Source organism: Staurois parvus, unplaced genomic scaffold (genome assembly GCF_062004578.1).
Source record: "Staurois parvus isolate SC_StPar_1 unplaced genomic scaffold, SC_StPar_1.0 ptg000827l, whole genome shotgun sequence".
In the NCBI taxonomy this organism is placed as follows: Eukaryota; Metazoa; Chordata; class Amphibia; order Anura; family Ranidae; genus Staurois; species Staurois parvus.
In genome coordinates this window covers 787,194-859,282 of record NW_028318623.1, presented here as the reverse complement: position 1 = coordinate 859,282, position 72,089 = coordinate 787,194, and the positions used below count along the sequence as shown (strand labels likewise).

The window sequence follows — 72,089 nt, the reverse complement described above, 5'->3', positions numbered from 1 at the left end:
CAGGGACTATGCAGGTGCCTCTGACAGTCTGAGGGTGTTCCTGTCTGGAGTAGTCTTCCTCTTGAATATCTGTTTGTCTCCTGTATTTCAGCACCTTTAATGCAATGGGTGACAGGACCTCACATCAGTTATATGGTGTGCCATGGCTATAGTTTTGATCCGGGTAGCATGACAGCTGGGTTTCTCAGTTGCTTGGGGCCCTAACAAGACCCATGTTAACATGTTATACAGGTTCTGCTGAATTTTTAATAGTATTTCCTGATAAATAATTGAAAGCAGTTGTGTAACCTGTTTCTTGAGCAACATCATGATCTTTGGCTTTTTAAATTCCTAGACATGAATATCACTGCATTCTTAGATCAAATCAATTTCTCTTCATTATTTTAGTTGTTTTTACTAACATCTTTGTGAGTGTGCATGCAAAGATCATCTCTTCCGTTCAGAATATGAGTACAATAGAACATCCTTCATTTAACCTAGGGGTGCCTTTACATGACTAGAGCACCAGAGATAGGTCATCCAAATCCCCCCCCCCTTTTGGCTATACTTAAAGAAAAACATGACACCAATTTTGGAGTAAATGGCCAACATGGCCTTTTATTAACAAACATTTTAACACACCAACCATTCCTTATAACAGAAACATACAGAGTTGTTGTTGTTGGTCTTCGAAGGCACCCCACAAAAATGATCTGAAATGCACCTGCGGACAGCCATATTACACAAGGCCTCCAGCTGCAACCAACCAGCTCGGAGACAACCATACCGTCCGCAGTGCAGCACCACCACCTTCCAGTTAAACCTCGGTTAACTGGAATGTCCCCGGGCACACCATACCACCGATGGTTCCCACACTATTATCTGTACCTCCAAGATAAGAACCGCCTCCAAAGACCAACAACCACCCAAGACCGAAATAACCCCCCGAGAGGAACACAATACTCCCTAAAATAGGGAGGGCGGGAGGGAAGCTCACTCACCAATGTCCAGCTCCAACTGATGCCCCCCCCCCCCCACCTGGACACCCCACCCTAAGGTGCGGCAGAGCCCACCCACACTCTCCCTCTACCAACCAGCACCCCCAGCTATACTTTTCCACACCCCCTGGCACATAATTAACCCTTTCTATTCTCCTTCCCACTCTAGGCCTAGTCATGCCTGCCCTGCGCTAATTTTCTTTTTTCCTTTCCTTTCGGCATTTCTTTTAACGTGTTTGTAAAGCCAGTGGGGTTGATTTGCCGAAACTGAAGAGTACAAAATCAGGTGCAGCTGTGCATGGTAGCCAATCAGCTTCTAACTTCAGCTTGTTCACCCAAAAAGTGAAGTTCCGCTTTAAGCCTTTGTCCCCCACTCCCCATTAAGGATTGGCACCTTTGGGAAGCGGGTACCTGAATTTGACAGGTACCCACTCCCATTTCCACTGCGATTGCCTAGGTGATCGGAAGTGGAAGTTGTCCTCCCCTCCTCTCTCCCCATAGTCTTCTGGGACACGTGACAGGTCCCAGAAGACTACGGGGCCATTCACAAAGTGCAGCGCTTCTCGCGCATGCGCAGTGGGAACCCGGCTGTGAAGCCGCAAGCTGTCACAGCCGGGTGCCGACACTGAAGATGCCAGCACTGGGGAGAGAAGATGGCCGGTGAAACCAGCCATGGTGAGGACACCGCTGGACCGAGGGACAGGTAAGTGGCTGTATTTTAATAGTCAGCAGCTACAGTTTTTGTAGCTGCTGACTTTTTTTTTTCAGATGGAACTCCGCTTTAACAAAAAAAACCTGGAAGATGATTGTTTTTTATGCAGAGCTGGATCAGATTTTGCACTCCCCAGTTTTAGTAAATGAACCCCAATGTTTTTTTCTAGCTCTGGATTGAGTACGGAGTGTGCCTTCAGGGTGATTTCCCTTCACTTCCTGTTCAAAAGATTGTATGGTCAGATTGTAACGTGCAGGGGCTTATGGGACTGACGTAATGCCAGTGGATCCTCTGGTGGGCCCTGTGTATGTAGGGTGTTGCACCCTCACTGATAGGTTGCAAAGTGATAGGAAAATTTAGTTTTTGGCTGGTTGGTTGTCAATTCGGTTTTGATTTGTATAGTTGTGCATTTGGTTTCTCCCTAAGCTCGGTGAGGTTGTGGTTTCTCACTGTTGTCAGTAGGTGTCACTATGCCACTAGCTATAGTATGAGGTTTTTGTGCCAGGCTGAGATATTAATATTTATATTTCCCCCAGCCATCCCAGTAGGAGGATCAAGCCACTAGGTTTTGATAGGGAGGGTATTATATGGGGAGGCCATGTGCTTGCTCTCTTGTTTCAGGTTGAGACCTGGGAGGCACTACCAACGCTATCATGAAACCCATTCTTCCACTTAGCAAAGGTTCTGGTTCTCATGTTTAGCAAAATATCCTGTTTTAGGAAGGGTCATTTCTCATGATCCCTTAAAAAAAAAAAGAGGGCTACACCTGTAATTTGGAAGATATTACAGTTGATATGGCCAGGGAACAAAAATGAAGTCCGCAATAGCATCCTACATATTCTTCTTAGTGTGGGATGCCTTTTATTAACATTTGATCATTTTATGGAGTTGTGAATTTCACAAATTTTCATATTCTGACAATTCTGGTGTATTATTCATTTTATTTCCTTAAATTTCATTTCTGTAAATTGTTAATAATTGAAATACACACAGATTCTGATGGAATTTCTATGGAATCCACTGTTGGGAGGGGATGGAGGCCAGTAGAGATATTAATCATAATCTGATTAGTACAGCACCTCCCCTGGACACATCTCCATCATATATCTTCCCCCTGCGGGTGCCTTCTTACGGTGGCCTCCTCATTACTCCTCTCGCAGTCCCTGCAGGCCCCTGGAAGGCTGTTCCTTTTCCACTTGGCTCTTGATTGCCTTTTAAATTTATGAGTGCAGTTGCTGCTCAGATCACATTAGAGTGCATCAGAGTGTAAAGTTCCTCCATGATTTTGTATAATTAATGACACAGAACATAATAAAAAAGCTAATCTGTGCTACCTGGAAAATGCTGAATTGAGAATGTTACCATCTAGGTTCTTCCACAGTTCTATCCTTAGGCAGAAATCTGAGTCACTTTCATACCTAAAATACAATTATCATATTCCTGAGAATATGCTCCAGGTTTTATCTCAGTTTAAAATATGAAAGCTTAAGTGCTGGATTAACCCATTAGGTTTCATATTCATACACAATTTACAGATGCCCTTATGACCACCCATACAGACCACCCATACATGTTCAATGACTAAGCCCTAGATAAATGCTACATTGAGTATGCCCCTGGGAGTAAAGTCAAAAAGAAGATGATCTATAAATACTACCATGAGTATTCCTTAGTAAATACAAGTTAATACCATATTCCTTAGAAAATATGGATGAATGCATTAGGTATTATAGTCATGCACAATTTGCAATTGCTTTTAGGACAACCCAAACATGCACAATGGATAAGCCCTAGATAAATGGTGCATACCTGTAGCACCCTCTAGCTTAGGTAGGGTTTTTTTTTCTTGTGGTTGTTAGAGGCTTGCTAGAAGCCTGGGTATGAGTCAGCTTGGGAGTGAGTCAGCGAGGTCACTTCAGGTTAGGCTGGGAGGCTGTACAGGTCAGGGCTTCTGGAGCCCTCACATTTTTCTAGAAACTTTCTGGAAGGAGGGGAGAAAGCCTAGATTTGCATGTTTGTAGGAACCTGGCCAATCCTCAGGCAGGAGGCCTGGTATGGTGGCTGGGACAACCCTTAAATGTGATAGAGCCTGATCATCAGGGTGATTGGAGCTGGAGTCAAGTGGAAGATGGAGTGAGGAAGGAGATGCTGGTGTGGAGTCTGAGCGGAGGCCCCAGAGGAGGAGGGCCTGCCTACAAGCTAAAACTGGACAAAGGGACCTCCACTGTCCCACAGTCTACCTAGGAAAGACAACTTGCCAGCAGGGAAAGAGCTAGCCCAGCGTAAGGCTTGAAAGCAGATGCAACCCATTAGGCTTCAGGAACAGGACAGTATGAGTACTTCTACACCCTCTGGGCCTACAAAGAAGAGGGCAGTCAGGTGCAATGCCCAACTAGTTCTCCTTGGGACTACTTAATTTGTAGATCTGGGAATCCTTTGCTCAAGACAGCCAGGTGGAGGAGGAGATCTTCATCTGGGGTCTGAGAAGGTTCACTAAGGGGACCAAGTGCTTCTTGCAAAGAGTGTGTGCTGATTTTTGTCCTTTTTTATGCTAAGACATTTGTCCTCCAAAGTTGTACAGTTTTATTGGGCGTCCCATATACCCCTAGATTCCATGCAAGTTGTTAACCCCTAATAAATAAATTTAGAAAAAAAGATCAAGGACTGACTTTGGCTGAAAGTGCTGAAATGCATGTTGCCTGGCTGGGCAGGGCTTAGGGGGACCCAAAAACTCATTGGGTCGTGCTACATAACTTTGGTGGTAAAATCACAGAGAAGGTGACCTATAGATATCATCATGAACATTTCTTAGAAAATACAGACTAATGCATTCGGTTTCATAGTCATACACAATTTACAATCGCCTTTATGACAACCCACACATGCACAATGGCTAAGCCCCAGTTAAATGCTACATTGAATATTCCCCTGGTGGTAAAGTCACAAAAAAGGTGACCTATAAATACCATTTTGCAAAATTCCTTAGTATGGACTAATACATTAGGTTTCATAGTCATACAAAATTTACAGATGCCTTTATGACAACATCCCATACATCCACAATGACTAAATGCCACATTGAACATGCACCCAGTAGTAACATCACAGAGAACATGCCCTATGAATATTAACAAGCATATTTCTTAGTTACTATCGATTAGTATTCTATTTCTCAGTAAATCTAGACTTAGGTATTAGGTTTCTTAGTCATACAAAATTTACAATTGCCTTTATGACAACACCCATTCATGACTATGGCTAACCTCTGGTTAAATGCCACATTGAATAAGCCCCAAGTAGATATGTCAATGAAAAAATGCCCCACAAATAGTATCACGAATATGTCTTAAGTGGTTCTAAAACCGAAGCATTTTTTACTGTAAAGTGGTTCTAAAGGCTGAAGATTTTTTTACCTTCATGCAGTCCATACATGAAGGTAAAAAACCTGTCAATAACAGCCATTGAGAAGGGAGGGGAGCCAAGCCGCGCTCTGTAGGTTTTATAGACCTACAGAGGTGGCTTGGGAGCTGCAACTCCCCCTCAACCCCCCTAATACTTATCTAAATCAGATTCAGCAATGTGTACAAGAGCAGAAGCTCTCCCAGGTCTTTTCCTCCTCGTTGGCTGAGGCATAGCAGAGGGAGACATTGGCTCCTGCTGCTGTCAATACAGCCATTGAGAGGGGGGGGGGGGTTGAGCACGCTCTGTATGTTTTATAGACCTACAGAGGTGGCTTGGGAGCTGCAACTCCCCCTCAACCCCCCTAATACTTATCTAAACCAGATTCAGCAATGTGTACAAGAGCAGAAGCTCTCCCAGGTCTTTTCCTCCTCGTTGGCTGAGGCATCGCAGAGGGAGACATTGGCTCCTGCTGCTGTCAATACAGCCATTGAGAGGGGGGGGGGGTTTGAGCACGCTCTGTATGTTTTATAGACCTACAGAGGTGGCTTGGGAGCTGCAGCTCCCCCTCAACCCCCCTAATACTTATCTAAACCAGATTCAGCAATGTGTACAAGAGCAGAAGCTCTCCCAGGTCTTTCCTTCCTCATTGGCTGAGGCACAGCAGAGGGAGACATTGGCTCCTGCTGCTGTCAATAACAACAATTGTTTTATAGACATACAGAGGTGGCTTGGGAGAGAGCATGCATGAGTGCCGCCAGAGCAAGCAGCTTGCTCTGGGGGCACTATGTTGGGAGGGGGTGGCCAGGAGCGCTGACAGGGGCCTCGAGAAAAGGAGGATTGGGGCTGCTCTGTGCAAAACCATTACACAGAACAGGTAAGTATGACATGCTTGTTATAAGAAAAAAATCTGAACCTCTACAATTACTTTAATGCATTCCTTGCATTACGGGAAAAAATATTTAGATTAAAATATTGCCCCCTCACCCCCCATCCCTCCCAATAAGTACCTAAGCCCAAGCTCAAATCGGCACCATGCAGGAGAGCAGAGGCTCTCTCCTCTTTTCCCCGCTCTCACAGGCTTTGCTGAGAGCAGTAAGAGCCATTGGTTCTTGCTGCTGTTAAACAAATCCTGTGATGGCGGAGTGGGGGGGGGCAGTGACTTACATTGACTAAGACAGCGGGGCTCAGGATCGAGCACACAAGAAGAAAAGTGCCGGCAGGGGACCTGAGAAAAGGAGGTTTGGGGCTGCTCTGTGCAATTTTGTTGCACCCAGATGGTAAGTATAAACCTCTTGTTGTTTAAAAAAAACATTTAAGACTTTACAATCAGTTTAATAAATACTGAATAGTACTATAGTCCTTTGTACATATAGACTGGTGCAGGGGCGGACTGACAATTTATGGGGCCCCCGGGCAATAGGGGATCATGGGGCCCCTGTGTCCTTGCCCAAACTCAAAAAAGCCTATGAAAAAGGTACCAGGGGCATCTCATGGGGCCCCCTACTGACCCCGGGCCCTCGAGCAGTGCCCGAGTTTCCAAATGGTCAGTCCGCCCCTGGACTAGTGAATTTGGTCTCCTAGTAATGCATAGTTTGAAATTGCCATTATGATTTGCCACAAGCAATGCCACTGCAAGTAAGCAACAGTAAATCGCTACATTGAATATGCCCCAGTAGGTATGTCATGAAGGACTGCCAAAATAATTATTTTACTTGTTCACTCCCTTTATTTTTATGGGAATTAGAATAGACAAATATTATGCAGTACAGTATTTTCCATAGCACATGGCCAACTGTTGCACCGAACATCTGTACATTGGAAAGGTGACTTTGTCATTTGTGTGATAGTTTTCAGATGGTAGACACAACAGTTGTGGACTTCATTAAAAATGGTCATTAGAAAATAGAAGATAACTAAGAGAGTGTTCAAAAGGATGGGAGGGGGACAATTGAGGATGGGAGGGGGACAATTGAGGATGGGAGGGGGACAATTGGCCAGAATGAATTCAAAGTCCCCGATTGTCATAGAATGTGAGATTGATATTCATCACAAACCCCAGGAGTCGGTGGCCAAAGCCTTGTGGTAGGTAGTGGGAGATCCATGGTTCCCAAACATGATGATATTTAGGCAAATTGCCCTGGAGTCTGGCTCTCAGTTTCTCGTTGAGCTTAGTCCATATGCATTCAAGATTTAACCTCAAATCCAGACAGATGTCAGACATCCACGTTTTTGCTATCATCTGTTTTGTGGCAGTGAGGACATGGGTCATGAGTATAAATTGGTATTTGGATATCCTCTCCATCTCAGGTTTCTGACTGAGAATGGCTTCATAGGAAACGTCTTCAGTAAAGGAATATTTAGGATATGGTATGGTGCCGCCATAAGTTTTGAGCTACTGGGCAAGTCCATCAAATATAAAGAAACAAACCCATGTCTGAACAACCACAGAAACAAAGACATAATGCACCATGGTTTGCATATGGTAATCTAGTATGTACAACGTACCCTCAGAGTAAGACTTTGTAGTTGGTTTCAATTGCATTTGGAATGGGAGAGCAGGACTTGGTGCGGTTCCAAATTTGATCCCAGTTTTTCTGATTTATTGTCATATGTAGATCTTGTTCCCATTTGCAAACATAATTTAGAGGCTCTGGGGTTAGTTTGGGATATTAGAGTGCTATATACACTCACCAGCCACTTTATTAGGTATGCCTTGCTAGTACCAGGTTGGAACCTCTTTTGCCTTCATTCTTTATGGAATAGATTCAACAAGGTGTTGGAAACTCCTCAGAGATTTTGGTCCATATTGACATGAGTTACTGTTGCCTTTCTATCATCTCAAACCAGTCTGCCCATTCTCCTCTGACCTCTGACATCAACAAGGCATTTTTGTCCACACAACTGCCACTCACTGGATATTTTCTCTTTTTTGGACCATTCTCTGTAAACTCTAGAGATGGCACCAACAACTACGTTCAAAGTCACTTAAAACCCCTTTATTCCCCATTCTGATGCTCAGTTTGAACTTCAGCAAGTCATCTTCACCACGTCTACATGCCTAAATGCATTGAGTGCCTGCCATGTGATTGGCTGATTATCAATTTGTGTTACAAAGCAATTGAACAGATAAAATAAATAAAAGTGGCCACCGATTGTAGTGCTATATAGGTAAGATATCTGCCCTATAATTATTGTTTTGGCTATATGCCCTAGTGCAAAATTCCTTTTTCAAAAATAATTCTAGTTCTAGGGTTCATTTTCATACACCATTTGACATTGCCACCATGATAATGCCTATTGCCAGCAAATACCAACAAAAATGTCATACTACATTTGCTCCAGTAGATCTATCACAGAGAGCATGTCCTTTAAATAGTGTCACCAGCATTCTGTAGTAAATATTGACTGCTGCCTCTGTAATTAGGATAGGGGCTTTGACTGGTTAACTTTTTTAATTAAAAATGCCACAGTGAATATACCCTAGCTGATATATCACAATCATCTTATGTGCAGACTTATGACACGGTCAATTTTCCTGTTGGTTTTAGATTATTAACTTTAATAGGTACTAACACTTTTAGATTGTTGATCCCGAAAATATATGATTGCCTTCAGGGGATCAGGAAGGACTTTTTTTCCCTGCCGGAGAAAATTGGGCCATGCTTCATAGGGTTTTTGGCCTTCCTCTGGATTAGCTATGGGTATAGGTGTAAATGTGTAGGCAGGTGCCAAAAATTTAATTTTATGCTGCATTAAAGAGTTACTGTTCAGCGACTTAAGAGTTAATACGCTGCGGTGTGTCTGCCATTTGGCTTGTGGTGCTTCCTGTCAAAAAGGGTATTTAAGCAGGAAGATATTGGGCCAGAGTTTGTTGCTGATCATGGGAGTGAGATGGATCATACACGAGGAGATGTAGAGTCGCCCCTTGGTGAGACCCTGAAGATGGATTGTTAGTGAGCTATGTGAACCAACAGTTGGGCACCACAGCGTTTCCCAAGTCTAGCCTAATAGTTAAAGAGTAACTCTGTCCTGTTATTAACCTGGCACTATGCCATGTAATTGATGGAAGAATTGTAATGTGGCAATGAAGAGGAATTGTCATTTCTGCTATTCTATTCAGTAAAAGAAGTTGCAGGATAAGTGAATCGTCTAGAGCACAGGTGTCAAACTGGAGGCCCTCCAGCTGTTGCCAAACTACAAGTCCCATGAGGCATTGCAAGATGGACAGTTACAAGCATGACTTCCAAAGGCAGAGGCATGATGGGACTTGTAGTTTTGCAACAGCTGGAGGGCCGCCAGTTTGACACCCCTGGTCTAGAGTGAGAGTGAGCTCCTACAGTGAATGGGAACAGAGAACGAAAGTGTAAACCTTCATGTTAGCCTCCTGGATGACGGAGATTAAAAGGTTAAAGGAAGGAGGAGCATCTAGTTCAGGAAGGAAGGCAGTGGTTGTAGGCAGGTGCACTCTAGTTTCTCCACTGTAGGTGGCTTTCGTCTGGAGCAGCAATGCACCTAGAGAGGGAAGTCAGGAGAAACTGGGTTCCTTGGTTCCCTGGAGCAGCGTTCCAGTTGGTTACACTACATCCAGATGACTGTGGCAGCCATCTTGGGTCACGCAGAGTCTTCAGAAGTCCTGCCCCAAGGCCCCCGGGTGTTGGCGTACTTTGGCAAAGTGGCTAGTGTAGGGAGAGCATACCCATCCTTCAGGAACAGCAATAGAAGCAGGGAGATGTTCCGGAGAAGTAGGGACAGCTATGTCTGCAACACCAGAGAGCTCCTATCTGGGTTGGAGTGGTCAGGCAGCATTCTGTCCTCCTTCACAGGCAATGTCTTCAGTTCGGGCCTATTCTCCTCTGATTCTCTGCTTCATTGACTGTAAGTGTCGGTCGGGTGAGCTTCCCTGCTGGGCTGTTGTACTTTTACAAGTTCTCCAACACATCGGTTACTGCAATCCATGCCTCTGTCTTTTTACTCCCACCCCGCACCTACCCAACATGGTGGCTAGCATCATGGATTCTATCAGAGGGGTGGATTGATGGCAGTATGGCCTACCCTTCTAAGTGACAGGGACCCTATGCTAGGGACTGTTGTATAATGAAGCCTTCCTATAGGCTGGGCCTGGACTGTAGGTTTGCGAGGCTTCGCAAAGTATACAGCAGCTTTTCTCCATGCCCTTAGGGCTGAAGAGTAAAGTGTAACATGCGTAAAAGAACTGGTGGAGGTAAATCCGTGTTCAACATTATTTCCCTTACTGACTGCAGTCACTGCTGGGAGAGGTGTCCCTGGCAAGTAAAAACATGTTATCCTTCCAGTGTGGGGCCCAGGGTAGAAGTTTGACTTCTGTTTGGGGAGGTGCAGTGGCAGTAATCATAAAGAGTCCGGTTGCAATAAACTGGAAACTTGTATTGAGTAGAAAGTAATGCCCGTAGCGAAAAAAGGAAAGGAAAATTAGCGCAGGGCAGGCATGACTAGGCCTAGAGTGGGAAGGAGAATAAGAAAGGGTTAATGATGTGCCAGGGGGGTGTGGAAAAGTATAGCTGGGTGTGCTGGTTGGTGGAGAGAGAGCGTGGGTGGGCTCTGCCGCACCTTAGGGTGGGGTGTCCCGGGGGGGGGAGGCATCATTTCGGAGCTGGACGTTGGTGAGTGAGATTCCCTCCCGCCCTCCCATGTTATAGGGAGTATTGTGTTCCTCTCGGGGGACAGGGGGTTATTTCGGTCTTGGGCGGTTGTTGGTCTTGGAGGCGGTTCTTATCTTGGAGGTACAGATAATGGTGTGGGACCCATCGGTGGTATGGTGTGCCCGGGGACATTCCAGTTAACCAAGGTTTAACTGGAAGGTGGTGGTGCTGCACTGCGGACGGTATGGTTGTCTCCGAGCTGGTTGGTTGCGGCTGGAGGCCTTGTGTAATATGGTTGTCCGCAGGTGCATTTCAGATCATTTTTGTGGGGTGCCTTCGAAGACCAACAACAACTCTGTATGTTTCTGTTATAAGGAATGGTTGGTGTTAAAAATGTTTGTTAATAAAAGGCCATGTTGGCCATTTACTCCAAAATTGGTGTCATGGTTTTTATTTAAGTATAGTAAGGGGGGGGGGGGATTTGGATGACCTATCTCTGGTGCTCTAGTCATGCCAAAGTTGCAAACACCCTAGCGGGAAAGCGCCGCCTGGGGAAACACTCACAGTTCAGTAGAGTTCAAGAAGTGGCTAAGGACAGACTTAAGAGTCCGTGTCAGTCTCAGAGGTAGGAGTGCGGCCTAGCAGGTTCGGTCCAAAGTGGGGAGGTTTTCTTACGGGATAGCAAGTCCTTAACCTGTCCCTTCTGGTCTGGAACCTTTTTCTACCACACAGTACTTTCCCTAGAAAGCGGGGCATCTCACCCTATCCTAGCCACTTGCACCAAAACCCTGGGGCAGGGACTTATATAGACCCTGCTAACCTAAGATGGCCACCAGGGGTCACATGGCTACAGCATAGCCAACCACAGCTAACCATAGAGTAACAGGAATGCCCGCAGCGATAAAAGAAGAAAAGAATTAGCGCAGGGCAGGCATGACTAGGCCCAGAGTGGGAAGGAAGACCTGTAAGGGTTAACGATAGTATTAGGGGGTTGGTAAAGGATAGCTGGGGGATCTGGTTGGTAGAGGGAGAGTGTAGGTGGGGTCTTCTGCACCTTAGGGTGGGGTGTCCTGGTGAGGGGCGTCAGTCGGAGCTGGACGTAGGAGAGAGAGCTTCCCTCCCGCCCTCCCTGTTTGGTGAGTGTTGTGTTCCTCCCGGGGGGGGGGGGGGTTATTTCGGTTCCTGGGCGGTGGTTGGTCTTTGCTTTGGAGGCGGTTCTTATCTTGGAGGTACAAAAATGGTGTGGGACCCATCGTTGGTATGGTGTGCCCGGGAACATTCCAGTTAACCAAGGTTTAACTGGAAGGTGGTGGTGCTGCACTGCGGACGGTATGGTTGTCTCCAAGCTGGTTGGTTGCGGCTGGAGGCCTAGTGTAATATGGTTGTCCGCAGGTGCATTAGGGATCGTTTTGGGGGTGCCTTCAAAGACCAACGACAACTCTTTATGTTTCTGTTATAAGGAATGGTTGATGTGTTTAAACTTGATTTGTTAACCTCCCTAGCGGTATGATTATTTCCGATTTTTGGTGCTGAAAGCGGTACCATTATTCTGCATGGAAATATGTAGTTTTTTTATTGTAGGCCTGTAATATTTAGGAATAACTCACTGAAATCTGTCCGAACAAGAGTCTATTAAACATCCCGGGTATGATAAAATTTGAAACACAAAATCATAAATTATTATTTAATAAATAATCATAAAAAATAATAATATAATAATAATAATACATTTAATTCAATAATATAATCAAACCAAAAACACTGAAGTTTGAAATAGAGCGCCAAGTTCGTACATTGCTGAGCAAAGTCGCAAAATTGTTTTCAGTGTCTGATGACGAATTTCCCCCACAAATCATTATCACTCACTTCTGCAAGTGGTTCTGATTTACTATCGCTGTTCTCTAGATGATCTAAACCCGCTTTTGACCTAAAGGGGCGCTTTTTGGACGCCATGGACGTTTCTCAGCTTCCAGGCAGAAAAAACAGTCAAAATGCAGACAGGGGACAGGACAAAGCACTCGGGACAAAATGTATGTGAAATGGGTTGAAAGAGCAATGTTTTACTATGAAAAATCGTTTTGAAAAAAAATGACATTTTTTTAAAATTTTAAATTTTCCCGCCGCCGCCAGCGGCGCCCGTACGTCCCGACGTCACAGGGACCGGAACACAGGAGCCGGATGCCGGCATCGGCCAGAGGAGATGGCCGGGGACGCTGCAGGAGACACATCGCGGGAGCGAAGGACAAGGTAAGTGCTGCAGGGACTCCCTATGCAGCGCTGCATGGTAAGCCCGAGTGTAGCTCGGGGTTAGCGCTTTTGGTATAGAAATTTTACCCCGAGCTACACTTGGGAATACCGTTAGGGAGGTTAATAAAAGGCCGTGTTGGCCATTTTACTCCAAAATTGGTGTTATGCTTTCTGTAAGTATAGTAAGAAAAGGGGATTGGTATGGAAGGGTAATGGTGGTGTAGTGGGGTCTGGATGAACCTGGTGCACTAGTCATGTGTTTCCCTCAACTTCCTCTCCAGGCTGTGGTAGCACTCAGGTTGACCACCATCCACAGTGGAGAAAACAGACTGCACCTGCTTACATCTGGCCAAAGGGGCGGGGGGGGGGGGGCGCTAACTTACACAAGAAAGCAATCCCATCATGCTAAAACTTACAAAAAGTATTCAACTTAAACCAACAGCTTGTGGCTTCCCCGTGCCACCATCATATGGACGTTTTCTATTTTTTTCCATTGGTTAAACTAGATGACCTTTTTTAAACCTAACTACTGTATGTAACTATTGGATATTATTCTTGAGCCCTCTGTAGGCTTGGTCTAATGAGTAATTAAACCTTTTTTCACGGTTGTTATAGGTCACTGCACAATTGCACATCACCCTTTGCCTTACTAATCAGGTTCTTGTTTGTGTTTTTGATCTCCCACTTGCTTGCGTGTATATAAAACACATTGCTCGGAGCTCTGCCCATAGAAAACGTTGGGTTTTGCAGTTTATCCAGTTCATGATGACCTGCACATCAAGTTTTGATGGGGTGGGGAAGGGGTGAAGCAAGCGATTACTTTATAAGAGTACAAAGAAAAACATTCTTCCCCAGAGCGTGTAGCGGCCTGCAAGACAAGACAAGCCCATGTGTGCGAGAAGGACAGGACTTTATAGCTGGCCTCTCAGCCTTTCTTTAAACACAAAATTGCATTGTCAGTGGATAGTTACAAGAATAAAAGATCTGGTTTTAAATAATAAGAATAGATGAAAACACAGGTGTAGCTAAATGCCTTATGACCCCAAAACAGGGTGGGGGTTGGGACATCGTTAGAGCCATATTTAGTGTTCACACTAATAATGGACCTTTTTATTGGAGTTTTTACCTTTTTGTTCTTGTTAACCATGTCACATGACTAGTGTAGAAGAGATGTGCTAGCTAAGACCATAGCAAATAAACCATCCCAACCCGACTCTCTTGATATACCCCTTCCCGCCAGTTCTCCATATACCAATAAAGGAGACCAAACACCATTGGAGTAAAAATGACCTTCACGGCACTTTTATTAACAATTCAACTTAAATCACAAAACATTCCTTGAAACAAAAACATACAGGAGAAGTTGTTGGTCTACAAAGGCACCAAACAAAACCGATATCCCGCTGGGGAAACTTAACCATAATATTCATACTAGGCCTCCAGCCGCAACGCACCGGCTCGTAGACAAAAACACACCTTCCGCAGTGTAGAACCTCCACCTTCCAGTTAAACCTCGGTTAACCGGAATGCAACCGGGCACACCATACCACAAATGGGTCCCAACCATACGCTTTTGCTTAACCTCCCTAGCGGTCTGATTATGTCCATATTTCTGTGCTCAAAGCGGTACATTTTTTTGCATGGAAATATGTATTTTTTTATTGTAGGCCTGTAATTTTTAGGAATAACTCACTGAAATCTGTCCAAACAAGAGTCTAGTAAACATCCCGGGTATGATAAGATTTGAAACACAAAATCATAAATTATAATTTAATAAATAATCATAAAAAATAATATAATAATAATTTAATTCAATAATATAATCAAACCAAAAACACTGAAATTTGAAATAGAGCGCCAAGTTCGCACTTCACTGAGCAAAGTCGCAAAATCGTTTTCAGTGTCTGATGACAAATTTCCCCCACGAATCATTATCACTCAATTCTGCAAGTGGTTCTGATTTACTATCGCTGTTCTCTAGCTGGTCTAAAACCGCTTTTGACCTAAAGGGACGCTTTTTGGACGCCATGGACGTTTCTCAGTTTACAGGCAGAAAGAACAGTAAAAATGCAGGCAGGGCGCCGGACAAAGCACTCGGGACAAAATGTATGTGAAATGGTTTGATACAGGAATGTTATACTATGTGATTTTAGTGTATTGAGTGAATGTCACTTTTTCTCATTTCCAAATTTCCCGCCGTTCCGTCCCCCGTACATCCCGACGCTCGCAGGGGACGGATCCCAGATGACAGATGCCGGCATCGGCCGGATTACATTGCCGGGGACACTGCAGGGGGGACATCGCGGGAGCACAGGACAAGGTAAGTGAAGAAGAGATCCTGGAGCAGCGCCGCATGGTATTCCCGAGTGTAGCTCGGGGTTACCGCTTTTGGTACTGAAACTTTACCCCGAACTACACGCAGGAATACTGTCAGGGAGGTTAAAATAATTTGCTGCCTCCAAAGACCAACAACCGCCCCCAAAACAGTACAAAGCAAGAACTGCAAGATCCAAACAACCCCAAGGAAGGGTGGGAGGGAAGTTTCCTCTTCAGCTGCAACTCCAGAACTGGAACATCTGACCCCCCACCACTCCCCAAAAAGTCAAAGACCCCACCCCATACTACCCATCACCAATCAGGTAGCCTTTCATGTTTTTCCAACCATCCCCTTTAACTAAACCAATTCCTTTCTTTCCTTCCCCTCGTCACCTAGTCGTGTCTGCCCTCCGCTATTCTTCTCTTTTTCTTTTCTTTCCCGCTACGGGTACCACTTGCCTATAATTGTGGACACTAAAACCAGAAGGTCTTACTGGAAGCAATACTATACAGTATACCTTATATAACGGGGTCCTATAGCCAGGGTTTTTTTTTCTAAGAGAATAGGTGAAGGACCTCACCCCCTTCTGAGTCACCCCTTGTTTCTGCCCCCCCATCCACCTTCAAGCTTTGTCCCTTGGTTCTACCCTCCAAGGACCACTCCTTTTAGAGAATATAGAGCCAAATATCATTTTGTATAGAATTTATTACTGATTTAAAGAAAAGCAGTAAAATAAATCCCCTGCAGCCAGCAAAAATACCCCCCCAGCAACAATGGACCCCCACAGCAAAATATCACCCCAGCAACAACAGACCCCAAGCAGCTACAACAGATCTCCCAGCAGCAAGCAACAATAGACCCCTCCCTAAAAATTATATCCCTTCCAGCAACAATTGGCCTCCCAGCAACAATAGATCCTTCTCCAGCAACAACAGACCACCATGCAAAAATAGATCCCCTCCAGTGACAATAGGTCCTCCAGCGGCCAGGATCACTAGACCCTCCAGCACAATACGTGTAAATTAATTGGTTTACTTGAAAGTTATAGCGTTTACAAACGGCGGTATATATATTGGATTTTTTTTCTTTCATTTTTTTACTAGTAATGGCAGCGATCAGCGGAACAGTGGGGGGAAACTGACTTGGTGTCAGTGACATCTCCAGTGACACCAATACAGTGATCAGTGCTTAAAAAAAAAAGCACTGACACTGTACTAATGACACTGGGCAGGAAGGGGTTAACATGAGGGGCGATCAAAGGGTTAACTATGTGCAGGGAGTGTTTTATGCTGAGACCAGGGTAGGTGGAGATGAGGGGGTGTGGGTGCTGCTGATTCTGCACAGAAGGGTGCAGGTTCTGGCAGAGGAGTTCTGTCCTCTTCTCTGCTGTCGACTGCTGAGACAAGGTGAGGGTAGAGCTGAGGGGGGTGCTGCAGCTGTAAAAGAGGTACGAGGGCCACATGAAATGTGTATTTGACATATGTCTTAGATCTTTAGACCTGATGAATGGGGTGTTTTAAGCACACAAAATGTGTCGGCTCACATTTTGAAGAAGATTCAGAATTCTGAAATTTTAATGACCAAGGCTAGACCTAAATGTATTAGGGACAAAGAACACAGACTGGGGATTTACTACAAACTATAACACTGCAAAGAACACAGCAGCATAAAATTGGCCAGCGGGAAACTTTTATTCAGGGATAATAGGCCTAACCAGTGTATTCCTAACAGGGGGATGGGGGGGGGTGCAGTGAATGGGATTGATATCATTTCATTTTTAGGAAAGCTAGAGAGTCCACAAACTATGGGATATATCTGAAAATCAATCAATCCTGATGTACTGACGGCGCTGGCCTAATTTCTTGAGACCTGAAAATGTCAGGACAGTACAGATATCCCCCAAATTACCTCTGTTTGGAAAGTAGACAGTCTACGGTATTTAGTAAGAGGCATGGCGAGTTTTTTTTTGTCATTTTTTTTTGGAAAATAAAAAAAGAAAACATTATTTTTCTTTCATTTTTATTCACATACTGTCACCATGCAGTACAGCATTATGATATAACTAGTGTGTCGTTGGTCAGGAACACCAGGGGCGGACTGACCATTTGGAAACTCGGGCACTGCCCGAGGGCCCGGGGTCAGTAGGGGGCCCCATGAGATTCCCCTGGTACCTTTTTCATAGGCTTTTTTGAGTTTGGGCAATGACACAGGGGCCCCATGATCCCCTATTGCCCGGGGGCACCATGAGTTATCAGTCCGCCCCTGAGGGACACTGACTGATGACCGTGTGAGGGGAAAAAAAAATTATACATATATTTTTTTACATTTTATGATTGCTTATAGCAGTGAATTTCACTGCTATAGGCAAGCATCTAACTGAATGAAATCGATTAATTCAGTGTTTTTTGTTGTGATTAGCTGTGATTGGCCACAGGTAATCACATGCCACAGATGGGATGTGATTGGCCTAGTCTGTACATGTGATCACTGTGACCAATCACAGCTAACACAGTTGTATATAATGAATGGCATGAAAGGAAGCTATCTATTGCTTACAATTGTCATATGACCTGTTGCGATTGGCCACATGGTACTGGCAATGGGCCGGTACTCAGATCGGTCATCGGCTGTGTGCTATGGACACAGCCGGTGACAGATCTCACCAGAGTGCGCAAGGCGGCGATCAAGGAGGACGTCATATGACACCCACCCCAGAAATGTTCTTCCTCTGATCCCCCCCCTACTCTCACTACTACAATCTTTCGGTAGAGGTAGGGAGACCTGTCATATGCACTCATCAATTGTGCCGACTATGCTGGCCATTTCTACCCACCTCCTCCATTCACAGAAGCTGTACTATAGCGTCTATGAATGAAAAATGATGAATGGAGGAGGCAGACCTTTCATTCATCTGCATGTCCTTAGATTGCAAGGGTCACTGCATTCACTTCACTGTATTTATATAGACAAACTACAGAAGATCATATGCCTTTAGACAAAATGTTCAGCCTGATGATCCCAGAGAATAAGGAATTAGGCCTCATGCACACAGGATGGTTTTTTTTTCTCCCCTGGACGTATTTGCTCCAAAGGAGGGAAAAGGCAGCTGAAAAATGTGCCTAAAGCCACATTTTGCATGCGTGTTAATGCGTTTAGATGCGTTTGGCATCAATGCATTCTATTGGCACCTAAATGCGCCAGCGTAATGCAGATTTATGCATGTTTGCGGTTCTTTCCACCCAAACGCTCCTCTCCTGAATGCATTGTTTTTTTCTGCGTGTTAATGTCCCTGCCTCTAAATGCCTATTTATCTATGGACACATAGGGTAACCTAGAGGGCAGGGGCGGACTGACCATTTGGAAACTCGGGCACTGCCCGAGGGCCCGGGGTCAGTAGGGGCCCCCATGAGATGCCCCTGATACCTTTTTCATAGGCTTTTTTGAGTTTGGGCAAGGACACAGGGGCCCCATAATCCCCTATTGCCTGTGGGCCCCATGAGTTGTCAGTCTGCCCTTGCTAGAGGGACATTTTGGGGCAGGAAAAAAAAAATGTACCACAGCTGTAAAAGCGGCTTTTTTTGACGCCCTGTGGGCATGAGATCTTCGGTAAATATAGGAAGGTTTACGTTGCATTAGGGCAAATTGCGGCGCTAGTGGTCCCCTGGTCTAGATTTTAATGTCCGTTTCTAAGGATGGTTTTTAATAATGCTTTTATTGATGCAATAATAAGAGGGCTGTAATGAGAAAATCTGGTGAGTGCACTTTTTTTTTTTCTTTTATTCTAGTTTTCTTTTTGTTAATTATAGCCTGCCTCGCCGCTGGCTATCCCCGCTTCAGTCCATCCTGAATACGGCTGCCAGACTCATTCACCTTTCTAACCGCTCCGTCTCCACCCCCCCCTCTGCCAATCCCTCCACTGGCTTCCGATTGCGCAACGGATCAAATTCAAAATCCTAACACTGACGTACAAAGCTGTCCACCATACTGCCCCGAACTACATCACTGACCTAATATCCAAGTACCGCCCAACACGCACACTCCGCTCCTCACAAGACCTCCTTCTCTCTAGTTCCCTGGTCTCCTCCTCCCATGCCCGCCTCCAGGACTTCACCAGGGTGTCACCCATCCTCTGGAACTCCCTGCCCCAACCCATCAGATTATCACCTACTCTCCTCTCCTTTAGGCGCACCCTGAAAACCCATCTCTTCAGGGAAGCCTACCCCACCCCCTGCTAACCTGCTGACCTCCTCCACTCTTCCTACCACTCCATTCCCCACAGCTATCCCCTCCTGTGCCACCATCCCCTCCCTCCTAGATTGTAAGCTCGAAAGAGCAGGGCCCTCAATCCCCTCATGTTTTGCATTGTATTGGTATTGTTCTGTCACATGTTCTGTCCCCCTTTGTAATGTACAGCGCTGAGCAAACTATTGGCGCTTTATAAATACTGTATAATAATAATAATAATTGCGATTTGATGATGTGAGAACTGCATACAAATATTTAAGGCATGTTGAGAATATAATTGCAGGAACAACAGGAAGGTGTGGTGGTGAATGTTATGTATCAGGATTGCCCTTTATGTTTAGACTTCCTTTACCCGATGAAATATCAAAGCACCAAAAAGCATAGCAGCTATCTTTTCATTCTATCTAAAGTGGATGTAAACCCTAACAATGAACTTCTCTCATTTGCTCACTTTTGGTTTGTTAACCACTTCAAGTCCGGACACTTTTACCCCCTTCCTGCCCAGGCCAATTTTCAGCTTCACACTTTGAATGGCAATTGCGCAGTCATGCAACACTGTACCCATATACATTTTTTAGCATTTTTTTTGAGACAGATAAAACTTTATTTTGGTGGTATTTATTCACCACTGGGATTTTTATTTATTTTTGCTATATAAATGAAAAAGTTCAAAAATTTTGAAAAAAAGTGTTTCTTATAAAATTTTGCAAATAAATAATCTTTCTTCATAAACCTTGGCCAAAGTTTATTCGGTTATCTTTTTAGTTAAATAAAATAACCCAAATTAGTTTCTGACCAAAATTTATAATTTTTCAAAACATTTTTTTACATTTTTATTTTATTTTTTTTATATTATTATTTATGTTTTTAGTTTTTTGACATACTGTCACCCTAGCAGTACAGTGCAGGGGCGGACTGACCATTTGGAAACTCAGGCACTGACCGAGGGCCCGGGGTCAGTAGGGGGCCCCAGGAGATGCCCCTCGTACCTTTTTCATAGGCTTTTTTGAGTTTGGGCAAGGACACAGGGGCCCCATAATCCCCTATTGCCTGGGGGCCCCATGAGTTGTCCGTCCACCCCTGGTACAGTGTCACCATAGTGACACTGTACTACTTGTGGGGGGTGATAAAGATTATTTTTTTTTTGTCTACACTGATTGCTTTTACACCAATAAAGGCTGTAAAGGCAATAGTTTCTTCTCACTGGCTGCATTCTTGCAGCCATTGAGAAATACTGTGCAAGCTGTGATTGGTCACAGCTTGTCACACGGTACAAGGCTATTGTGAATAGCCCTGTACCGTGTGACCTCTGTGATCATTCACAGATTCCACTAGTAGTAAGCAAGGATGTCAGCAGTGACATCTTGCTTACTACTATTTATGTGATCACTGATTGGCCAATCAGTGATCACATGATTGAGAACTCACACAGAGGTCCCGTACAGCGATCGGTGTACACAGCAGGTACCGAATCGCGGTGCCGCGCGCTTCCAGGGACTGTGCACAGCTTGAAAATACGGGCGCCATTTATGAACGGCAACACACTCTCATCCGGCTGTTTATGTACATGGGCCGGACGGGAAGTGGTTAAATATAGCATTAAGTCCTGGTTCACACCGGTGCGACTTGTCGTGCGATTTCACAGTTTCACCCTATTTGTGCCTCTGGAACTGCCCGGTGCTACTCCACCTTTGTGGTGTGGCGCTGATTTTGAAAAAAAGGTTCCTGCACTATTTTTGACGATTTTCTGTGCAACTTGCATGAAGTCGCACAGATGTCAGGCAAGACCCACATGAAACTGCACTGACCATCGGCTTTGAAATTCAAAGACGCATTTAGTGTGAACCAGGGCTAAAAAAACCCCTTTTGATCCTGCCAGAAATCTTGTGAGCTGATAACGTCATGTGCTCTCTCCCTGTGCTGCCTCCTCATCATTTATATTGTTCTCAGCCTACTTTGTAGACTTTGTGGACTCCATATTATATGGAGAAAAGGAAAGGGGGAGGTGTTCTGTAGCCTTGCTGTAGGATGACAACACTGCTCCTTCATAGATACAGTATGGTGAATGGCTGTTGTCACCCTCGAATAGAAGAGGATTGATAGCAGGATCACTAAGCGTAAAAAAAGGGAAAAAGAAAAAAATTCCTGAAAAATAGGAAGACTAATACAGCCACACCATTTTAATGTACAGTATATGTAAACCCTCACCTTGTAGTAACCCATTCAGTTTAAAATTGAAATGAAAGGCAAAACATTACAAATACCCTTTTTCCCTTTTTTTTTATAACTGATCACATACCCTCTGATCTCTGAGCTGCATAAGAGCTGGGGGAGGAGCAACGGCAGAACACTGGTCTTCCCAGTGAATAGCTGTGCAGGGGGTGTGTCAGAACAAGTCTAATCATTGGAAAAGAGCAGGCTGAGTTGCCAGCAAAGCTAGAGAACTGACCATGCTGTGCTCTCATGCTTAATATGGTCAGTTTTTAATAGGAAGGCAGAGGGACTGTCAGGAGCACCAGGGATTTCACACAAGCAATACAAAGAGAACATGAAACTTTTTCAGACAAGTACTGTACATGGTAAAGTTAAGGGAATCTCCCCAAGTGAAGGGAATTACCCTCTTGGACAGTTGTCCCCAGGGGCAGACTGACAACTCATGGGGCCCACGGGCAATAGGGGATCATGGGGCCCCTGTGTCCTTGCCCAAACTAAAAAAAGCCTATGAAAAAGGTACCAAGGGCATCTCATGGGGCCCCCTACTGACCTCGGGCCCTTGGGCAGTGCACGAGTTTCCAAATGGTCAGTCCGCCCCTGGTTGTCCCCTTTGAAAGATTCCCCTTATCTTGTTCTGGAGACAACTCTGTTTGACATATTTTATAAAGCAGTTAATAAGACATTCACTGCAGGTGTATCTTCTTGGTGCATGCATTTCAACCGACTGTGAATGCTTGCTGAAAATCACCTTTACAGTTTTATAAATGTGCCATAAAAATGTAGGCATTCCCAGTGTGGGAGTGTGCAGCATGGTACGGCACCAGAGTCCGGTCGCAGAGAACGAGAACTTGTATTGAATGACCGGATCTACTTTGCCAACAGCCCAGCAGAGAGAGCACTACGCCAGGCAACACTCACATTTCCAGTCAGCTTGGAGGTACAGCAGGTTCAGATGCACCGACAGTGTCTGTCTCAGAGGGTGGAATGAGGCCTGGCCAGTCCGGTCCCAATGGGGTGGCTTCCAAAAAAGTGTTGTGTATCCCTAGCCTGCCTCTACTCATTTGGAACCTTTCACTGCTGCTAATCACTTTCCTTGTCAGATGGGTACTCTCTCCCTGCACTATCCACTACACAAAATGCATGCCAAACCTGAGGGTAGGGACCTAAAAAGGCTCCGTTGACCCAAGATGGCCACCAGGCGTCACCTGCATGCTAGCCAGAATGCTGCCCCTGAAACCCACAAAATCATAGTGAAACCAGATTTTTCTTGACTTCCTTTCCAGCTGTAGTACTGCTCCGGTCAAGTGCCACTTACAGTGGAGAAAGCAGACCGCACCTGCCCACACCCTCACTTTCTTTCTCATTGACAGAGGAACTAAGCCTTCCCCACACTATCCAAAACTAAAGAAAAAGTTTTGCCTAGACCAGGGGTCTCCATACTTTCCAAATTAAGGGCCAATTTACTGTCTTTCAGACTTTAGAGGGGGGAGGCAGCTGTGCCCAGTGGGAGCAAACAATGCCCGATCTTTGGTATTGGGGGAGAAATAGTTGGTGCCTGTGGGAAGAATTATGCCCCATCGTTGGTGTCAGTGGCAGGAATTATGCCCCATCGTTGGTGTCAGTGGCAGGAATTATGCCCCATCGTTGGTGTCAGTGGCAGGAATTATGCCCCATCATTGGTGTCAGTGGCAGGAATTATGCCCCATCGTTGGTGTCAGTGGCAGGAATTATGCCCCATTGTTGGTGTCAGTGGCAGGAATTATGCTCCATTGTTGGTGTCAGTGGAAGGAATTATGCCCCATCCTCAGTGTTAGTGGCAGGAATTATGTCCCTTTGTTGGTGTCAGTGGCAGGAATTATGCCCCATTGTTGGTGTCAGTGGCAGGAATTATGCCCCATTCTTGGTGTCATTTGTAGGAATTGTGTTCTATTGTTTGTGTCAGTGGCAGCAATTATTCCCCATTGTTGGTGTCATTTGCAGGAATTATGCCCCATCGTTGGTGTCAGTGGCAGGTATTATGTCCCATCGTTGGTGTCAGTGGCAGGAATTATGCCCCATTGTTTGTGTCAGTGGCAGGAATTGTGCCCCATCGTTGGTGTCAGTGGCAGGTATTATGTCCCATCGTTGGTGTCAGTGGCAGGAATTATGCCCCATCGTTGGTGTCAGTGGCAGGAATTATGCCCCATTCTTTGTGTCATTTGTAGGAATTGTGTTCTATTGTTTGTGTCAGTGGCAGGAATTATGCCCCACTGTTGGTGTCAGTGGCAGGAATTATGCCCCATTGTTGGTGTCAGTGGCAGGAATTATGCCCCACTGTTGGTGTCAGTGGCAGGAATTATGCCCCATTGTTGGTGTCAGTGGCAGGAATTATGCTCCATTGTTGGTGTCAGTGGCAGGAATTATGCCCCATTGTTGGTGTCAGTGGCAGGAATTATGCCCCATTCTTGGTGTCATTTGCAGGAATTGTGTTCTATTGTTTGTGTCAGTGGTAGGAATTATGTCCCATTGTTGGTGTCAGTGGCAGGAATTATGCCCCATCGTTGGTGTCAGTGGCAGGAATTATGCCCCATTCTTGGTGTCATTTGTAGGAATTGTGTTCTATTGTTTGTGTCAGTGGCAGGAATTATGCCCCACTGTTGGTGTCAGTGGCAGGAATTATGCCCCATTGTTGGTGTCAGTGGCAGGAATTATGCTCCATTGTTGGTGTCAGTGGCAGGAATTATGCCCCATTGTTGGTGTCAGTGGCAGGAATTATGCCCCATTCTTGGTGTCATTTGCAGGAATTGTGTTCTATTGTTTGTGTCAGTGGTAGGAATTATGCCCCATTGTTGGTGTCAGTGGCAGGAATTATGCCCCATCGTTGGTGTCAGTGGCAGGAATTATGCCCCATCCTCAGTGTCAGTGGCAGGAATTATGTCCCATTGTTGGTGTCAGTAGCAGGAATTATGTTCTATTGTTTGTGTCAGTGGCAGGAATTATGCCTCAAGGGCAGGATAACCGCAAGCAAAGGGCCTCATCCTGGCCCTAGGGCCGCAGTTTGGAGACCACTAGCCTAAACATACACTTTAACCTGTTGCTGATCACGCAATTCATTTGTGTATTGCCAAGGAGGGTGGGCCTTAACACTCACATGCATCCATGGTGGCTGAGGGTTTTTTGCTTAGAACATGGTCCAAGCACAGTGACCGAGCTGTCCTAGACAGCTTCCATGATCAGGAGGTGGCAGGACAGGCTACAAATCATGTGACCATTGTAACAGCCAATCACAGTGTAGCCTAAAACAACAAAACTAGTACCACTCAAATGCCCCTCCAAACGTGTATCAGTCGGATCAGCATGTGAAAGATTGGTGCAAGACAGACAGAATCGGCTTGTCAGGCTCCAGTAGACACCAACTCCTTGTTGCATAAATGTAATGAGATGGGTAAAAGATGGCTTCAGTTCCTGTTCTCAATCTGTAGAGAACTCAGATGCGCTTCGCCTCTTTTTTGGCCTTAATTATAGAGGCCATACAATTAAGCCCCAAAAAGGACGAAACGCGTTTGAGGCGTTCTCTACAGGTGGAAAACAATAGCTGAAACCATTTTTTTACCTATCTCATTACATTTACACAACAGGGAGCCGGTGTCTCTGCGCAGGCGGCCAACATTTTGTTGAAGTCTACTGGAGCCAATCGCTCCAGTAGACTTTAATTATAGAGGCCATACAATTAAGCCCTAAAAAGGACGAAACGCGTTTGAGGCGTTCTCTACAGGTGGAAAACAATAGCTGAAGCCATTTTTTTACCCATCTCATTACATTTACACAACAGGGGGCCGGTATCTCTGTGCAGGCAGCCAACATTTTGTTGAAGTCTACTGGAGCCAATCGCAGTAATCGCGTGATCGGGAAGTCTCTCCCATCCCTGGGAAGGGGTTGAATAAGTAATAGAAAGGAGACCATAGCTTGTAAGAGCATAAAAAAAGAACATTTTCTGGTTTTAATTAGAAAAATAGCTTAACATTCGGGTTAGAAAATCTGTAAGTAGAAAGAGTTTATATACAAATAAATAACCGTTCTGGATTCAGCGAGTATGAATGGGTAAATCATGTGTATCAGTCAGTACGCCCGCTCTGGCGTTGTCTGCATTTCGGAACGAACTCCCATCATGCTTTGTACGGGTGCTGACATCTGATCCGCCATTATCCGAGTGGCGTAAGGCACAAGTCCATAGACGAGAAGAGGCCGGGACTGTTTATATAAGCCGAGCTCCTTTTGTTGATCACCTTCAGCTGTGGTCTGAAGCCGCACTCCATTGTTTTATCCATACGCCGTGAAAAATGGTTTTGTGGTATTTCGCAGATCTGCATTTTTTTTTTTTGCTGCCTCCAGGCAGATCGCTCAGCCAGAAGATGTAGGTTTCAACATGAACACATCATAAGCAATCACAAGTAATAGTGCTTTGTCTAAGTAATTACACAGATTCCCAGTGCTAATCCATCAAAAAAAGTACTACAGTCAGTAGCAGGAGGTAGATATATGTACATATTGCAGAACAGTGTAAAATACATTGGCCACAGGGAGAGTCAGTCCACCCAAAACTTACTTTTTTAAAATTTTTACTGCAGACAAAATGTTTTTCTTTAGACAGAGTGGGGAAGGTAAAGAAGCCTTGTTAGGTCTGTGCTGAATTCTGTGTCCTCATTGGAGCAGAATGTGATGGGAATACAGACTACAATGGGGAGGGGGGGATTTACTAAAGCCGGGGAGGGCAAAATCTGGTGCAGCTCTTCGTAGAAGCCAATCAGCTTCCAGTTTTTTTTCTTTTTTGTTAAAGCTTAAAGTGTTACTAAACCGAGGACCCTGCATTCACTCTATCCGGTCTCCCTGGACCCTGCATTCACTCTATCCGGTCTCCCCGGACCCTGCATTCACTCTATCCGATCTCCCTGGACCCTGCATTCACTCTATCCGGTCTCCCCGGACCCTGCATTCACTCTATCCGGTCTCCCCGGACCCTGCATTCACTCTATCCGGTCTCCCTGGACCCTGCATTCACTCTATCCGGTCTCCCCGGACCCTGCATTCACTCTATCCGGTCTCCCAGGACGCTGCATTCACTCTATCTGGTCTCCCCGGACCCTGCATTCACTCTATCTGGTCTCCCCGGACCCTGCATTCACTCTATCTGGTCTCCCCGGACCCTGCATTCACTCTATCTGGTCTCCCCGGACCCTGCATTCACTATATCAGGTCTCCCCGAACCCTGCATTCACTCTATCCGGTCTCCCCGCACCCTACATTCACTCTATCCGGTCTCCCCGGACCCTGCATTCACTATATCTGGTCTCCCCGGACCCTGCATTCACGATATCTGGTCTATATCCGGTCCGGGGAGACCGGATATAGTGAATGCAGGGTCCGGGGAGACCGGATATAGTGAATGCAGGGACCGGGGAGAGCAGATATACTGAATGCAGGGTCCTGGGAGACCGGATATAGTGAATGCAGGGTCCGGGGAGACCGGGTATAGTGAATGCAGGGTCCGGGGAGACCGGATATAGTGAATGCAGGGACCGGGGAGAGCAGATATAGTGAATGCAGGGTCCTGGGTTTAGTAACACTTGAACTATGAAAGCTGAATTCCAAGCAGATATGTAAAAAGAACCATTTATTCCTATTATGTGTACATAGTCCTAGCATATGTAGCTAAATCTTTCTTGATGTCAACCTGTTATCTCTTCCACAGTAGCATGCAGACTAGGGGAGGAAAGGTCAGCACAGAGTCTTTGACCAGTCTTTCTTTTCTTAACTGCAGTGTATTCTGCAGGGATATCAGGGACATGTCTATACATTCTCGCAAGGGTGCTTGAAACCAGGGGCGGACTGACAACTCATGGGGCCCCCGAGCAGGAAAGGGATCATGGGACCCCTGTGTCCTTGCCCAAACTCAAAAAGCCTATGAAAAAGGTGCCAGGGGCATCTCATGGGGTCCCCTACTGACCCCGGGCCCTCGGGCAGTGCCCGAGTTTCCAAATGGTCAGTCCGCCCCTGCTTGAAACACAAGACTGGCTGAACAGAAGTACAAAAACCATTGGCAGGTGGAATAGAGTGAATGCATACAGTGCATTCATAAAGTATTCAGACCCCCTTCACTTTTTTCAATTTTGTCATGCTGCAGACTGATGATACAGTTATTTTTTTTCTTATTAATCTACACTTAGTACCCCATAGTGACAAAGTGAAAGAAGAATTTTAGAAATGTTTTCAAATTTTTGAAAAAGGAAAAACTGAAATATCACATTGGCATACAGTAAGTATTCAGACCCATTGCAGCAACACTTAAAATTTAGCTCAGGTGCCCCCCATTTCTCTTGATCATTGCTGAGATGTTTCTAAACTTTGACTGGAACCCATCTGTGGTAAATTCAATTGATTGGACATGATATGGAAAGGCACACACTTCTCTATAAAAGGCCTCACAGCTGACAATGCATACTGTATCAGAGCAAAAGTCATGGGGTCAAAGGAACTGCCTGCAGAGCTCAGAAACAGGATTATTGCAAGGCACAGGTCTACAAAACATTTCTGCTGCTCTGAAGGTTTCCAAGAGCACAGTGGCCTCCATAATTCTCAAATGGAAGAAGTTTTGCACAACCAGGACTCTTCCAAGAGCTGGTCACCCAGCCAAACTGAGCAATCAGGAGAGAAGGGCCTTAGTAAGAGAGGTGGTCAAGAACCCGATGGTCACTCTGACTAAGCTCCAGAGATCCTGTGTGGAGATGGGACAAATTTCCAGAAGGACAACCATCACTGCAGCCCTCCACCGATCTGGGCTTTATGGCAGAATGGATAGACAGAAGCCTCTCCTCAGTGCAAAACACATGAAAGCCCGCTTGGAGTTTGCATTAAAGCACCTGAAGGACTCTCAGTGGGCTTTCATGTGTTTTGCACTGTATTATCAGGCTGCAACTAGGGGCGGACTGACAACTCATATGGCCCCTGGGCAATAGGGGATCATGGGGCCCCTGTGTCCTTGCCCAAACTCAAAAAAGCCTATGAAAAAGGTACCAGGGGCATCTCATGGAGCCCCCTACTGACCCCAGGCCCTCAATAGGGGATCATGGGGCCCCTGTGTCCTTGCCCAAGCTCAAAAAAGCCTATGAAAACGGTACCAGGGGCATCTCATGGTGCCCCCTACTGACCCCGGGCCCTCGGGCAGTGCCCGAGTTTCCAAATGGTCAGTCCGCCCCTGGCTGCAACATAACTAAACTGAAAAAAGTGAAGGGGGTCTGAATGCTTTATGAATACACTGTATTTGTCTACCATGTATTTAGCTGTTTGCCTAGAATTCAGCTTTAAGGCAGCTATAGTCATAATATAGCCTTTGTTAAGGAAATAACCTGGAGTGGGGTCTTAGGAGACCTGACCAGGGACCCTGATACTGCACTTGAGTTAAAACTGCCATCCCCAGTACTGTTTAGGAAGTCTCTGTGCAGTATTTCTGTGCATGCAAAGGACTCATATGAACTTCAAAATAAGAGGTTGCCAGTGCATTATGCTGGGGGCATGACAATGTTCTCCCCATATGGCCACCACAATGTTCACCATGATGTCAGCTTCCATCCATTTCAAGGTATGCTCCTCTACTCTTTAGTATATAGCATATTATACGTATGCCAAGAACTAATACATCGGTCACACTATCATCTATCCCTTAAAGAAATAACAAGAGGTTGCCCAAAAACGTTTGAGGCATGCCCTATCCATTGTTCCAACTGTCTCCATTACAGAACAATGGTCATCAACTTACCATGGCTACCATTAAGCAACTTGTTCATGATGCAGGTCTACAAAAAACTCTGCTACTACGTAGAAAGTTTATGGCCAGCAGAAAAAGGTTGACCAGGGCTTGTGTAGGCAGTTGAGTCGTGGCCAGGGGCGGACTGACAACTCATGGGGCCCCCGGGCAATAAGGGACCATGGGGCCCCTGTGTCCTTGCCCAAGCTCAAAAAAGCCTATGAAAAAGGTACCAGGGGCATCTCATGGGGTCCCCTACTGACCCCGTGGCCCTCGGGCAGTGCCCGATTTTCCAAATGGTCAGTCTGCCCCTGGTGTCCCTGACCAACGCCCCTGGTCGTGACTCAAATTGTTACCACCTAATAGCCTTCTTTTATACTGTCAGTAAAACATTTTGCTCAGTTATCCTTGTATGACTCCATTCACACATATGCGACTTGTCATATGATGTCCGTGTAATACTCCATGTTTTCCAGTGATAATCATTCATATACAGTATCTCCCAGAAGTGAGTACACCCCTCGCATTTTCGTTCTGAGTGGAACCTGTCCTGTTAAACCACTGTATGGTCTTGGCCACCATACTGCAACTCAGTTTCAGGGACTTGGCAATCTACTTATAGCCTAGGCCATCTTTATGTAGAGCAGGGGTGGGCAACTGTGGCCCTTCAGCTGTTGGTGAACTACAAGTCCCATCATGCCTCTGCCTTTGGGAGTCATGCTTGTAACTGTTAGTTTTGCAATGCCTCATGGGACTTGTAGTACTACAACAGCTGGAGGGCCACAGTTGCCCACCCCTGATGTAGAACAACAATTCTTTTTTTCAGATCCTCAGAGAGTTCTTTGCCATGAGGTGCCATGTTGAACTTCCAGTGACCAGTATGAGAGAGTGAGAGCGATGACACCAAATTTAACACACCTGTTCCCATTCATACCTGAGACCTTGAACACTGAGTCACATGACACCAGGGAGGGAAAATGGCTAATTGGGCCCAATGTGGACATTTTCACTTAGGGGTGGACTCACTTTTGTTGCCAGACATGGTGGTATGTTGAGTTATTTTGAGGGGACAGCAAATTTACATGTTATACAAACTGTACACTGACTACGTCACATTGTAGCAAAGTGTAATTTCTTCAGTGTTGTCACAAAAAAAGAGAGAATCAAATATTTACAAAAATGTGAGGGGTGGACTCACTTCTGGGAGACGCTGTATATGCAACTTAAAGTTACTACTTTGGTCTGTCTTTCATGCAACTTGAGGGCCATAGACTTCAATGTTAACCCTCAAAACTTGCATGAAAGTCGTACCTGAATGTTCTACATTCAACAGTGGTGCAACATTGGGTCTGACTTTGCAGAGGGACAAGTCACATCCAAGTCACACCCATACAAAGTTGCGTCAAAGTTCAACTCCAAAATCATGCATCTTTGGAGTCATACAAGTGTGAATGGAGCCTAGATGAAATCAACACAATATACAAATACACAATTGGTTCCATCCAGCAGGCTATTGACATTTTACAGAAAAAATGTTAAGCATCAATATTACCCAAAACTGATATTTCCGTTTTAAATAGGCAGTTGACTGTCCTGTCATCTTATGTCTCCGAAATGTAAAGATGGTACAATACGGCGCATACAAGACTAAACAAAGGTGTCAATCTTGCAGCTAGACTTCCCAGTTATTTGTTTATTTCATAAAAGAAATAATTTACTAGGAAGGGTGGGGCATGACACCATCATAAGTGGTGCTTGACATTTGGTAGGGATTTTCTCACCACTTGTGTTCCCATGATAATTAAGAAACCAGCATGAGAATTAATTTGCCAGCGACCATGAAAAAAAACCGAAGCATCAGTTTTGGAGGAGTCGTCCTTTAAGAGGTCACACAGGGCATATGAATGGTGCTGTAGACTGTACTCTGACAGCCAGAATAATACACATCTCTGTCATCGAGGTACTACGCCAAAAAAAAAAAAGACTTTTTGATGTATATATTATGCTGTTTTTTTTTCTTTTTTGTCCTCCATCCTGTCTGACTTTTTAGAGCTGGCTCTGTTTGCTCTCAGATCCATTAGTAGAGTGAATGTGGCTTTGCCATTGAGGCCTTTGTATATCCTGGAGCAAGCCAAAGCTCTCTGCAAACAGTGGCCTTTCAGATCCCAACAAAAAAAAGGGGATTTGGGCGCACAATGGCTTTCACTTAAAAGCCCTTCTCCAATTGTCACCCTAACCCCCCCGCCTCCCGAGTTTTCTGAAAAGTAATATCAAAGAGGTTTTCTTTTTTTTTTTTTTTTCTTCAGCATAGTCAATACAAAACCCAGGACAGAGCACATCACTCAAAATACATAAAATACTGATTGTACCAAATATATTACCCTCCTACGGCATTGTTAAATACAAAATGGCCAGAACGTATGTACAACTTCACATATAAATAATTGTCTCTCTCTATATTAGCTGTCCATTGTTCCCTAGGCAGTGAATCCTTATGGACAGGCACATCCAAGCTGCAAGTGGATTCTTGTGAGTCGGGTTCAGCCATAACCATTCAGGTCCTGCAGAAAGAAGAAGAAACAGAATATTACTAGAAAGTCAAACTGCTAAAAACAATATACAAGCGTACCTTGGTTTACGAATTTAATGCGTTTTCCGGGACGTTTCGTATTGCGAAAAATTCGTAAATCGAAACGCGGTTTCCCATAGGAATGCATTGAAAATCAATTAATCTGTTTCAGAGGTCAGAAAAAAGTTTAAAAAAAAGTCTTTTATCTGCTCAAATCTCCTTATAAAATGCACTTTAAAAGTAAAAATACAGTACAGGGACATGATTAAAAATGTCCAGAATGCCTTCAAAACTCCATGCAAATCCACTCCAACACCTCCACACTCGATGCCACGTGCTACCCACAGACTTAACTTGTTCCGGAGGTCAGAAAAAAGTAAAAAAAAAAGTCTTATCTGTTCAAAACTCTTTATAAAGTGCACTTTAAAGGCATAAATACTGTACAGGGACATGATTAAAAAATTTTCCAGAATGCCTTCAAAACTCCAAGCAAAAAGCACTCCAACACCTCCAATCTCGACGCCACGTGCTACCCACAGACTCCCAGCATGCACGAGGCCGGTGCTATAAACCTCCCAGGCGCAATTAATTCTGGGGAAACTCGCTTTGTAGTGCAAAATAAATTCGTACATGCATTGAAAACCAATTAATTTGTTCTGGAGGTTAGAAAAAAGTAAAAAAAAAAGTCTTATCTATTCAAAACTCTTTATAAAGTGCACTTTAAAGGCATAAATACTGTACAGGGACATGATTAAAAATTTCCAGAATGCCTTCAAAACTCCATGCAAAAACTACTCCAACACCTCCACACTCGATGCTACCCACAGACTCCAGCATGCACGGGGCCGGTGCTATAAACCTCCCAGGCGCAATTCATCACTTCGTATTGCGAAAAAAACCCCGTAAATGCATTGAAAAGCAATAAATCCGGAGGTCAGAAAAATGTAAAAAAAAAGTCTTTATCTGTTCAAAACTCTTTATAAAGTGCACTTTAAAGGCATAAATACTGTACAGGGACATGATTAAAAAAATTTCCAGAATGCCTTCAAAACTCCATGCAAATCCACTCCAACACCTCCACACTCGACGCCACGTGCTACCTACAGACTCCAAGCATGCACGGGGCCGGTGCTTTAAACCTCCCAGGCGCAATTCATCCTGGGGAAACTCGCTTTGTAGTGCGAAATAAATTCGTGCATGCATTGAAAACCAATTAATTTATGCCGGAGGTCAGAAAAAAGTAAAAAAAAAAAAGTCTTATCTGTTCAAAACTCTTTATAAAGTGCACTTTAAAGGCATAAATACTGTACAGGGACATGATTAAAAATTTCCAGAATGCCTTCAAAACTCAATGCAAAAACTACTCCAACACCTCCACACTCGATGCCACATGCTACCCACAGACTCCAGCATGCACGGGGCCGGTGCTATAAACCTCCCAGGCGCAATTCATCGCTTCGTATTGCGAAAAAAAAATCGTAAATGCATTGAAAACCAATAAATCCATGCCGGAGGTCAGAAAAAAGTAAAAAAAAAAGTCTTATCTGTACAAAACTCTTTATTAAGTGCACTTTAAAGGCGCGGGGCCGGCGCTATAAACCTCCCAGGCGCAATGCATCCTGGGGAAACTTGCTTCGTATTGCAAAAAAAATACATAAACTGAGGCATTATTTTCAATGGATTTTCATTCGTAAACCGAAAATTATTTTTACCCAAGCGTTCGTAAACCGAGGTACGCCTGTATTAACCACTTCCAGTCCGGACACTTTTACCCCCTTCCTGTCCAGGCCAATTTTCAGCTTTCAGTGCTATCACACTTTGAATGACAATTGCGCAGTCATGCAACACTGTACCCATATGAATTTTTTTGCATTTTTTTGAGACAGATAAAACTTTATTTTGGTGGTATTTATTCACCGCTGGGATTTTTATTTTTTTTTGCTATGTGAATTAAAAAGTCCAAAAATTTTGAAAAAAAGTGTTTTCTTCTAAAATTTTGCAAATAAATAGTATTTCATCATAAATCTTGTCCTAAATGTATTCCGTTTTTATTTTTAGTAAAAGAAAATAACCCAAATTAGTTTATAACCAAAAATTATAATTTTTCAACATTTTCTTTTACTTTTTTTTTATTTTTTTTATATTTTTTATTTATTTATTTTTTTACATACTGTCACCCTAGCAGTACAGTCACCATGGTGACACTGTACTACTTGTGGGGGGTGATGAAGATTTTTTTTTTTTACGCTGATTGCTTTTACACCCATAAAGGATGTAAAAGCAATCATTTCTCCTTCTCTCTGGCTGCATTCTTGCGGCCATTGAGAACTACTGAGTGAGCTGTGATTGGTCACAGCTTGTCACATGGTACAAGGCTGTTGTGAATAGCCCTGTACCATGTGACCTCTGTGATCATTCACAGATTTCACACGTAGTAAGCAATGATGTCAGAAGTGACATCATTGCTTACTACTCTGCATGTGATCACTGATTGGCCAATCAGTGATCACATGATTGGGACCTCACACAGAGGTCCCGTCTGACGATCGGTATGCCACTGTGTCCGGAGGACACAGCGGGCACCGGAACGCGGTGCTGCGCGCTCCCAGGGTGCGGGGAGGACGTTTATAAATGGCCACCCGCCCCTGCACTGCCACCGTCCGGCCGTTTATATACAACGGCTGGATGGGAGGTAGTTAAGAACACTCTTAGGCCTCATGCACATTGAACGTTTTGCCATCTCTCCTAGATGCCTTTCCTCCCGGCAGCGGTGTTTTGGCACAAAAAATGCTTGATGCTTGAAAGAACGTTTCGGCGCACCAAGCGCTTGGACATTAATTTATTTCATTGGCCAGAATATTATATTTTCTGGCCATAGAAATTAATTAATGTTCAAGCGCTAAATGCATCTAGCATTAACGCACATTTAGCCGTGTTTACAAGCGTCAAGCGCGTTTTCTGCTCCTGTGCGCGCAGAAAACGTTGAATGTACAACATTCAGGTAGGACTTTCATGCAAGTTTAGAGGGTTAACATTGAAGCAGGGGCAGACTGACAACTCATGGGGCCCCCGGGCAATAAGGGATCATGGGGCCCCTGTGTCCTTGCCCAAAGTCAAAAAAGCCTATGAAAAAGGTACCAGGGGCATCTCATGGGGCCCCCTACTGACCCCGGGCCCTCGGGCAGTGCCGAGTTTCCAAATGGTCAGTCCGCCCCTGCATTGAGGTCTGTGGCCCTCAAGTTGCATGAAAGTCAGACCAAAGTAGTAACTTTACATTTCACATGTATGAATGGTAAACCGCCTATTTAAAACGGAAATATCAGTTTTGGGTAACATTGATGCTTAACATATTTTCTGAAAAACGTCAAAAGCCTGCTGGATGGAACCAATTATGTATTTGTATATTGTGTTGATATGGGCAGCACAGTGGCTAAATGGTTAGTACTAGGGTTGTTGGTTCGAATCCCAACCACGGCACCACCTGCCTGGAGTTTGCATGTTCTCCCTGTGTCTGCGTGGGTTTACTCCAGGTCAGGGCAGACTGACAACTCATGGGGCCCCCTCGGGCAATAGGGGATCATGGGGCCCCTGTGTCCTTGCCCAAACTCAAAAAAGCCTATGAAAAAGGTACCGGGGGCATCTCATGGGGCCCCCTACTGACCCCAGGCCCTCGGGCAGTGCCTGAGTTTCCAAATGGTCAGTCCGCCCCTGCTCCGGGTACTCCGGTTTCCTCCCACACTCCAAAGACATGCAGGTAGGTGAATTGGCTCCTGTCTAAATTGTCCCTAGTATGTGTATGTATGAATGTGAGTTAGGGACCTTAGATTGTACACCCCTTGAGGGTTAGGGACTGATGTGAATGTACAATATATATTTAAAGCGCTGTGTAAATTGACGGCGCTATATAAGCACCTGAAATAAATAAATAATTTCATCTAGGCTCCATTCACACTTGTATGGCTCCAAAGATGCATGACTTTGGAGTGCAAATTTAATGCAACGTTGTATGGATGTGACTTGTCCCTCTGCAAAGTCGGACCCCACTGTTGCACCACTGTTGAAAATAGAACAGTCAGGTACGACTTTCATGCAAGTTTTGAGGGTTAACATTGAAGTCTGTGGCCCTCAAGTTGCATGAAAGTCAAACCAAAGTAGTAACTTTAAGTTGCACATATATAAATGGTTATCACTGGAAAACATGGAGTATTACACGGACATGAAAGTCACATGACAAGTCGCACAAATGTGAATGGAGTCTTACAAGGATAACTGAGCAAAATGTCTTGCTGAAAGTATAAAAGATGGCTGTTAGGTGGTAAAGATTTGAGCCATGACTCAACTGCCTACACAAGCCCTGGGCAACCCCTTTGCTGGCCATAAACGTTCCAAGTAGTCTTGAGAATGCAGAGTTTTCTGTAGACCTGCATCAAGAACAAGTTGCTTAATGGTAGCCATGGTAAGTTGATGACCATTGTTCTGTAATAGAGACAGTTGGAACATTGGATAGGGCATGCCTTGGAAGTTTTTGGCCAACCTCTTGTTATTTCTTAAAGGGATAGACGATCGAGTGACTGATGTGTTAGTTCTTGGCATACGTATGGATAATATGCTATATACTAAAGAGTAGAGGTGCATACCTTAAAATGGATGGAAGCTGACATGGTGGTGAACATTGCGTTGGCCTTATGGGGATAACATCGTCTTGCCCCCAGCACAGTGGTGTATTTAGAAGTCTTACAAAGATAACTGAGCAAAATGTCTTGCTGAAAGTATAAAAGATGGCTATTAGGTGGTAAAGATTTGAGCCATGACTCAACTGCCTACACAAGCTCTGGACAACCCCTTGACAACCCCTTTGCTGGCCATAAACCTTCCAAGTAGTCTTGAGAATGCAGAGTTTTCTGTAGACCTGCATCAAGAACAAGTTGCTTAATGGTAGCCATGGTAAGCTGATGACCATTGTTCTGTAGTAGAGACAGTTGAAACAATGGATAGGACTTGCCTTGGAAGTTTTTGGCCAACCTCTTGTTATTTCTTAAAGGGATAGACGATCGAGTGACTGATGTGTTAGTTCTTGGCATACGTATGGATAATATGCTATATACTAAAGAGTAGAGGTGCATACCTTAAAATGGATGGAAGCTGACATGGTGGTGAACATTGCGTTGGCCTTATGGGGATAACATCTTCTTGCCCCCAGCACAGTGGTGTATTTAGAAGTCTTACAAAGATAACTGAGCAAAATGTCTTGCTGAAAGTATAAAAGATGGCTATTAGGTGGTAAAGATTTGAGCCATGACTCAACTGCCTACACAAGCTCTGGACAACCCCTTTGCTGGCCATAAACTTTCCAAGTAGTCTTGAGAATGCAGAGTTTTTTGTAGACCTGCATCATGAACAAGTTGCTTAATGGTAGCCATGGTAAGCTGATGACCATTGTTCTGTAGTAGAGACAGTTGAAACAATGGATAGGGCATGCCTTGGAAGTTTTTGGCCAACCTCTTGTTATTTCTTAAAGGGATAGATGATCGAGTGACTGATGTGTTAGTTCTTGGCATACGTATGGATAATATGCTATATACTAAAGAGTAGAGGTGCATACCTTAAAATGGATGGAAGCTGACATGGTGGTGAACATTGCGGTGGCCATATGGGGATAACATCGTCTTGCCCCCAGCACAGTGGTGTATTTAGAAGTCTTACAAAGATAACTGAGCAAAATGTCTTGCTGAAAGTATAAAAGATGGCTATTAGGTGGTAAAGATTTGAGCCATGACTCAACTGCCTACACAAGCTCTGGGCAACCCCTTTGCTGGCCATAAACCTTCCAAGTGGTCTTGAGAATGCAGAGTTTTTTGTAGACCTGCATCATGAACAAGTTGCTTAATGGTAGTCATGGTAAGCTGATGACCATTGTTCTGTAGTAGAGACAGTTGAAACAATGGATAGGGCTTGCCTTGGAAGTTTTTGGCCAACCTCTTGTTATTTCTTAAAGGGATAGATGATCGAGTGACTGATGTGTTAGTTCTTGGCATACGTATGGATAATATGCTGTATACTAAAGAGTAGAGGTGCATACCTTGAAATGGATGGAAGCTGACATGGGGGTGAACATTGCTGTGGCCTTATGGGGATAACATCGTCTTGCCCCCAGTGTTTTTAGAAGTCTTACAAAGATAACTGAGCAAAATGTCTTGCTGAAAGTATAAAAGATGGCTATTAGGTGGTAAAGATTTGAGTCATGACTCAACTGCCTACACAAGCCCTGGGCAACCCCTTTGCTCGCCATAAACTTTCCAAGTAGTAGCAGAGTTTTTTGTAGACCTGCATCAAGAACAAGTTGCTTAATGGTAGCCATGGTGATTTGATGACCATTGTTCTGTAGTAGAGACAGTTGGAACAATGGATAGGGCATGCCTGGGAAGTTTTTGGCCAACCTCTTGTTATTTCTTAAAGGGATGGACGATCGAGTGACTGATGTGCCAGTTCTTGGCATACGTATGGATGGTAGTGGGTTATTTTTCTGCCTCTAAATGCCCCTTCCTCTAGATTCCTCTTAAAGTGGCAGTAAACTCATTTTTTATCATTTTACTTACAGGTGTGCTCAGGGGCGAACTGACAACTCATGGGGCCCCTGGGAAATAGGGGATCATGGGGCCCCTGGGCAATAGGGGATCATGGGGCCCCTGTGTCCTTGCCCAAAGTCAAAAAAGCCTATGAAAAAGGTACCAGGGGCATCTCATGGGGCCCCCTACTGACCCCGGGCCCTCGGGCAGTGCCCAAGTTTCCAAATGGTCAGTCCGCCCCTGGGTGTGCTTATAATAAAGCTTACCTTTAGGTAAAATGAATATATCTTAAAAGTGCACCGTTTAGCAGATATTCTACTGAGCGGCAGCCAGTGACACCACCAGTGCATGTGCTCTGAAGGAACGGCAGACTCGGGCCATTCCTTCAGAGTTCTGTGCCGAGGCCGTAGCTCTTGTGCGCATGTGCAGAAGTGACGTCATCGCGGTTTCGGCCATTCGAGTGGACGCAGCCCAGGAACCCGGAAAGAAGACTGGGTAAAGATGGAAGCTTCTGTATTGGTGACAGCATGCCGCTGGAGGGCTTCCCTCTCTGATAAGTCTTTCATAATGTGCTAGTATTCATACTAGCACATTATGACATTAACTGGCAGGGGAAAATCTTTTCTTTTTTTTCTTTTTTGTTTACTACCGCTTTAATGCCTATGTGTGCATGGATGCATAGGCTAACATGCAGGGGCATTTAGAGGCAGAAACAAAAAGCCAGATGCCCCTAGGAGCAGCACATTTTCTATTTAACCCCTTGCCTACCTGGCATTTATACCCTCTCCCTGCCCAGGCCAATTTTCAGCTTTCAGCGCTGTTGCACTTTGAATGACAATTGCGCGGTCATGCAACACTGTACCCATATGAAATTTTTATCATTTTTTTCACACATATGGAGCTTTCTTTTGGTGGTATTTACTTGCCACTGGGTGTTTTATTTTATGCGCTATAAACAAAAAAAGAGCAAAAAAAAATGTTTTTCTTTGTTTCTATTATAAAACTTTGCAGACAGGTAATTTTTCTCCTTCACTGGTGTGTGATGAGGTTGCACTGATTGGCAGCACTGATGGGCACTGATAGGCAGCACCAGGGGCGGGCTGACCATTTGGAAACTCAGGCACTGCCCGAGGGCCCAGGGTCAGTAGGGGGCTCCATGAGATGCCCCTGGTACCTTTCATAGGCTTTTTTGGGTGTGGTTTGAGTGTGGGCGAGGACACAGGGCCCCATGATCCCTTACTGCCCGGGGGCCCCAGGAGTTGTCAGTCCACACCTGGGCAGCACTGATAGGTGGCACTGATAAGCAGCACTGATGGGCACTGATGAGGTGGCATGGATAGGCAGCACTGATGGGCACTGATAAGACTGCACTGATGAGCACTGATGAGGTGGCATGGATAGGCAGCACTGATAGGCAGCACTGATGAGCTGGCACTGATGAGCTGGCACTGATGGGCACTGACTGATGGCATTGACGGGCAATGACTGGCAGCATTGATGGGTGATCAAGAAAAACAGCATTGATGGGTGGCACTGCTAGGTGGCACTGCTGGGTTGCACTGATGGGCACTGGTGGGTGGCACTGGTGGGCACAGATGGGTGGCACTGCTTGGCACCAATCATCAGGGCACTGATGATCGGTGCCAATCCCCCCCTCTGACAACTGCCAGTCCTTGGCAGTACTTTCCTCACACTGTCACAGCGTGAGGAAAGTGCAGACGATAATCAGCAATTGCATTTCCCGGCTGATCACTGTGCCTTTTACCACAGCTCTGATCTGCTGTGTCTGTAGGGGGGGCGCGCAGGACAGCGCTTTCTGGGAGGATGTCATATGACGCCCTCCCAGAACTGGCCGGCTGCAGTGAAGCCGTCATTCGGCTATCTGCGGTCGGCAAGCGGTTAAAGAGTGTGTGTATGCATGTATGTGTGTATATGTGTATATATATATATATATTGTGGCAGGAAGCCAGGAAGAACTAAGGGATGTGTCCAGGATGGGAGGTATATTTGTCCCAGATTCATGCTCTACACCGACTGTTCCTCCTTTTGTGCTGTGTAGTCAGCCTGTTTTGCTCACTGATGGGTTAATGAGCTCAGCTGTAGCAGGTTAAGGGCCCTGGGCTCTATAAAACTCCCAGGCTGCTTAGGGGGAATGCTCCAACCTGGAACCAGTTTGCAGTGCAGGACAGACTGGGGAGCAGCCAAACAATACTGCGTTGAGAGTGTCTATGTGACTGTGGACTTGGAGATGCTCTGTATGAACGCCATGTGTCTGAGCAGCAGTAGGCTGCACCCAGACAAGTCGATAGGAACCTGTAGATGCCCAACGTGGCAAGGCTTTATTTTCTGTTTGTGTTTTTTATATGTTATTTTTGGATATATGCGCCTTGTGGTCACCAGCCTTGTAAATAAAGCACAACTTTCTTCACCAAGATCATGCTGTCATGCTGAGCCTCTTTCACCGTGCTCTGACTCATCCAGGGGGTCAAGCACAACCCGCTACTGGGCTAATCCCTCACAATATATACAGTATATTGCCAAAAGTATTGGGCCAGCCCTCCAAATCACTGGGTTCAGGTGTTCCAACCACCTCCATGGCCACAGGTGTATACAATCAAGCCCCTAGGCATGCAGACTGCTTCTACAAACATTTGTGAAAGAATGGGTCGCTCTCAGGAGATCAGTGAATTCACTGCTGGGCTCTGAGGAAGAGGATAAGTCTTCGAAACGCGTCAGCCTGTTCCATCGCGATGTTTTCCGGATTGCTTTGTGCTGCTTTCATGAGATGAACATGTACTTTTATCCACTTGTGAGTATAATACTTACCATTTTATACAGTGAATTTAATTTTTAAAGGATAATGCACTAGGCCATTGCGCCTCCTGTTTGTTTATTATTGCTCAGTGACTCCAAGCGTGGTCCCGTGATAGGTTGCCACCTTTGTAATAAGTCCATCCATGACATTTCCTGGCTACTAACACCCCGGTCACATCAAGTGCGATTTGGCATGCGATTTGCATGCCAAGTCGCGCCCTATTGCCCGCAATTTCAGCGGTCATATGGGCTTGATGTGACCGTGGAGTTAATATTCCTCGGTCAACAAGTTAGGCTACTTTCAGACTGACCTGCCGCAAAAACGCATAGGTGTTTCTACTGCGCTTTCTGTCCTTTTTAAACCATTTGCCCCCCCCCCCCTTCCTGACCAGGCAATATTTTTGCGTTACGGTGCTGCATAAATATAACTGGCAAATGCGCGGTCATGCAACACTGCACCCAAATTAAATTTGTCTTTTTTTTTTTTTCTCCACGACTTGAACTTTTTTTTATTTATTTATTTTTTTGGTGGTATTTGATCACCTGTGCGTTTTTTTTTTGTTTTGTTTTGCTTTGTTTTGTTTTTTTTTTGTGCTATAAAAAAAAAAAAAAGACTTTTGGCTATTAAACATGTCCTGTAAAAAAAAAGTTTTAAATTTCGTCCAAAATTTAAGCCAAAAGTATTCTGCTCCGTGTCTTTGCAAAAAAAATTCCAATATATGTAAATTAATTGGTTTACGTGAAAGTTATAGTGTCTACAAATGACGGTATATATACTGGGATATTTTTTTTTTTTCCTTTCATTTTTACTAGTAATGGCAGCGATTAGCGGCGGACATTCTGACACTGGGGGGGGAACTGACTTGGTGTCACTAACATCCCCAGTGACACCAATACAGTGATCAGTGCATAAAAAAAAAAGCACTGATCACTGTACTAATGGCACTGGGCAGGAAGGGGTTAACATGAGGGGCCATCAAAGGGTTAACTGTGTGCCCGGAGTGTTTTACTAGGGGGGTGGGGATGTGTGTGCTTCACTGTAATCACTCTGTTGTGGAAGGCTGTACTCTGCACAGCCATCCGGAGCAGTGTACCCAATCTGACAGGGAGGAGAACTGTTAATAAACAAAACAGTCGTCCTCCCCGTCAGAGATCCTCGGAAATCACCAGGCGCCGGCGAGTAATTACCGGTCGGGGCCCAATGAATGACAGCTGTGGCCGTGTAAGGTGGCGCGGGTAGGGTTCGTGCATGCCCCCTACCTGGTAATGCAAAATCGTGTGTGTGTATATATACGTGATTATGCACACCCGTGCTGCCCTGTAGCATTATCTCTGCTATAGGGCGGACAGCAAGTGGTTAAAGGACACGTGACTAAAAAACTGCACCAGAAATGCTGCTTAGAGGTGTTTTTGAAGCATTTTTCAGGTGTTTTCCATCGATCTAAGTGGGAAGAGGCGTTTTTGGGGTGTTTTCTTTTAACTCCCCAAACATACCCCAAAGATGCTGCAAGCAGGACCGCACCACAAGCATAACGCCTCAGTGTGAAAACATACATAGATATACATTCACATATATAGGGAAGCATTTTTCTTGAGCTTTTCAGGCACTTTTTTTTTTTTTTTGATAAAAAAATTCCTCAATGTGAAAGTAGCCTTAGGCCTCTTTTACCCGGGCGTTACGTATGTCCGTTTTCATGTCCGTTTACGGAAGAAAAACCAACCCCCATGTATTTCTATGGACTTGCGGATGTAAATGGATGAACATCTTTTTACATCTGTTAATGTCCGCATCCGTTAACATCCGTTTTTTTTTAACGGAAGAAAACCCTATTTTTCTTCCTCAAAAAAATGGAACGGACGAAAAATTTATGTAAACTCATCCGTTTTTTTTCTTTGAAAAAAGGTGACTGAACTGAAGGGAAAACCCCCCCCCAGAATGCTCGTGTGAAAGGGGCCTTAGTGGTATTATAACAAAGTGGAAGCAACTGGGAACAGCAACTCAGCCACCAAGTGGTAGGCCACGTCACATGACAGAGTGGGGCCAGCGCATGCTGAAGCGCACAGTGCGCAGAAGTCACCAACTGTCTGCAGAGTCAATAGCTAAAGACCTCCAAACTTGGTGTGGCCTTCAGATGAGCCCAACAACAGTGTGTAGAGAGCTTCATGGAATGGGTTTCCATGGCCGAGCAGCTGCATCCAAGCCTTACATCGCCAAGTGCAATGCAAAGTGTCGGATGCAGTGGTGTAAAGCATGCCACCACTGGACTCTAGAGCAGTGGAGATGTGTTCTCTGGAGTGACCAATCACGCTTCTCTGTCTGGCAATCTGATGGGCGTGTCTGGGTTTGGTGATTGCCAGGAGAACGGTACTTGCCTGACTGCATTGTGCCAAGTGTAAAGTTTGGTGGAGTGGGGATTATGGTGTGGGGTTATTTTTCAGGGGTTGGGCTTGGCCCCCTTAGTTCCAGTGAAGGGAACCCTTAAGGCGTCAGCATACCAAGACATTTTGGACAATTTCATGTCCCCAACTTTTTGGGAAGAGTTTAGGGATGGCCCCTTCCTGTTCCAACATGACTGCACACCAGTGCACAAAGCAAGTTCCATAAAGACATGGAGGAGCCAGTTTGGGGTGGAGGAACTTGACTGTCCTGCACAGAGTCCTGACCTCAACCCCATAGAACACTTTTAGGATGAATTAGAGCGGAGACTGCAAGCCAGGCCTCCTCCCCCGACATCAGTGCCTGACCTCACAAATGCTCTTCTGGAAGAATGGTCCAACCTTCCCATAGACACCCTCCTAAACCTTGTGGACGGCCTTCCCAGAAGAGTTGAAGCTGTTATAGCTGCAAAGGGCGGAGCCAACTCAATATTGAACCCTACGGACTAAGACTGGGATGTCATTAAAGGTCATGTGCGTGGAAAGGCAGGCGACCCAATTATTTGGGCAATCTCTGGCAATATAGTGTATATATTATTATAGGTTTTTTTTTTTCATATGATGTCCACCCAGAACTGTCATTCGGCTATCTGCGGTTGGCAAGAGGATAAAATGGCTGTAAACCTCAGACATGAAATAGGAACAAAGCATATCCCTTTATAGTGTGTACTTATCTCAGTCGAGAGCACTAAGTGTCATTTCTGTCTGTTGCTTAGTTCCTCTGCTATCAGCTTGAATCACTTCTAATGAGTATTCTTGACACCAAGAGAACAATGGTGACAGGGGAGGGACCTTCCGCACACGGCCTGTGATTGCCAGCCTGAGCTCTGTTCCTGTGAGCTGTGTGGAGGTGGGTGTCTCTCTTCCTTCCAATCAGAACTCTCCTCTCTGGGCTGTTAAAGTAGAACTATAGGCAAAACTTTTTTTTTTATATAGTTTTGGATATAGCAAGGGAGGGTTACAACCCCTGTGAGATTTTTTTTTACCATCTGTGTCTGATTGCGGCAATTTCCCTTCACTTCCTGTCCCATAGCCAAACAGGAAGTGAGAGGAAATCCCTGCAAATTAAGGGAATACCTTGGAGACCCCCCCAGGTCACCAGAACTAGTGTCCCCATTGGAAGATTTCCCCTCTATTATTTTTCCAGGGACAACCCAAAATTTGGTATTTTCTTTCACTTTCATTGATAATGGTAATCAGGAGAAATAGAGAGGGGTGAATCTCCTTAATGGGGGCACAAACAGCAATAAAAATGGACAAGCATTCTAATCCCTCTGCACTATAATCAAAACAAAAAAAAAAAATTGCCTTTACTTTAATATCAGCTCCCTGCTACCTTTTTTTTCTGAACTCTCAGACAAGCTTTATAAATACTTGACTTTGAACTGATCTAGAAAAGAGAAAACTGCAGATAGTGTCTTGAAAAAGTATTCATACCCCTTAATATTTTCCACAAGTTGTCATGTTACAACCAAAAACATCAATGTATTCTATTGGGATTTGTTGTGATAGACCAAAGCAAAGTGGCACATAATTGTGAAGATTGAAGGAAAATGATAAATGGTTTTCAACATTGTTTACAAATAAATTTCTGAAAAGTGTGGCGGCATTTGTATTCAACCTCCCGGAGTTAATACTTTGTAGGACCCCCTTTCTCTGCAATTCCAGCTGCAAGTCTTTTTGGGGATGTCTCTCCCAGCTTTGCACATCTAGAGAGGGACATTTCTGCCCATTCTTCTTTGCAGAATATCTCAAGCTCTGTCAGATTGGATGGAGAGCGTCTGTGAACAGCAATTTTCAAGTCTTGCCACAGATTCTCCATTGGATTTAGGTCTGGACTGTGACTGGGCCATTCTAACACATGAAAATGCTTTGATCTAAACCATTCTATTGTAGCTCTGGCTGGATGTTTCGGGTCGTTGTCCTGCTGGAAGGTGAACCTCTGTCCCGGTCTCAAGTCTTTTACAGACTCTAACAGGTTTTCTTCTAAGATTGCCCTGTATTTGGCTCCATCCATCTTCCCATCAACCCTGACCCGCTTCCCTGTCCCTGCTGAAGAAAAGCATCCCCACAACATGATGCTGCCACCACCATGTTTCATGGTGGGGGTGGTATGCTCAGGGTGATGTGCAGTGTTAGTTTTTTTTGCCACACATAGCGGGTTTTTTTTTTTTTACATTAAAAAGTTAAATTTTGGTCTCATCTGACCAGAGCACCTTCTTCCACGTTTGATGTGTCCCCCACATGGTGGGGTTTGTGGAGTGCACAACTAATAGTTGTCCTCTGGACAGATTCTCCCCCCTGAGTTGTGGATCTCTGCAGCTCCTCCAGAGTTACCATGGGCCTCTTGGCTGCTTCTCTGATTAATGCTCTCCTTGCCTGGCCTGTCAGTTTAGGTGGACGGTCATGTCTTGGTAGGTTTGCAGTTGTGCCGTACTCTTTCCATTTTTGATGATGGATTGTACAGTGCTCCGTGAGATGTTCAAAGCTTGTGATATTTTTTTATAACCTAACCCTGCTTTAAACGTATCCACAACTTTATCCCTGACCTGTCTGGTGTGTTCCTTGGCCTTCATGATGCTGTTTGTTCATTAATGTTCTCTAACAAACCTCTGAGAGCTTCACAGAACAGCTGTATTTATACCGAGATTAAATCACACACAGGGGGACTCTATTTACTAATTAGGTGACTTCTGAAGGCAATTGGTCCCACTAGATTTTAGTTAGGGGTATCAGAGTAAAGGGGGCTGAATACAAATTCACACCACATTTTTCAGATATTTATTTGTAAAAAAAATTTAAAACCAATTATCATTTTCCTCCCACTTCACAATTATGTGCCACTTTGTGTTGGTCTAGCACATAAAATCCCAATAAAATACTTTGACGTTTTTGGTTGTAACATGACAAAATGTGGAAAATTTCAAGGGGTATGAATACTTTTTTCAAGGCACTGTAAACAGGTACAACTTGTGTAGAAAGATTTGTTTCATCTCACACAAGGCCAGTCACCTCACTGGATATTTGTAAGGGTTTACAACCACTTTGATTCCAGGTGCAACAAAACAAGAGGTGTGCGAATACTTTTGTGTAGCCACATCCTGAGTAGAGAAGCCTGTCTCCTGCCAGCGTTGGTGGAGAAAGATCCTTGGTATGTGTGTAGAAGCCATGGTCTGTCTGCAGAGGTTTTACATTGCTCTCCAGTCAGCAAGGAGCTTAAGCTTTGCTGATTAGAGAGCTCAAGGTCTGACTCAGCAGGAGGCGTGTGATACCGTGGCAGAACCTCAGCAGAGAGACCACTGCTTCCACACACAAAGTAAGGGTCCTTCTTGGTGGCATGCTAGCAGAAAATAATCTTTTATACTCAGGGTGTGGATGCTTTCTAAAGAAAAGAACTATAATGGTCCCTGTTGCACATCTTTTGTTTTGATGCCCCTTGAATGAGCAGATTTATACTGAAAGTTCAGTTGTTCATTGACTCTAACTGGCTGGTGTATGTTCAATGAATAATACATTATGCAATCCAGTTTAATCCACTTCCCCAAATGAACAATACGGCTGAAGAGCAGGTGTGAAAAGGTGCTTTTTCTGGTACAGCTTATGGGCTCAAGTTCTTATCTTGAAGTCCATGAGGCCTTCTGAGTCAGGTACACTCTCCAGTTAGCTTTGACCAACCATAGCATGGACTTCTCCATCCACCAAACTAACAACAGCACATTGATAGCCATTTTTTCAGTGGCCAAGAGAGGTGACCTCATTGGGCTCTGGGACCTGAGCTGATGTTGAGGTTCCAAAATTTGGACAATAATTAGAAAATACTAGATGTGCCGTGTGTGTTATATCATTGCTATCCAGATTTTTACAACTTGGAGAACCTTAGTTTTAGAGGAACTCTTCAGTAGCCAAAAATGGCAACCTCATTGGGCTCTGGGACTGCAACTGAAGTTGAGGTCTCACAATGTGGGCAATGATTAGATAATACTAGATGTGCCGTGTGTGTTTTATCATTGTTATCCAGATTTTTACAACTTGGAGAACCTTAGTTTTAGAGGAACTCTTCAGTGGCCAAAAATGGCAACCTCATTGGGCTCTGGGACTGGATCTGAAGTTGAGGTCTCAAAATGTGGGCAATGATTAGATAGTACTAATGTGCCGTGTGTGTTATATCATTGCTATCCAGATTTTTACAACTTGGAGAACCTTAGTTTTAGAGGAACTCTTCAGTGGCCAAAAATGGCAACCTCATTGGGCTCTGGGACTGGAACTGAAGTTGAGGTCTCACAATGTGGGCAATGATTAGATAATACTAGATGTGCTGTGTGTTATCACTTTTATCCACTTGCAGACTGCCCGCCTGCAATGTACTGTGGATGGGTGGTCCTTGAAGGTACATCACTGGCCTCTTCCAGGTGGTTGTACACAACCGGAAATTATCAGCAAGCCCTGCCCAGTGATTCATGTCCCGGACCTGCTAATCGGCTGTGTCTAATCACAGCCCAGAATTTTGTGTTGAAAATTAAAACAGGGCTCTGTACAGAGCAGGGGCGGACTGACAACTCATGGGGCCCCCGGGCAATAGGGGATCATGGGGCCCCCCCGGGCAATAGGGGATCATGGGGCCCCTGTGTCTTTGCCCAAACTCAAAAAAGCCTATGAAAAAGGTACCAGGGGCATCTCATGGGGCCCCCTACTGACCCCGGGTCCTCGGGCAGTGCCCAAGCTTCCATATGGTCAGTCCGCCCCTGGTACAGAGAGAAATATATCTGTTTCTTCTTCTTGCACAGCAGAGATTTTGCAGTAAAAAGCAGCACACATTACACCAAAAACGCATTGTTAGGCACACACACTTAACCCCTTGATTACCCCTAGATGTTAACCCCTTCCCAGCCAGTGTCGTTAGTACAGTGACAGTGTATACGAGGTGGTATCAAAAAGTTTCCAGACTAGTTTTGTAACATGCTAACAGATGGCAGCACAAGGCTGCACGCACAGTCACGGGGAGCATCGATCTTCATGAGTCAGTGTGCCAAAAGACATCATCCTGTGTACATCGGGAGCTGTGCAGCTGGTACTATTCTGACCACGTGCGATACCACGTCTATTACATCAAGGACAGCAAGTTAGAACAACGTTCTACGTGAAACTGGGGAAATCTGCCACAGATATGTTTGACATGATTTGGCAAGTTTTCGTAGCTGCTGCAATGAGTTGTTCAAGGTGTTTTGAGTGGCATGTGCGCTTTAAGAGTGGAAGATGACAAAAGATTAGGAAGACCTTCAACGAGTTCAACTCCTGAAAATGTCAAAACCATTTGGCAACTTGTGTATGATGATCATCAGAACAATCCACAACATTGTTACCATTGTCAGTATGTCATACGGAACAGTCCAGGCAGTCCTCACGTGTGGCTTGAGCATGCGCTGTGTTGCTGCCAAGTTCATCTCCAGGCTGCTGACCCAGGAGCAGAAGGAAAACCGCATTGAAGTCTGAAAAGAACTCCGTCAGCGTGCCGTGGATGACCCTTCCTTCATTTCGAGGATCATTACCAGTCACAAAACTTGGGTGTATGGGTTTCACGCAGAATTTCATGTTTGCTCTTTGTTCTAACTTGCTGTCCATGATGAAAAAGTAGACTTGGTAATGCACATGGTCAGAATAGCACCAGTTGCACAGCTCTCAATGTACACAGGATGATGTCTTTTGGCACACTGACTTATGAAGGTCGGTGCTCCCTATGACTGTGTGTGCTGCCATCTGTTGGTGTATTGCAAAACTAGTCTTGAAATGTTTTGATACCACCTTGTAGTTTTATCACTGATCACTGTATTAGTGTCATTGGTGGTGTCAGTCAGTTCCCACCCAGTGTCAGTTAGTGTCAGATTGCCCACTGCACTATCACAGTACAACTATAAGTCCCTGATCACCATTAGTAGTATTTAAAAAAAAAAAATCCAGTATATATACAAAAGTTTGTAGACGCTATAACGTTTGCGCAAACTAAACAATATACACTTATTTGGATTTTTTTCACCAAAAAAAGTAACAAAATACATTTTGGTCTAAATTTTTGAAGAAATTTGATTTTGTAAAAATTTTATTAGATATATTTTATAGCAGAAGTAAAAATAATTGTTTGTTTTTTTTTCAAAATGTTTTATTTATATAATTAAAAAAAAACAGTGGTGATCAAATACCACCAAAAGAAAGCTCTATTTGTGTGAAAAAAATTATATAAATTTCATTTGCTTGCCATGTTGCATGACCACACAATCACCAGTAAAAATAGCACAGTACTAAATAACATAAACAATGTCCTGGTAATGACTGGGGTAAAACCTTTTGGAGCTGAAGTGGTTACCCATATTTTAACAACTTGGAGAAACTCAGTTTTAGAGGTACTATTCATTGGCCAAGAATGGTGACCTCACTAGGCTCTGGGACTGGAGCTGAAGTTGAGGTTCCAACATTTTGATAATACTAGATGTCAAAATCTGGATAACAATGATAACACCCATGGAACACCTAGTATTATCTAATTATTGTCAAAATGTTGGAACCTCAACTTCTGCTCCAGTCCCACAGCTTAATGAGGTCACCATTCTTGGCCAATGAATAGTAACTCTAAAACTGAGGTTCCCCAAGTTGTCAAAATCTGGATAACAATGATAACACCCATGGAACAATTTAGGGAACCTCAGTTTTAGAGGAACTATTCATTGGCCAAGAATAATTACCTCAATGGGCTCTGGGACTGGAGCAGAAGTTGAGGTTCCAACATTTTGACAATAATCAAATAATACTAGACGTTCCATGGGTATTATCATTGTTATCCAGATTTTGACAACTTGGGGAACCTCCGTTTTAGAGGAACTATTAATTTGCCAAGAATAATGACCTCATTGGGCTCTGGGACTGGAGCAGAAGTTGAGGTTCCAACATTTTGACAATAATTAGATAATAATAGATGTTCCATCTGTGTTATCATTGTTATCCAGATTTTGACAACCTGGAGAACCTCAGAGAAACTATGAAACTAAATCTGAGGCCAAACATTACAATCTGAATGCAGAATATTCTTCAGATCTACAGGGACTACCTACTTGGCTTTAAATTGAATGGATTCTTTCAAAGATATGTTTGAAGAATATCATTGGTCTTCTCTCCTTAAATTTCTAGTGTTTAAGCTGTCATGGTGATCCGATAGATTTCATGCTTTCCAATCTACAGACAAATAGCTTAGAAGTTCTGATTTTTATTCTGACCTTCCTAATCCACGTTTGTTCCAGGTCAGCGTCTCTATGTATCAATGATTCCAGACAGCTAGCATGTTCCATGGTTAGCAATGGCATCTGCATTTGTTTCAATTCGTACTTTCTGCTATCCTCATCTTCTGTCTGGTCTACAGTCAAAATGAAAATGTGGGCCAATGTGTTGTACAGTTTCATCTTCGTGGATTCATTTCTGAATCCACTGCAGAATCATCAATGCACACTGGAATGGGACAAGCAGGTTGCACAGCAAAGTTATGCACAGGGGCAGACTGACAACTCATGGGGCCCCGGGCAATAGGGGATCATGGGGCCCCTGTGTCCTTGCCCACACTCAAAGCACACCCAAACAAGCCTATAAAAAAGGTACCGGGGGCATTTCATGGGGCCCCCTAATGACCCCGGGCCCTTGGGCAGTGCCCGAGTGATCGAATGGTCAGTCCGCCCCTGGTCATGTGACAAGATGATCTAGAGTTGCAAAGTGGATTATAACTGATGAGACTTTTTGATTGTAGGCCACTTACAACAGTTACTGGATAGCAACAGAAGTGCAAAGACCGATTTTTGCTTGATGCCTGGATTCCTTCAGCATTGAACGAGATGGCGGGAGTATAAAGTGAATTCATTTGCATTAAGAGGTCCCATTTAAATTCTCAGAAGTCCACAGACAAAAAGGGGCCTGCGTTGCACAAAGGAAGATAAAGCAAACACTGAGATTTTCTCTGACGTGAGGAATGAAGCCAGTGGGCTCTTAAGAAAGATGCATTAGGCCAAGAATAGATAAGCCCAGCAAACAGAAGCGGACCTTCAGTGAACAGAGTGATGACAGAAGGGTGGCCTTCAATGTATGCAGGTCCACGGCAACCAATCAGAAATAATCTTTTCTTGCCCTGACTGCTTGAAAAGAATGAACAGTGGCATTTGTATGGTTGCTCTAGGTAACTGTACGTGCACATTGTACTTAATCTTTGTGCAGCTTTATTAGATGAGCCTGGTAATATTGCAAAGGTAGAGTACTGGTTAAACCTAGAGTGACGGGACTTTGAATCCAAATTCATACAGAGGGAACAACTTGCATTTAGTTTGTATTTGTTCCCCAGTTAGTATTGGTGTCCTTCTGCAGTACTGGTAAGCTTCTATTTTTTTTTTTTTTTTTTTTTTTTAAGTCCGCAAACATGCAAACTAGAACGAAAAAACCCGTAAGTGTTTCACAAAAACGTGCAAGTGCAAAAACACCACACAAAAAGTGCACTTAGGGGTGTGCTTTGTCCTACTCCCGAAGGGGTTGGACCACTACCCTGATCCCCCGGGGCACGAAGCTGCTGACAGGGACAAGGTTCCCGTTTGGTCCTCCTGGCCAAAAGGCCTGGTGGACCACCTTTCCTTATGTCCAGCCGAAGCCGAACATCCAGTACTTGGTCGGGGGCTCTCCTGAAGAGAAACCCCCCAGGGACAGGGGAGGAAGAAACCAAAAGGCCACACATCCTCCCCCTAGACTTCAGGGCAGGCCCGAGGACCCACACCCTCCATCCTGTGAGAAAAACACACACATAAGTAAAAGTGACAAACATGGGGTGAGAAAAAAAAAAAAAAATAATAATTAAATAAATCTATAAAAATAATAAAAAGTGGTCGTGCCCAAATTGTGCACTGACCAGGCCCTGAGGCCTGTAGCAAAAAAATTGCCCAGGACTTGGCCAGAAGGCCGGTCCTAGAGGCGCAGTGCAAAAAGTGTTTTAAACGCGGTGACCATGTGCTCATTCACAACGTGGGGTCCCACACCCAAGTGCTACTCAGAGCACCCCTGAGGCGACTACTCAGGGGGCACCGTGTTTGCGGACTTTCTGCCTCCTCAGCCCCTGGCCAGACCAAGGTAGATCCGTCCAAATCAGGAGGTACTGGGTCTTTCCAGTTTTCCCCAGTGCTGGTAAGCTTCTGACCATTCTGACCCTAGTTTTTGCTTCTATAACTATAACAAGGGCATTAAACTGTATGCCCCTTTGGGTCCAGGTCCGTTCTGACCTATTGAGAGCAAGGAACAAAATGCTCCATCTCCCTGCCATGATTGCTCATAGAACGTCAACTGGGCCCCTGTGTGCCCTCCATTATTCATCCAAGTAAGCGAAAGAACTGAAGTCCAACTGTGATTTTTATCAAGGACATCCAGTATCAACAGAACTGACGCGTTTCAGTTATACAGCTTTCTTCACTCAAAAGGGAAAGTTCCTCTTTAGGTCCTCCTCCCCCCTTTTCTGCCGTAGTTGGCATATCATTTTGTAGGGGGTTGCGGGTACCTAGTTATGACAGCTACCACTCCCACTTTTGCTCATATTGCCTTAGTCCCGTCCCCCCCCATCACCTACAGCTTTCTGGGACACATCACAGGTCGCAGAAGACTGAGAGACCATTCACAAAGCGCAGTAGGAAGCCGGCTGTGAAGCCACAAGCTGTCACAGTTGGCTTCCCACCGTAAAGATGCCGGTGCCGGGAACCCAAAGATGTAAAGAACTGACCTCATGATGATGATGGCGCTGGATCCTTGGACAGGTAAGTGTCCTTTCATTAAAAGTCAGCAGCTACAGGAATTGTAGCTGCTGACTTTTATTTATTTTTTCTGTAGAGTGAAGAACCGCTTTCACCATAGTAGCTGAGGTTGGGTGCCCTTTTTTTTTTTTTAAACTTTTGACTGAGATTGCAGCTAGACTCAAATTCTTCTACTTGGACTGTCTAGACTTATCTGGTCTATTGCGGTCTGTTAAAACGTGTTTTAGTACACATAAATGCACAGTGTATGTATTGTGGTGTTGTTCATTGGACTCTACACTATAGTGCATTGGGGTACCATTCACAATGACTGACACCACAATACATGGCAGTAGGATCTGTGTGTTGGGGCAACATACATTTCAACCTAACTTCAGCACAGAAGTATGAATGGGCTGCAGCATTTTTCACTATTGCAATGATGGAAATAATATAAGATCCAGTATTTATTTATTTCAGGTACTTATATAGCACCATCAATTTACGCAGCGCTTTTACATATATATTGTACATTCACATCAGTCCCTAACCCTCAAGGGGCGTACAATCTAAGGTCCCTAATTCACATTCATACATACATATACTAGGGTCAATTTAGACAGGAACCAATTCACCTACCAGCATGTCTTTGGAGTGTGGGAGAAAACCGGAGTACCCGGGGGAAACCCACGTAGGCACAGGGAGAACATGCAAACTCCAGGCAGGTGGTGCCGTGGCTGGGATTCAAACCAATGACCCTAGTGCTACCAGGCGAAAGTGCTAACCATTTAGCCACTGTGCTGCCCGAGTATGCACTATAGATTATTCACAATATACAGTACACACCATACAATACATGCTAATCACCACAAAAGACAGCAGTCTCTCTGAATTCCAGAAGCAGTGGGAATGTGCTTTTTAGCACTCAGAAGTTGACCATACAACAGCGACTTGACCTAAACTTTCAGCAGCAGGTCTAGCTAGTTCTGTGTTTATATTTACATCTAAAGCCGGCCATGGATGAATCAAATCTTGGCCGGTTCAGCAGGGACTGATTGAGGTTCGATCCATCTATGGGCTGGCTGATTGTACAATCCATCAATCATTTTGGGCAGGGGTCTCCAAACGTTCCAGATAATGGGCCAGTTTACTGTCCTTCAGACTTTAGGGGGACCAGCTGTGCCCAGTGGGAGTACACAATGTCCGATCCTTGGAATTAGGGGGAGAAATAGTTGGTGCCAGTGGAAAAAATTATGCCCCATTGTTGTTGTCGGTGGAAGGAATAGTGCCCCACTGTTGGTGTCGGTGGAAGGAATAGTGCCCCACCGTTGGTGCCGGTGGAAGGAATAGTGCCCCACCATTGGTGTCGGTGGAAGGAATAGTACCCCACTGTTGGTGTCGGTGGAAGGAATAGTGCCCCGCTGTTGGTGCTGGTGGAAGGAATAGTGCCCTGCTGTTGGTGCTGGTGGAAGGAATAGTGCCCCGCTGTTGGTGCCGGTGGAAGGAATAGTGCCCCACTGTTGGTGCCGGTGGAAGGAATAGTGCCCCACTGTTGGTGCCGGTGGAAGGAATAGTGCCCCACCGTTGGTGTCGGTGGAAGGAATAGTGCCCCAGCGTTTGTGTCGGTGGAAGGAATAGTGCCCCACTGTTGGTGTCAGTGGCAGGAATAATCCGAACAAAGTTATAACAAAATTAATGAATGCATTTGTTTAATGCAGATGACATCACATGATGCGATAGTAGTTTGCATCCAATCCAGATAGCGCATGGATCTGAACTTCAGTCCATTTGTTAATTAAGATTCACATGATGCTGGTCCAGGGGCGGACTGACCATTTGGAAACTCGGGCACTGCTTTGAGGGCCCGAGGTCAGTAGGGGGCCCCATGAGATGCCCCTGGAACCTTTTTCATAGGCTTTTTTGAGTTTGGGCAAAGACACAGGGGCCCCATGATCACCTATTGCCCGGGGGCCCCATGAGTTGTCAGTCCGCCCCTGCGCTGGTCGATACTGACCAATCGGCTCATGCCACTTCTGACTAGCGGCCGAAAATACCGAATCCTTCCAATTTGAATCCATCCCATTTGATAATATATCGAATATATAGCAATCCTTCGAAAACCATCCAAAATTTTTCAAATCTGCCTGCATCAACAACTATACGAAACAAATGGTGAAGCTACGAAATGAATTCTGAAAATGAACTGGTTCAACATAACAAATATGACAAAACGAAATCTTCATTGAACAGATGCATCTGAAATTAGAAGAAAATTTCCTGCATGCATGTCTAGTCCTCTTTTTAATGCTGGATATACTTTACACTTTTAGCTTGTGTAGTGATTTCTTTGCATAACTTTTAACCAGCTTTTAATCACAAAAAAAACTAAAGATCAAGACAACTTGCCATCAACCACCTTTCTTGATACCAACTGAAACTCATGAATTTACAATCATTTGCCCAGTGGATGACCAGCCAAGGACTAAAACTAATGAGATGAACCTTCAGAGCTCAATCCATCAGCCTAACTCCTAAACTTTACCCCTAACCTAAATGGTAATCTCTTACCCTTACCATCCACATTACCATGAAGAGTGGAGCACAAGCGTGCAATGCTCCACTAAAATGTGCATTGTATTGGTAGCCCATTAAAAATAAGTGGGCTTCTTTAACACAAAGCATGAAATCCTGCACATTACTCCATGTGATGTAAAGAAATGCCCGTAGCAAAAAAGAGAGAAGAAATAGCGCAGGGCAGGCATAACTAGGCACAGAGTGGGGAAGGAGGAACACAAAGGGTTAAGGTCAGCTCCAAGGGGTTTGTTTTGATAGTGGGGGTATCTGGTTGGTAGAAGGTTGAGGGTAGGTGGGGTTTGCTACACCTTAGGGTGGGGGATTTCAGTGAAGGGGCATCAGTTGGAGCTGGACGTCAGGAGTGAGAGCTTCCCGCCCTCCCTGCTTTTGGTGAGTATTGGGTCCCTCCAGGAAAAAGGGGGATTATGTTGGTTCAGGGGCGGTTGTTGGTCTTTGGAGGCAGTTCTTATCTTTGAAGGTAAAAACAATGGTGTGGGACCCATCGGTGGTATGGGATGCCCGGGGACATTCCCAGTTAACCAAGGTTTAACTGGAAGGTGGTGGTGCTGCACTGCGGACGGTATGGTTGTCTCCGAGCTGGTTGGTTGCGGCTGGAGGCCTAGTGTATATGGTTGTCCGCAGGTGCATTTCAGATTGTTTGGGGGTGCCTTCGAAGACCAACAACAATTCTTTGGGTTTCTGTTATAAGGAATGGTTGGTGTATTTAAACTTGAGTTGTTAATAAAAGGCCATGTTGGCCATTTACTCCAAAATTGGTGTCATGTCTTTTATAAGTATAATTGGTTAAGAGAAAGGGGGGGGGGTTGGTACGGAACGGTAATGGTGGTAATGGGGAGTGGACAAGCCTATCTCTGGTGCAATAGTCATGCACATCATCGCATCAGAATAGTATGAATGGGTACCTTCACCGGAAACCTGTTACAAAAGAAATCTAGAAACTGATGTATGGAGGAGCCTTCCCATTCTGCTTTGTCGTAGGGTACATGGAGATGTTCTAGGTTTGCCTCCAGTCATAGATTCTGTGCTCTGCACATTGTTGTTTGACTTAGTAAAATGTCCATCCCATAGAGATATTGTGGTGGTGATGGATGGGTGTCAGTGGGCTATGTAGGAGCCTTCCCATTCTGCTTTGTCGTAGGGTACGTAGAGATGTTCTAGGTTTGCTTCCAGTCAAAGATTCTGTGCTCTGCACATTGTTGTTTGACTTAGTAAAATGTCCATCCCATAGAGATATTGTGGTGATGGATGGGTGTCAGTGGGCTATGTCTTCCACAGTTTTTATATCTCCTGGGACAACATTAGTGAGATCTTTCTAGCATATTTTATCCCTCTGCCCTCCTCTACTACAGAGTCTCATTCTACCTGTTGAAGGAAAAGTCTCTCTGTCATTATGCAAAATGAAAATTTTAGCAAAAAAACTAGCCTTCTTGTGGTGGCCAGAGCAGGTGGTCATACCTGGGATCTCATGAGCTAGCTACCTTCCTTTTCAAAACATCCAAGAGACTAGTGAACAGGTCATCTAGTCACGATAGACCTACAACATTTGTTTTTGGCAGACTGACCCTTCAAATAAACATGTACAGAGCAATTACTTCAAAGTAATGCAAATAAGTATATTTCATAGGCAAATAAAAACGGACTCCTTAGGATCGTCTGTTGAAATGTAAATGACCCCATTCCTGCAGATCTCTAGTAATTTATCATTGCAGTCTGTCTATAGGCATGCATATTTCCGCAGGCATCTTTGCTTGCAAGGTTAACACTGATAAATGGGCTGTAGGATTCTTGCCTATGCAGTACGGAAAGAGAACATGTTAATGTCTGGTCTTCGTTTAGATGTCATCCTGCCTTTGGCATACTTAAGTGATAAAGATCCCTGTAGATCAGCCATTCTCAACCAAGGTTCCTTCATGGGTTCCTAGGGGTTGAGCTGTGGCTGATTGACCTCCACCTCCATAGCTTCTAGTCCAGCACCACTTGTCAGAGCCAGTGGCATCACTCCATTAATTGTAACCTATCCAGGGGCGGACTGACCATTTGGAAACTCGGGCACTGCCCAATCGCCCGGGGTCAGTAGGGGGCCCCATGAGATGCCCTCGGTACCTTTTTCATAGGCTTTTTTGAGTTTGGGCGAGGACACAGGGGCCCCATGATCCCCTATTGCCCGGGGGCCCCATTAATTGTCAGTCCACCCCTGAACCTATCCCAGCCCCAACATGCTTTCCCAACCCTATACTCCCTTGAACCTGATCCATTAGGGCCTCCTCAGCACCAAATGGTCTCCTGTCTGAATATTCTCCATCAGGTTAGTGGATGTGCACCACAATTTTTATCCAGTCCTAGAGGGAGTTCATACTCTGACAGAGTACAAAATCTCCAGTGCAGTAAACACAATGAACCCACCAGCATGTCTTTGGAGTGTGGGAGGAAACCGGAGCACCCCCAGGCAGTACAAGCAAATTCCACGGTAGGTAGTGCCATAGTTGGAGATCAAACCAATAACCTTAGTGCTACTAGGCAGAAGTGCCAACCACCTAGCCACTGTGCTTCTGTTGGAGTCACCTTTTTTGGAGTTGGAACAAGGTGTACTGACCTTTGTGCACAACTCAAAAGGTGTCACTGAAGGTCACAACACACCCGCATGTTACATTTTCATGCATCTATTTAGCCTGGAAGGGCACAAAATGGAAGCTGCCAATACTGTTTTATCAGAGAGCAAGCCTTAGCGCTTTAATTCTTGTTCTTCATTACTTGGTAAACTACTGTCTTACCAAAGCTTGTCTGGTCCCAAAGAGAAGGTTTAGAGGATTGGATTTGTAAAGAACTTCCCATGCCGATCGAAAAAGAGGTACAGTGAATCTGCATATGCACAGTCCCCAGAAAATAGGAGACTATGGGGTTGATTTACTAAAAACTGGGTACTTTGAAAGTACGGTTGCACTTATATTTCACAGAGTTTAGTGAATGAGGTGAAGCTTTGCTGATTTCCATCATCCAATCATGTGCAAGCAAAAATGCTGTTTTGTTTTCTCTAATTTTCCTTGCACCTGATTGGCTATTCTTTACCCAAGTTTCACCACATTCTCTAAGCTCTGGGGAAAATGAGTGCAACCGCACTTGCAAAGTGCGCAGTCTGTTTACTTTTAGTAAAGCCACCCCACTGAGTGCTCACATCAAAATCCTAACACTGACGTACAAAGCCGTCCACCATACTGCCCCGAACTACATCACTGACCTAATATCCAAGTACCGCCCAACACGCACACTCCGCTCCTCACAAGACCTCCTTCTCTCTAGTTCCCTGGTCTCCTCCTCCCATGCCCGCCTACAGGACTTCTCCAGTGTGTCACCCATCCTCTGGAACTCCCTGCCCCAACCCATCAGATTATCACCTACTCTCCTCTCCTTTAGGCGCACCCTGAAAACTCATCTCTTCAGGGAAGCCTACCCCACCCCCTGCTAACTTGCCGACCTCCTCCACTCTTCCTACCACTCCATCCCCCACAGCCATCTCCTCCTGTGCCACCATCCCCTCCCTCCTAGATTGTAAGCTCGAAAGAGCAGGGCCCTCGATCCCCTCATGTTTTGCATTGTATTGGTATTGTTCTGTCACATGTTCTGTCCCCCTTTGTAATGTACAGCGCTGAGCGAACTATTGGCGCTTTATAAATACTGTAAAATAATAATAATAATGTGTGCATGTTACAGTTCCATGTTAAATATCGGCAGACCATCTTTTTTTAAGTGCTGAGGGCTATGACGTTGTAGGCCTAGTGCAGTGGTTCTCAACTACCGGGCTATGACCTGATTCTGGGCCACAGCCTTCCTCTTCCTGGGCCCTGGTTTCCTGTCCATTCTGATAGCTTGTCTTTAGCTGTTGGAGCAGATGAGGGCCATGGCTCGGGAAGAATGCATTGTCCAACTCCAGCTACTGGAGTGGTGGTGGAGATGTGGAGGTCCTACTGGCCAGCTATGGCTGTCCTGGGTGCCTGACAGTCCCAGCAAAGACTGGGGACACCAAGCTCCAAATTCCCTACTAGTACAGAACAGCAACAGCCATGGTAGGTAGGTAGTTAAGTACAGGGGCGGACTGACCATTTGGAAACTCGGGCACTGCCCGGGGGCCTGGGGACAGTAGGGGCCCCATGAGATGCCCCTGGTACCTTTTTCATAGGCTGTTTTAAGTTTGGACAAGAATACAGGGGCCCCATGATCCCCTATTGCCCGGGGGGCCCCATGAGTTGTCAGTCCGCCCCTGGTTAGGTAGCAAAGCATGAAATCTACTGCTACTAGTACAGAACAGCAACAGCCATGGTAGGTAGGTAGTTAGGTACAGGGGCGGACTGACCATTTGGAAACTCGGTCACTGCCCGAGGGCCTGGGGACAGTAGGGGGCCCCATGAGATGCCCCTGGTACCTTTTTCATAGGCTGTTTTGAGTTTGGGCAAGAATACAGGGGCCCCATGATCCCCTATTGCCCGGGGGGCCCCATGAGTTGTCAGTCCGCCCCTGGTTAGGTAGCAAAGCATGAAATCTACTGCTGGAATGCTGTGTGTCTAGCTCTAGGGGGGTGGCCAGCTTTGGTATGTATTCATTGACCTTGGTGCTGCACATTGCCCCTTCTCTGTTGTCTGCCAGGCTCAGTATTACACCAATAATCATTTTTTGATAGTCAGTTTGAAAATGCTTGTTGCATATTTGTATCTCTTTTCATTGATGGGCGCGTTCGACGAGTGACGAGTCCCTATGCAAAAATGTCAGCTCCAGGGACTTACATTACAGATGAGAATTAAAAATATGTACAATCCCAACCACGGCACTACCTGCCTGGAGTCTGCATGTTCTCCCTGTGCCTGCATAAGTTTCTTCCGGGTACACCGGTTTCCTCCCACACTCGAAAGGCAAGGTTAATTAGCCCTCATATGTATGAATGTGAGTTAGGGGCATTAGATTGTATGCTCTTTGAGGACAAGGGACTGATGTGAAAGTACAATATATACACTATATTACCAGAAGTATTGGGCCGCCTGCCTTTCCACGCACATGAACTTTAATGGCCCCCCAGTCTTAGTCCGTAGGGTTCAATATTGAGTTGGCCCCGCCCTTTGCAGCTATAACAGCTTCAACTCTTCTGGGAAGGCCGTCCACAAGGTTTAGGGGTGTCTATGGGAAGGTTTGACCATTCTTCCAGAAGTACATTTGTGAGGTCAGACACTGATGTCGGGGGAGGAGGCCTGGCTCGCAGTCTCCACTCTAATTCATCCCAAAGGTGTTGTATCGGGTTGAGGTCAGGACTCTGTGCAGGCCAGTCAAGTTCCTCCACCCCAAACTGGCTCCTCCATGTCTTTTTGGACCTTGCTTTGTGCACTGGTGCGCAGTCATGTTGGAACAGGAAGGGACCTGGCTAGTTTAAAAAACTGAAAAGATGAACTAACACCATACACTTATGTTCACACCTAGGCTTGTTGCAATTGATGCATTTTTCTATAATGTTTTGCATTTTTGAAAACTAGCATTTTGCGGGAAGGAGGGGGTTTACCAATAGGAAAGAACTGACTTTGATGCCACTTCGATACAACTTTAGAATGGTGCAAATTTGATGTGACTTTGGATGGGTGAAACTTGGATGCGACTTTGATGGAAATTTGGGTGGATGCGATTTATATGCTTAGATCCAAAGTCGCATCGAAGTCGCATCTGTAGTATATTGTGTAAATGTACTTGTCACACACGCACATATTGTGTGTAATAGCGATATAGATAGATATTTTACACACAATATACTACAGATGCGACTTTGGATGGGTGCGACCTGGATGCGACTGTGGTGCGAATTTGGATGGGTGCGACTTTGATGCTACTTTAGTGCCAGACAATGTTAAGTCGCAGCCAAGTTGCACCCATTCAAAGTCGCTGTACAATGTACTTGTCACTTGTCTATGTATTTTCATTCAATATCTATCAATACACACACATATATACACACACACACACACACTGTATATATATATAATATGTGTGTGTGTATATATATATATATGTGTGTGTGTGTGTATATATATATATATATATATATATGTGTGTGTGTGTGTGTGTGTATGTGTATATATATGTATGTATGTATGTGTATGTATGTGTGTGTGTGTGTGTATGCGTATTTATGTTTGTATATGTATTTTCATTCAATATCTATCAATACACACACACACACAGAGTGTGTGTGTGTATATATATATATATATATATATATATATATATAAAATGTGTGTGTATATGTATGTATGTATGTATACTGTATATACATACATACATACATACGTTGTGTATATGTGTGTTTGTGTATATGTGTGTGTATATATATATATCTATATAGATATATATTTATATATTACACACAATATATGATGGGTGTGACTTCGATGCTACTTGAGCCCCAGACAATGTTAAGTCACAGCCATCCAAAGTTGCATCAGCCCCAACAAAGTACACCCATCCACAATCACATTAAAGTCTCATCAAAGTCAATGCTTTACTATTGGCAAGAAAACCGTGCAAAATGCATAAAAAATGCACTACATGCATTTCTGTCGCGTGTGCATTTTACAAAGTCCTTGATCCTTTCCAAAAATGCAGAGGCTAAAAAACTCATAGATGTGAACGTGTTCCATAGCAAACCATGTTGAATGGACTCTAGTGCAGGGGCGGACTGACCATTTGGAAACTCGGGCACTGCCCGGGGTCAGTAGGGGGCCCCATGGAATGCCCCTGGTACCTTTTTCATAGGCTTTTTTGAGTTTGGGCAAGGACACAGGGGCCCCATGATCCCCTATTGCCCGGGGGCCCCATGAGTTGTCAGTCAGCCCCCGCTCTAGTGTTTCAGCAAAATGCGCTAAAAAATGCATAGATGTTAACCAGGCCTACACCCTCCCCATCCCTGGTCCCTGCTACACTTCCCTCCATGGATAAATAGCTTTCACTGTCCATGCAGCCGGTGCAGGGGTCTGGGGATTTGAAAGGTATAGACGTCTTCCACTTCCTTCCTTACCCTAGGTTCACACCTATGCCTTTTTTGTAGCGTTTTGCAGAAACGTTGTACAATCCATTTAACATGATTTCCTATGGGACATATTCACATCTCCGCGTTTTCACCCGGTGCGTTTTTTTTGGAAGGGGTCGGGGACTTTTTTGAACGCAAAAAGTTGTGTTTTTAGTTCTATAGACTTCAATGGAAACGCTGCAGAAAAGCATGTATTGCGTTTTTGCCGTGTTTTTGATGCGTTTTTAAATCTGCCTAGCAACAAGAAAAAAAAAAAAGCAAAACGCATCAAAAACATGTCAAAAGCGCAGGTGCCAAAACACAATGCAGAATTGGATCAAAGGTATAGGCATAGGTTTGAACCTAGCCTTAGGGAAGCTGGGAGGAATTCGAGCAATTCTGATTGGTCAAAGCGGTCATGCAACCAAAATCGCTGTGATCCGCCTAGAAAGAAGAAGGCTGTGGCTTTCAGATCCCCAGACCCCTGCACCAGCTGTGTGGGAAGTGAAAGCTAATCATCCATGGAGGTACATGTAGTGTGAGCCGAGGGGGCGGGGTGAGGTGGGTGTTCGGTGTTAATTCAGCTTTTCATTCAAAGGTGAACGTATACTTTAAATAGGAAAAGCTCCTGCTCACTGCAACCATTCCAATGTACGTTTTACTGATCTGCGTGCGATAAATTGAAATTTGATTAGATGTTGTGGGTTACTGCATGTTACACTCCCCAATGAAGAATGGTATTGAATTATCACAGTTGAGGTTTATGGAAACAATGCAAAATGATATTACCACAGCAAACAGACAACTCCCAAGAACAAATATATTAACCTCTAACGCATATATACGGCAGCAAATAAAGTGCGATTTAAAGCAGCGTTCGACTCAAAAGTGGAAACTCCACTTATTTGCCCCCCTTGCTACCACATTTGGCACCTTTTCGGGGGGGGGGGGAAGCAGGTACCTGTTTTTGACAGGTACCCGCTTCCACTTCTGGCTCAGTTTGCAGCGGTGAACTGAGCCAGAAGGTAGGCCTCCCTCCTTTCCTCCACAGCCCTCTGGGACACTTCACAGCAGGGGCGGACTGACCATTTGGAAACTCAGGCACTGCCCGAGGGCCCAGGGTCAGTAGGGGGCCCCATGCGATGGTTCCTTTTTCATAGGCTTTTTTTAGTTTGGGCAAGGACACAGGGGCCCCATGATCCCCTATTGCCCGGGGGCCCCATGAGTTGTCAGTCCGCCCCTGCTTCACAGGTCTCATAAGACTGCAGCCCATTCACAAAGTGCAGCGCACTTCACGCATGCTCAGTAGGGGACCGGCTGTGAAGCCCCAAGGCTTCAGCGCCGGTTTCCCTTAGTCAAGATGGCGGCGCCAGCACCTGATAGCCTATTGGCTCGGGGGTGAGGACACCACTGGATCCAGGGACAGGTAAGTGCCTTAATATTAAATCAGTAGCGACAGTATTTGTAGCTGCTGACTTTTAATTTTTGGGACGGAACTTCACTAGAGGCCTAACATTGCTAGAAACACCTATGCATCCTCAGGAGCTGGTGGGCTGGTAGTGCACTCAGTGCTCGCCGTCAGCACACTGTCCGAGCTGTCATTGACAGCTGTCAGTCAAGGCTTCTAATTAGGAGCCAGTGGGATGGGCTCCCAGTCATGTGACCACTGGGAGAGCCAATCACAGGGGTCACATGTTACAGAAGCCATGCCACCTCCCAGCCAACAAAGCCAACTTAAAGGGCTGTCGGGCGGAAGCCTTAAAGGGCTAATCATGGCTAACAAGAGGACCTCACCGATCTCTATTAACTAATACTTTTTGCAATATTTTAAACCTTTTTTTTGCAGGATTAACCCATGAATATTTTTCAATGTAACCCTATGGATTAGCCATTCTCAAATCAGAGTTTCTTGGAACCTTGGGTTCCTCCAAAGGTTTCTAGGCGTTCCTTGAGCTGTGGCTGATTGATATTTAATTTGTGATTGTGTAGTTCTGGGGCTATTGCCAATTGGCTGAGCCAACAACATGACACCGATGATCTTTTTATCTGTCTGAAAGGGTAGCATTTTACTCACCACTGTAAGGGGGTGGGGCATTTTTTCCACTGACCTCCAATATAAGGGCCATTTTTCCCACTGACCACCAACATAAGGGCCATTTTTCCCACTGACCACCAACATAAGGGCCATTTTTCCCACTGACCACCAACATAAGGGCCATTTTTCCCACTGACCACCAACATAAGGGCCATTTTTCCCACTGACCACCAACATAAGGGCCATTTTTCCCACTGACCACCAATAAAAGGGCCATTTTTCCCACTGACCACCAACATAAGGGCCATTTTTCCCACTGACCTCCAATACAAGGTGCATTTCTCCCGCTGACCTCCAATACAAGGTGCATTTCTCCCGCTGACCTCCAATACAAGGTGCATTTCTCCCGCTGACCTCCAATACAAGGTGCATTTCTCCCGCTGACCTCCAATACGAGGTGCATTTCTCCCGCTGACCTCCAATACAAGGTGCATCTCTCCCGCTGACCTCCAATACGAGGTGCATGTCTCCCACTGACCTCCAATACGAGGTGCATCTCTCCCAATGACCTCCAATACGAGGTGCATTTCTCCCAATGACCTCCAATACGAGGTGCATCTCTCCCACTGACCTCCAATACGAGGTGGATCTCTCCCAATGACCTCCAATACGAGGTGCATTTCTCCCACTGACCTCCAATACGAGGTGCATTTCTCCCACTGACCTCCAATACGAGGTGCATTTCTCCCACTGACCTCCAATACGAGGCGCATTTCTCCCACTGACCTCCAATACGAGGCGCATTTCTCCCACTGACCTCCAATACGAGGCGCATTTCTCCCACTGACCTCCAATACGAGGCGCATTTCTCCCACTGACCTCCAATACGAGGCGCATCTCTCCCACTTACCTCCAATACGAGGCTCATCTCTCCCACTGACCTCCAATACAAGGTGCATCTCTCCCACTGACCTCCAATACAAGGGGTATTTTTTCCCACTGATACCCGTTGAATTGGTCTTAGAAGATGTTTTACCTGAAAATTATTTTAAGGGTTCCTCTGATTAAGGCTGCTTTAGCTTTGGAGTTTTTTTTTTTAATTCCTACAGAACAAATCATTTGTGTCACTCGAAACCCTAGATGTGGGAAAAAGCTCTCCTAAGTCTTAGTATGTATGGTAAGATGTCTTAAAATGAAACAGCAAGACAGCATTTGCTCAGCTGTATCATTGCCTGATGTACCTCCTACTGGTCCACGTTGCTGGTGGACTTGTTAAACAAATGGGCTTATACAAATCATAAGATTGACGTCTATGGTCCAGTAACTCAAAGCAGCCAATCAACAATTAAGAATTAATTGTCTCCAAAACCTACGTCAGCAGAAATCGGATTGCTGTAGGTTACTGCATCTTGCACATCATGATTAGAGTATGGTGTCCCTGATTAAATATTCTGGTTCACCCAACACCACTAGAACTTAGAAATAGAACTTAGATTAATGGAAATAACATTTCACAAAACTGAGTTGTAAGATTTCAGTTTGTGAGATATATTATTCAATAATTCAAGTGTGCAAACCATTTTGAAACTTGTGAACAGGGGCAGACTGACCATTTGGAAACTCAAGCACTGCCCGAGGGCTCGGGTCAGTAGGGGGCCCCATGAGATGCCCCTGGTACCTTTTTCATAGGCTTTTTTGAGTTTGGGCAAAGACACAGGGGCCCCATGATCCCCTATTGCCCGGGGGCCCCATGAGCTGTCAGTCCGCCCCTGCTTGTGAATAAGCAAATTATAAGACAGGCCATACATGATTAATTTTTTTACGGTTCAACCAGCACTTTGAAGGAAAAAAAAATGACCCAATTCCCCCATCCACACACTCAATGTGGATGGGGTATCCTCCCACTGTTCTGTGTCCTGATGGCAGGGAGCCTTCCATCACATTGATCAGTGTTCCAAGGTATAGCGTGGAACTGATTGTTCAGGGAAAACACGATAGGCTGGTTGTACACAAGTCGATTGGTTGATCAACTTCTGTACAACCAGCCTGCCTAAACATGGATCAAAATTTGTTCGGATCCTATTAAACTGGCCCAATTATGATTCATGTATGGTCATCTTAAGCAGGGGCGGACTGACCATTTGGAAACGCAGGCACTGCCTGAGGGCCCGGGGTCAGTAGGGGGCCCCATGAGATGGCCAGCCTTAGCCAAACTGTAGATGATTCCATTTTATTTCCTGCCAACACGGATGGAAGGAAAGAAGAATGCCTCAAGTAGTGCTATTGTACTTTGCTGGTAGGGAGCCTTCCCGGCCGGCAGAACACAATGATTACTGCTAGCTTCTAGAGTCACCAGCAGCAATCGCATGTAAAAAAAATCCAGCAGGCTGGTTTTACCTAAATCAACTGATGGATTGACTTGGGTACAGGGGCGGACTGACCATTTGGAAACTCGGGCATTGCCCAAGAGCCCGGGGTCAGTAGGGGGCCCCATGAGATGCCCCTGGTACCTTTTTCATAGGCTTCTTTGAGTTTGGGCAAGGACACAGGGGCCCCATGATCCCCTATTGCCCCAGAGCCCCATGAGTTGTCAGTCCGCTCCTGGTCTTAAGCAGACATATTGGGTAAGTTCAGATACACCAATTTGGCATTAGTAATGACAATAAATTAGGAGAGTTTTTTTGACTGCATAGCAAAGCATATTAAACACAGAATTCCACAAGCCATCAGGAAACCACCTTGCACTAGAACTGTTGATCTATGTAAACATTTCTCTTAATCCTTTGCCCCCCCCCCAAAAAAAAAAAAAAAACAAGCACAGCATCAAGGTTGTCAAAAGCAAGCAGTCATCTTCTACTTTTCATTTGAAAAACAAAATCAAAATTGTTATTGGTTACCTATGGCAATGGCTCCAATTTTATTCTTTTCTTTTCTCCAGTCTACGTGAATCAGCTCCTCTTTATAAAATATAGACAAATGTACACTCTATAAACAAGTCACGGACTATACCTATTTTTTGCGTCTAGGGTGCTGTGGGTCAAAATATGCAAACATAAAAGTGCTAAAGGAACTGGTGCTTGAAAACTGGAGAAAAGAAAGTCAAGATAATTAGATGTTGGCCATCCAACCCTTTTCTGGAGGTATCAAACAAGAATTTATATCAACCGCTATTGGCGAAATCTCCAAGGAGAGTATGATATAAAGAGAGGATTAGGTTGAGTTGGTACGTTTCCAGGGAAAATGTTTTCCCTCTAGGGAAAAGTTTCCAAAACCTGTACTGCACCTTGATATTCAGTAACAGCTGTCAGCTTTGCATTACAGGTGCACCCACCTTGCAATGTGCTATCCCCAGCCATGCAATGTCAGGAAGAAGTCCGCATCTGACACACTGCTGCCCTCCCTGGAACAATCTTCAGAGGGACAAGGGGAACAAGAGCCCGGAGACAGAGGCATAGAACCTGAGTCCGCTGAGCAGCTGCTCCCACATGGAGACAACCCATCAGAACTTGGACCTCCTTGGCCGTTCTCTCCATTTTGCCTGTCCAGAAGCAGAGCCTGGAGTGCCCTGATGTACTCCACGGCTGAGCGTAGGGTTTCCACCTTGCTCATCTTCTTGTTGGGCCCTTGAGCTTGGGGCACATGCTGCCTGAGCTTGGCAAAGCCCATGTTGACCAGCTTTACCCTGTTCCTCTCCCTTTCGTTACGCCTCTCGGAAGTGGTGGAGATGACCCCGTTTCTGTTGCTTCCAGATCCCCCGCTGCGCCTTTGGCATCTCAGCCTCTGCGGGGAGCCCGAGTGTGCGCCACCTTTGCGCATAGTCCTAGGTGGCCTCTCTGGGCTGCTGAGCAGTAGGTTGGGTTCCTCTGAGGTCTCCATTGGGCAATGAGGTAGAACAGGTGCTTGCCTCTTCAATGAGATATACAAGGAATAGATAAGACCAGCAGCTGATCTGTCCTGTCTTTTGTGCGAAGTCCTATCCTGCAAAGTGCGAGGATCTCTGTAGAACAGGTTACTCCTCTGTCAGCCCGTCATGACTTGTCTCTTGTGATATGTCGAGCACACTTCCTTGTGCACTACAATGTGCATGCCTCTTTCTCTCTCGCCCCAGCTAGATTTCATCTCCTCCCACCAATCACCTTATACTACTTTCACTAGAGCCTTCTATTCAATGACTGAGCCCTCCTTCCTCCTTAAACTTTCTCAAGAAAGCCAAGAAGGGGGGGCCGGGGAGGTTAGAAACAATTCAAGCTTGTCAGTCTCTATGATGGACAGCTAATAGAAGACATTTTCTTAAAGAAGGGGTTGCAATTCTATACATACGCGGCACATCAATGCCTGGAGATTTTACAGTTCCTAGAATTAAATTGTAATTCTAAGAGGGATATCGGATGAAAATGGAGAAAGTCAAAAGGAAGGTTGGTCCTTCTTCAAATGTCATTTTTGTTCTGCTAGGGCAGTAAGACAACAAAAGCGGTGTCGGTGGCGGTGTCTCTACTTTTTATATGTCCTTTTATCAAAAATAATAGGCAGCAATGGAGATGAAACATTTCTCTGTGTTCAATAAAGAAATTACCAAGTGTAATGCCCCGTACACACGATGAGAATATCGGACAAACGATTGGACGTTTTTTTTTTTCTCCTGCTAGTCTCACATCGAAAGTGAAAAGGTTACTAAAGACATGAAAATTCTCCTATGAAAGAAAAGAATTTTGAAAGTGATGTCATGTATTGCGTTGTATTTGTATTGTTTTTTCAGACGACTACTGTACTGATTAAACGAAAATCGTACGATCTGGTATTGTACGAGAACTGATTAAATGAAAATCGTACGATCTGGTATTGTACGAGAACTGATTAAATGAAAATCGTGCGATCTGGTATTGTACGAGAACTGATTAAATGAAAATCGTACGATCTGGTATTGTACGAGAACTGATTAAATGAAAATCGTGCGATCTGGTATCGTACGAGAACTGATTAAACTAAAATCGTACGATCTGGTATTGTACGAGAACTGATTAAATGAAAATCGTGCGATCTGGTATCGTACGAGAACTGATTAAATGAAAATCGTACGATCTGGTATCGTACGAGAACTGATTAAATGGAATTTGTACGATCTGGTATTGTACGAGAACTGATTAAATGAAAATCGTGCGATCTGGTATTGTACGAGAACTGATTAAATGAAATTTGTACGATCTGGTATCGTACGAGAAAAATTTTTGCGCTTGTCCCTTCAGATATTGTTGTACGAATTGTCGTGATCGGCTCTCAAAAGCTGTGTACTAACGATCCCATTGTCGGACGATCGGTCCTCGTACGAAAATTTTCGTACGATTTTCTTATAGTGTGTATGAGGCATTAGGCTCCATGTACAGGGGACACTTCTGAACGATGGAAACAGACTGCTGGAAAACATAGGTTAAAAAACGTCTGTTTCGCTGCATTTGCATACCGCGTTTATGAGCGTTTGCGTTTTAGAAGTGTTTTTTAACCTCTAGCCTACAGGGCACTTATACCCCCTTCCTGCCCAGGCCAATTTCCAGCTTTCAGTGCTGTCACACTTTGAATGACAATTGCGTGGTCATGCAACACTACCCATATGAAATTTTTATAATTTTTTTGAGACAGATGGAGCTTTATTTTGGTGGCATTTAATCACCTCTGGGATTTTTATTTATTTCTTAAACAAACCAAAAACCACAGAAAATTTTGAAGAAAAAAAAAAGTTTTTGTTATACAATTTTGTAAATAAGTGATTTTTCTCCTTCACTGATGTGCGCTAATGAGGCTGCAGTGATGGACACTGATAGGTGGCACTGATGGGCACTGATGAGGAGGCACTGGTAGGTGGCACTGATGGGCATTGACAGGCATCACTGATGGGCACTGAAAGGCAGCACTGATACATGACACTGATAGGCGGCACTGATAGGCGGCACTGACTGGCACTGATAGGCGGCACTGACTGGCACTGTTAGGTGGCACTGATAGGCGGCACTGACTGGCACTGATGTGCACTGATGGGTGGCACTGATTGGCAGCATTGATAGGTGGCACTGACTGGCACTGATGGGTGACATTTAAAAGGCAGCTCAGATGGGCACTGATGGGCACTGGCACTGATGAGCATTGACAGGTGGCACTTCTGGGGCCACACTGATCATCAGGGCACACTGGACCCTGCATTCACTATATCCGCTCTCCCCGGACCCTGAGTACACTATATCCACTCTCCCTGGAGCCTGCGTTCACTATATCCGCTCTCCCCGGACCCGGCATTCACTATATCCGCTCTCCCCGGACCCTGCGTTCACTATATCCGGTCTCCCCGGACCCTGCGTTCACTATATCCGGTCTCCCCGGACCCTGCGTTCAATATATCCGGTCTCCCCGGACCCTGCGTTCACTATATCCGGTCTCCCCGGACCCTGCGTTCACTATATCCGCTCTCCCCGGACCCTGCGTTCACTATATCCGCTCTCCCCGGACCCTGCATTCACTATATCTGGTCTCTCACAGTACACACAACATGGAAATGCAATTATTTTAGTAAATATAAACTGCTAATTACCTTTTCTCATCAGCAGTTAGAGCAGTCTTGTGACTTCTATCCGTGTCCAGCAGAGCACTGGTTAAACCTTGTAGGAGGAGTTTTCATTCTCCATTGATTGTCCTATGAGGCTGCATGACCGCAAAGAAGAGCATGCAATTTGAATAGGAATGTGATTC

At 44.9% G+C, this 72,089-nt stretch overlaps 1 protein-coding gene across 1 annotated transcript; it reads right to left on the bottom strand.

Annotated features, from left to right (window-relative positions):
- Positions 1-25,677: 25,677 nt before the first annotated feature.
- LOC149443839 (uncharacterized) lies at positions 25,678-69,484 on the bottom strand. Its single transcript, XM_089655161.1, has 2 exons — positions 68,686-69,484; positions 25,678-32,073 (listed from the first exon to the last, which is right to left on the bottom strand). Exon 1 carries the CDS (start codon positions 69,228-69,230, stop codon positions 68,697-68,699), a length of 534 nt encoding a protein of 177 aa, XP_089511287.1. The 5' UTR covers positions 69,231-69,484; the 3' UTR covers positions 25,678-32,073; positions 68,686-68,696.
- Positions 69,485-72,089: the final 2,605 nt, after the last annotated feature.

What these genes read in the sequence shown, in the direction of transcription:
- LOC149443839 (XM_089655161.1), bottom strand. Translation starts at nt 69,230, where the DNA reads ATGGAGACCTCAGAGGAACCCAACCTACTGCTCAGCAGCCCAGAGAGG.